The 72,089-nt window shown below is 42.3% G+C and overlaps 1 protein-coding gene across 1 annotated transcript; it reads right to left on the bottom strand.

Annotated features, from left to right (window-relative positions):
- Positions 1 to 13,879: 13,879 nt before the first annotated feature.
- On the bottom strand, positions 13,880 to 50,316 carry LOC148035968 (mitochondrial ATP-independent inner membrane protease subunit 2-like). The gene is made up of 5 exons (XM_087677951.1): positions 50,075 to 50,316; positions 27,856 to 28,028; positions 24,368 to 24,551; positions 14,341 to 14,447; positions 13,880 to 14,246 (listed from the first exon to the last, which is right to left on the bottom strand). The coding sequence occupies exons 1-5, from the start codon at positions 50,144 to 50,146 to the stop codon at positions 14,174 to 14,176; spliced, it is 609 nt and encodes a 202-aa protein (XP_087534077.1). The 5' UTR covers positions 50,147 to 50,316; the 3' UTR covers positions 13,880 to 14,173.
- Between the last annotated feature and the right edge of the window lie 21,773 nt (positions 50,317 to 72,089).

Raw genomic sequence — 72,089 nt, 5'->3', positions numbered from 1 at the left:
AGACACTTGGGCCATAAGAGAATCGGGCTACCAAGTCCATAAAACCGTCAAAACCTAGATTAGCAGTGCCTCAACCAATCTATCACCCAAAATCACAACCTGCTACTAACAAAGTGCCCAAATCTAGAGCTGATGGTACCCCTCAAACCTCAGAAGCATCTAGTAGTATGACAACCACAACCACAACCAAACTCATTGAACATGAAGCTACAACCTAAGGAGCAAACCAAGCTGCAACCATTAGCTGCTAAACTCTCTAGTTCTGTCAAACCTCCACTACCAGCCTTAGACCCTCTTATGAGCAGCAATCAATTCTAACTTTAGTTGCAGACTTAGCTGAAAATACAAGGGATGACTTGGTTGTCTGCCTTAGATGCTTGGATGTGACTTTGATGTCGCTTGTTAAAAGCTATGACCGATTAGACTTAGGACTCTTGGACGAACCTATGGCGACGGAAATACGGACACTCCCTTATTCTTGGGAAGAATCAGAATTCATATTTGTCAAAGCTTCTGAAGCAGCTGTGGAGCTAATTGCCACTGAGATTTCCTGCAAACAAGTGCAGCAACAATGCCTCATCACTTCATATGACAAGCGCGCAACATGTGCCAACAATCAAGAGATAGAAGACTTCAAACAGCTTGTGACCAACAATTCCCCTTTCTTGAAAAAATGGTACACTCTTTGCCTCCAATGGGAGCTCGAGGGATGTTAGGTCATGTCAAATGCTGAGCAACGACATGAAATTAAAACATTGGCATATGACCCAACTTATGTTGCCCCAACCTCTTATAGGGTATTAACAACCATTCGTGACCAACCCATGGAAGAACATATTCAGGGACACCCCTACTTAGATCACATCCTTATTGAGGAGGATCTGCACATTGCTAGTCACATGGACTCTAGTGACTTCTTGCTCAATGTCCTTACTTACATCACGACCTTTCAACATGGACCGGTATGCTCACATGGAATATAATCCAAACTTCTATGCTTGGCTCATGCAGACATAATGTACTATACCCATGCATAATGCGTCCTTTACACTCTTGCCTTCAGTCCTAGGAAGGATTCTTTTCAATTCCAAGGGGAAGGGAATAAGGGTAAGGTAAAGGTAAGGATAAGGTAAATCCAACCAAGCACACAAGGAAAACAATAAAGGAAAGGTGCACATTAGTAGGATGGAACAACTTGTGAGTGCAAAAAAGGTCAATAAAATTTGAAATCAACAGACTAATTGGAAGTAAATTTGATTTTCGCACTCAAGCAATTCAGTTCAATAAATATGCAATTGTTCCCTATTGTTTGTGATTATTCTGAATAAGACTAATGGCGAACATGGTTGCCTAACATGCACCCATCATGGCAAGCCAAGAAAAGGCTAGCAAATTGCCTTTTTCAGAAGAAGAACAGGCAAAGTACAGTCTTTCCATGGAAACAGGAGCCTTCAACCAGTTTAAGTTTTGGCATATCTTCAACTTGGAAGACGTGGCCATCGAAGAACCGGTTGTGAGAGGCAAATCATCGAGATATGCAATTTACAAAAATACATGGAAGCAGTAGGCCAAGGGATGGACTACATCCACTATGCAGAGTTTTTGAGGGCTTTCCGTAGGAACCGCGGCACCGTAACTATACATGAGGGAGTGGAAACTCGTCGAGTGCAGATTGAATTGACCCCGAAGCTGGTGGAAAAGGCATTGGGCTTGGCAAACAAAGTAGAGAGGAAGCCAAAGAGAGATGTATATGCCTTGCTAGGAATGGACAAGGTAAAGGTGCACACCAAAGACGGCATCAACTTGGCAGATATTCCACATCCCGATGTCCAACTCCAAGCCAAGATGGTGCACGCGTTGTTTTCTAGTCAGAGGTACAATACCATCATGAGCTGCTTTATTGTCCTCCTACTACAGAGCATTGTGGCAAGGTCGCTAGATGAGGTGAACCTTAACGGTTTTGTGAGAAAGACCATTGAGACCTCGGCAAAAGCTTTGGTAATGGGAGGACAACCCACTAAGGGGAAATCCCTTGCCACCAAGGCTAAAAGAAAAGCTTCATCTTTAAAGGCCTCGACCATTGGATTCCGTGGGGTCCTCACCGCAATCATCAAGGAAGCCTTGGGGCAAGGGTAGGAAGAAGTAGGAGAAGGAGTGGATGAAATGCCAAGCAGGTCGCCACCTCACCAAGAATAGGAGGCGCAATCCAACGAAAGGAAACTGACTGAGGAAGAAGAAGACAGGGAACAAGAAGAGAAGACTAGCTAGGGAAAGGCTAAGAAGATGAAGAAGAAAATTGCACTAGAAGAGCAAGAAAAGGAGAGGAGGAAAATTGCACTAGAAGAGCAGGAAAAGGAGAGGAGGAAACAAGAGAAGGCGGACTTGCAAAAGGCTCACAGGGAGTCCAAAAAGGCCGAGGAGGAAAGAAGGAGAAAGCAAGAAGAGAACGAGGAGTTGAGGAAAAAGGAGGAGGAAGACATGGCCCTCGCCACACGCAGGTCCATTGAGCAACGATCCAGGTAGGACAAGCCGGAACCCATGAGCCCGATCAAAGACGAAATGCCGAGCTCAAGCGCCCATGTGCTAGAGTTCGTGCCACCAGCAATGTGAGAAGGCAAGGGAAAGGCTCCAATCACCCCCATTTCCACTCTCCTGACACCCACCACCACCACTGCCATGTCCACACCCAGCTCTATGAACCAAGTGGACACCAGCAACTTAATGGCTTAGGTCTAGTGCTTTGTAAATAAAGAAATGGGCCAAGGAGCAGGAGAAGGAACCCCCCTGGTAGGAACCAAAAGGCCAGTTATAGTAGACGTCGAGTCAAGGCAAGACCCGAAGAGGCAAAAGGTGGCAGGCTCCACAACCTCCGTCCCCTCAACAGAGAGGCCACCTGAAGAATATAATGAGTATGTCAAGGAGCTTCTCTCCCAATTAGAAAAAGCCAAGGAGGAGAAAAAAATCGTGGTAGCAGAGCTAGAAGCCAAAAAAGAGGCCATGGCTGCATCCCAGTTGTTGCAGAGAACACGCCAAATAGCCATGGCCCAAAGGAAAGTTCATGAGCTAAAGGAGCAACTACAAGCTAAGGAAGAGACAGAAGCGGAATGGCAAGAGCACTTGAACGAAGAAACCAAGGTTGAGATGGAGAAAATCACTAAAGCTATAAAAGAACTGGAGGAGCTGAGGGAGGAAAGAGCTTGTAGATACAAAAGAGAGGTGGAGAAACTTGCCCCAAGAGGCTACATCAGCATAAGAAGAGCAGCAAAAGCTGAGGACAGAAATGGAAGATCGAGAACAAAGACTAGCAATGCTAGCTCAGGGGCAAGGGGAAAGCCTCAAAGATATGAACTAGAGGGCACAAGAATGGACTAACCAGAATTAAAAAAGAGTCAAAGCCTTGGCATGTCATCTTGCTCAAGTCAAAAAAGAAAAAATAATTGCTGAAAAGTAGAGCGGAGGCCGCCCAATTGAGCTTCCAAACCTAGCAATGCGCCTTCCTGGATACCTTGTTGGATGTCACCCAGGTAGAGGAGGGAGAGTCCATAGAGACAATGAAAAGGAAACTGGGAATGGATCATAGAGCATTGAAAGCAGGACTGCAAATGCTACCACAACCTAGTGGAGTTAACCCAAGCCTAGAAGAGCAATGCCACTATCTCCTATTGGCAGGCATAACCTCGCAGGAAGTGGACGCACTGGAGTTCATCGAAAAATAGCAGCAGGAGTCAAGCCATGAGAAGGAGGTGGATGTGAACTTTGGAATGGGACCACATGAAGAAGAGCTTGTCCCACCGCCTCCTTCCCCACAGCCTCTGAAGAGCAGCAACACGCAGACACCTCCGCAAAAAGAAAGGCGGCACTAAGGGAAAGAAGAAAAAAAATGATGGAGGAGATAAGGAGACAATGGAATACCAAGGGATTGAGGGCACCCCATGCACCTATCCCACCAAGCGAGAATGATGCCCTAGCAAGCTTCCACTCCGACCTTGTAATCTAAGAGAGGCAAGAAACGTCTAGGAGGCCCTTCGACTTTAACTTCCAGTTTTCCATCACCTTGCATAGGGTTTTGCCCATCAAGGTGGTGGAGGAGGTGATTAACATCGAAAGCATACTCGGACAAAAATGCCTGGAGGAGAGAGAGAAGAACCCCACATTATGGGCCACTGAAGATGCCAAATTTTGGCAGAATAAGGTTTTTGGCATGCCAAGGTCCATGCCTAGCTATGAATGCCAACCTAAATGGAGAAGAAGGGTCTATGACACCAACCTGGACACTTGGATGGCCTTTTGCAACACTCAACCCTTCAAGCAGAATGACCCAACCTTTATGCCCTACCCTCGAAGGGTGGGAGTGGATTTTGACTCCAATGTCCACGGTCGCTACGATTTCCCAATGATCTATAATCCTCATTGTACTACATATAAAGATACCCTTGTCTTCACATCAAAAAATTTGTATGATACCCTAATCCACTTCACCAATAAATTCTCTTCATTCCCTAACCCTTTATTACTACTTGTAATTACCTTAGACTGCTTAGGATACTCCTTAGGCAAGACCCCAGTCCGCAAGAGCGTGACCTCCCAGTACTCCATTTTGATCCTAATGCTATAGATAGTTACGCGATGGCTCGACTAATGATGTTGGCTACTCTATTACCTTCACTTTTCTTAGCTCTTCTAGAGGATATGAATGATAGCCGCTTCACCTACTGCAATCATTCGTTCCTCTCCACCACCACCCTTCAAGTCCGCCTAAACCTCAAGGGGTATCTCCAAAGCTGCCAATTCCTTATCAAAACTATTAAGCCCCCTTCTCCACCTCACTTCGATGGCAAAGACTAACTTCTTTCATGACTCTGTAACTTGGAAAAAAAAAGGGAAGAAGAAGAAGAAGAAGGAGACAAGAAATAAGGCAAAAAGCAACAAAAACAAGGAGGCACAAAGTGAAAAGGCAATCATAAAGAACGAAAGTGGAAAGAGAAATCACACATAGACATAGCAAGCTGCACATAGGTCACAATCTGCACCTAGGGGTTCTCAATTTTGGTGCATCCAGTGGCCTCGAATAGTTGGCTCTATGTCGAACCCCCTAGCCTTTTTAATCCCCCACCACATGTGCTTATGACACATCAAGGGCAGGACATACCTAGGAAGGTAACTCTTGTTTATGGTTAGACCTATCACCCTAAGCTCCCTGAACTGTACCTCCCTTATGCACAAATGGGTCCTCAAGTGTGGGACAACACCACATGCTTTATTGAGGTTCAGACCCAACTCCCGGCTCCATAAGCATGTGCACCATGCACTCCACGGTAAGGCAAACACACCCCTTAGGAAGTGCACAACTTTGTCTTGCAAGTTAAGATCGTGTCACATCAAGGAAAGAACACAATGGAAACCCGTCCAACAACATCCTCAACCTTGAGGATAGGTCCACCATCTTCGGCTTCTCCAAGGAGGATCCGCCCAACACCATTTTCAATTTCAAGGGCAAATCCACTCCTAGCCAAAACCTTAGGACAAGGGTTTGCTCCAACACCATTTTCAATTTCAAGGGCAGACCTTCCCCACAACCGGCTCCCCGAAGGGCCTCACTCCAACACCATCTTTAACTCTAGGCATAAATCCCTCCAGCACATCCTCAACCACCCAGGACTTATATACAAACTCAAAAAGCCACCCAGCTACTCCATCACCACTGATCAACTCACCACCTAGCAGTGCCATGGGATTGGCACTCAACTAGGAGGGGGGTAATGTTTACTGCAAAGTGAAGGAAGCAAAAAAAGAGGCACCAAGAGGAAAAGCGCAAGGCAGAAAAAAAAAGAAAAATGTGTCCTACAAGAGAGTGGTCCCGAAAAGAAATCTAAAAGCATGGGAACAACCACCAGGATTCCAAGATGCAACCATGGAAGCTACAAAAAGCCAAAATCAAGAAGGCATACCTTTAAATATAATGGCGCAGCCAAAACCTCTGTAAAAGAGTGCTAGGCTCCCTCGTGTGTAATTTCTAACCATGAACGAGTGGTAGGACTAAGCTAGGAAGTTAGGGCAAAGGGAAAAATGACCTAGTCTATGGCCGGTCATGTAAAAAGGGGATGGATGCCCGTGGGATTTTAGGGCATGTATATAAAGTTCAAAAAGTGAATGAGAGCTCATTCTTGTGTATGGCCAAAAGTAGCTCTCTTCTTCTTCTTCTTCTTCTTCTTCTTCTTCTTCTTACTTGCTTGAGCTTGTGCTTGAGAGAGTGTGTGTGAGAGTGTGAGGGAGAAAGTGTGTAAGGGTGAGGGATTGTGGTAGCAGAGAAGCTCTCCATCTTCTCCTCTCTTCTTCTCGTATATTCTCTTCTCTTGTCTTGCTCGCAGCGATGGAGCTTGGAGCGTGGAGCTTGAGGATCGAGCTCGCTTGAAGCTTGCTCTTAGATCGTAGAGCTATCAGAGTGCTCGGGAGAGGAGGCAACTCAATTGGGCATGGAGGTAAGCTCACTACACTTCTAGAGAGAGATAGCGCGTTGACTATGTGAGAGGTAGCCATTAGTGCTTGCTTGAAACGCTTGAACAATAAGCGGTCCGTGGGTCTTGGCGATTGAGCGTGACCTCCCTATGATTGCCCTCTTATTCCTTCAAGTCTTCAACTTCCACATCTAGAGTGATTACCATATTGATTTTGAAATTTTTGGCTTTGCACTTCAACTTATGGTCTTAGGACCACTTCTCACCATATTTGAACCATAATCCTTTGGCATACATTTCCCTAAGCTTATCGTGAGGAAGAAAGTTGCTATTAGAAATTTTTTGGGATAGTTTAGAAGCACTTTTAGTCCTTGAAAATTTGCCTTTTGGCTCAACCATATTTTTGAAATTTTGCCCTTGCTTTTCTACATAATTCCCACCATGTTTTGTGGCATAAACAGTAGAGGGAAAGTTGGCACTTTGTTATTATAATTGTTATGACTGTTATAACCCTTGTTTTCTTGCTTGAAAGTGCCTCTTGACTGGTTGAGAACTTACCCATATTTTATAGGCTAATTGGAAAAGTTATTGCCCAAACTCATTTGCTAGAAATTTCCTCATCTCTCTTATACTTCAAAGAATATCTTTCAACCAATTGCATAGCCTCATGCAAGATTTTTGATTGTTGAGCTCCCACCTCCGATGATAAGGCAAGGTCAAGACCAAAAATATATTTATTTAGCTTAGCAAAATCTGAAGTGCCTTCAACATACATAGAGAGATTCAAGTAGGTGTTTGAGTAGTATCTAAACGGGTATCCCTCTTTGAGAACATGCATACCATCTTCTTTGATGTCTCTTTTTTGAAAGGGGAAACAAAAACATCAATCATTGCTTGCTTGAACTCCTCCCAAGTGAGAAAATATTTGCCAATCTTGTGCATGTATCACCACCCACCAAGTATGGGTGTAACCTTCAAGATGAAGAGCCGTAAAATAAATATTGGCTTCATCACTTTGAGGATAAAGTATGAAGTGCAATTCAAGCTTGTTTATCCATTCATTCCATTCTAAAGGTGAAGCATTATCCCCTTTGAGATTAGTAATGTTGATATTTTTCTTACACTTCTTTTCATTGTAAGATGCATGCCCATAAGAATGTTGCTTCCATGAATCTTTGTTCCAAGAGTGATGCCTAAACGTAGGTTTCCCAAAACCACGAGATCAGGGTTGACCGTTTGAAACATGCTCTTTATTTGAGAGATCATGGGCTGATCTTCTCTCATCATTCCTTCCACCTTCATGAACTTGATTGTCAACTGCATTTCCTTTTTGCACATTAGAGGGCATAAAACTTGTAGAAGGAATCACATCCATAATAATCATCATCCCATCTATTGTTATCTTGTTTCCCTTCATGTCTAAGACCCTATTTTGGCATGTTAAACTAAGGCCTTATGGTATGATTACCATGACCGATGGTTCACCTCTTTCAAAATTGTGCATAATTGGGTGAGAACTTTCTTTGTTTGGACAGGATAAATTGTCAACAAGAGGGATTGCATGTGGGTCTTCAATAGGTTGAGATTCCCTTTTTGGCTTGCTATCAATTTTTATTATGGCTAAAATGAGTTCTTGAAATAAAGATTTGTTGCTTTGCTACAGATTAGTGATCCTTCAAAATACTATCATTCATATGTCTTAGCTCTTTACACAATAACAAGTAATCATTCACTGCATGTACTTCATTTGTATCCTCCATTTCTTGGTGTGTGATGTAAGCAACTCCAATGCTTAAGTCTTCATCTATTTGCTCAAAATTTATTGGCTTCATTTGTGTAATTTTGATCCTCTTGAAAATTCTATGAAACCCTCATTCATTGCTTCTGTAATAGGATCTTTCTTCTTATTCCTAGCCATTGGAAACAATGTTGTAGTAATAGACTATTTGTCAATAAATCCCTTGTTTCTTTCAAAGTATAGCTCCAACCCCGATGGTTAATAGCTCAATAGAAAGCTTGTTGTGTGGGAATATACCAAATTTTTCAAGATTTCAACTTGAGTAGAAGACTTTATGTGAAACAATGATAAACAGTGTCACCATGTATGTTGTCTAGTCATTGTCTCACTATACCTACTATCAGTAAATCAACAATTACTTGAGCTCCCGATATCAAATCGATAAACTTTTTTATTCAAATAAAAGCTTAGCATCCCCTATTCATAATGAGTTCTCAATATGGATTAGTACATAAATTAATGTAATAGGATCTTCAGTGCTGAGTAGAAGTTTCATGCATGATGTCCACAACCTATAAATGCCCTGTTTGAACCTATGGGAGATTCCTATGTGAGAATAACCCATATAGCAACCTAGAGAGGATTATGGGACACCTGTAGGGCTCAAGAATGATCTATGAAATGATGGGTACCTACTGTATCAACCTGTGAAAAGTGTGACCACCTATAGGTATCCAGAAAATATGAGATGCCCTGCACCTCTTCCAATATTGTTCCTATGGAACTTCGACCACCTATAACTCTCTCAATTTGGGCTGATCGCTGCTATAATATTGTCAAGCTCTCTCAATGGGCATATGTGTACCTAAACTTAAAAATTACATGGGCTCCGAGACTTGAGGGGTGTACAAAGTTCCTCCTCAAGTCGAGTTGTGCACCCCTTCACAAGATCATAATCAAAAAGGGAGGGTCACCTCACTATTGTCTTCCCGACTCACCTGGGATCCACTTTTTCCTTGCAAGAATCAAAATGGAAAGTACATTCTAATGGCTAATCAAACAAGGATGCTATGTATTGACTAAAAAAGTCTTTGGATTATTTAATGAAATGTAAGTGGAGATTAGGAAATGACTAAATTGAAAGGGTTAAGAATAGGACATTACCCTTTTGCATAGACTTACTGCTTTTACAAATATCCCACTTACCATTTTCCATCATTATTTCAATCCTATAGCATTGATTTTCAACCATCCAATCAAATTCCAAGTTAGGTAGGCAATAAATAGCACTATGCAATCAATTTGGCATCAATTTATGAATGGGCAAGAAAGGGAAATCATAAAGCAATCACAATTAGTCCTAGGTTAAATTCTACATGCGCTTCAATGGCAATTTCAGAGGATCTATTACGCTCAATCTCTCTTTATCAATAGTGGGACTAGTTCAACAATAGGATTAAAAGATAGATTCAGTTGAAAGCAAATAGAATTACCTTTTAATGTTGATGAAGAGTGGTAGATAAACCACAACCCATCAATTCTCAACACAATCCATTATCAAATGGATCAAGATTGAAGAACAAGGCCACCTTTAAGAAAGAATTTGTCCCATGATGATTGCTTCCATGTAACTTCAGCTTCGAATCATAAAGATTGCTCCAATGAATCAAGAGAACCATGCTTGAGTAGAAGTCCACAATGATTGTTGGAAAAGATCCTTCAAGCCTTGAAGAATCCAAATTCTTGATAGAATCAAGAATTTTAAGAATTTCCACATATTTTCATATTCAAGAGTATGAAAGTGCCATCAATCTTGATGGAATGCTTCAACGTAAGTCAATCCTTGATGAAGCATCTTCAATCTAACCTTCCCCAAGTTGTAGACAATAAAAGCCCTATGGCTTGAAGCTTCAATAAAGCAAAATTTGATGAAAATTGATGGCATTTAGGCATTAAGGCATTTTTACTCTATTACACACCATTTAGCCATTGGATATTCCTACAACACTAGGCATGTAATCTCTTAATATGGGGAGCAACTAAGAGATAGAGGAAAATGTTTCTATCCAAAGGATTGCTCAAGGATAAATCTAAGCAATCGAATGTGCTTGTTGGATTTGGTGAAACATGAAACAAATATCATTTGCAAGTGCTTGAAGTGGATCACACACTTGTCAATCATTAATGTGTAGTGTGAGGCATATAAGAGGGTGCTAGCCTTGCAACAAAACCACCAAGAGCTTGCAATGTCTAGCATGAGGCATACAAGAGGGTGCTAGCCTTGCAGCAAAACCCCAAAGAGCTTGCACTGGTGGTGATAGTAAGTATCATAAAGGAAAATGTAAAATATCCACATTAGAATCAAGTATGCACATTAGCATCAAGTATGCACATTGACATCACGTATCACTATCTTAGAGCAGATATATCAATAGCACCACCACTCTTTAATTCAACACTACCAAAGATATACATAAGAAGTTCTAGATCAATTCCTACTATAATTCCCACATTGTGAATTATTATAACATCATGAGCTTCTCTAAGGGAGGCCATGCATACCTAGCTAGGTGTGGTTGGGGGCAAGGGTTGTCAGCAGCCTGAGGTTGGGGCCAACAAGCCCCTACCCCCAGTTGCACCTAGCTAGGTATGCAATGCCTTAATGGAAAAAGCTCATCATGTTGAATACTATTGGGAAAAACAAGGGAAAACAACCCTTCTCCAACATGGGAAAATGTCAAGCTTCCTATGATGATGCTCGCATGCATACATACCAAATCTCTTTTGGAAGCAAGAGAAAGGGTTAGAATCCATTGTTGGCACATGGTAATTTACCATCAACATTAATGATCAAACAAAAATCTCCATGTGCCAATCCCAACACCCTTACAAACCCAACATTTCTTACTCTTCTCACCACACCCCACCATTGGCCAATCACAATATTGGATTATTAGCATCATGCGTCCAAATTCTATACCTCAATCTACTAGTGTAGTATATTCTGCTACTCCCACCACTACACCTCCTATCCATAGCAACTATCACTTGATAGTTTTACAAGCCCATCATGCTACCTTTCTTTCACATAATCTTGAGGGTGCTTGTTCCCCACTGCACCCTACCCCAAGCATGTCTATCCATCTGTAGGAGTCTTGGTTTTACAAGGAGACTTCCTATCCATCAAGTCAAAGACACAGTACCTCAAAGATGGAGAACAAGGAAAATCTACAAGCAAAAAGAAAAGCATGAAACAAGTCCTCATGGACCAATAAATGGCCTCTATAAATATAGAATGATTTGACTCATTGTATATGCCAAGTCAAGTCTTACAAGAACAAAGTGTATTTGTTTGGTATTGACATGCCACTTTAGAATGGATATCACATTCAATTATACAAAAATGTAGAATAAATACAGAGTTATATCTAATAACCAAGTGTTTCCATATAAACGGATGACATGTTGTAGGGTGAAGGGATCTATTTTGAACATTCAAGGATTCACATCCAATCTTCTCCCTTTGTGTGAATTAGATGATTCTGTATTTACACATCATACTCAAATGATTATTTGGGGCATTTTCATCTATTTAACAAGTAGATGTAGTTGTCAATGCAATGTTCATAATAGAGTGATATTAGCATTTGACAATTCACCTTGGTTATTCTCCCTTCACATGAATTAAATGATTCTCTATCTACACTTTATACTAAAGGGGCAATTTCATCTATTTAACAAGCAAATGTAATCAATGAATGTTACTACATCAACGCAATGTTCATATAAAAGAGTGATATTAGCATTTGAGGATTCACACTGAACCTTCTCCCTTTACATGAATTAGATGGTTCTCTATTTACCCCTTGAACTCTAGGGGCATTTTCATCTATTTAACAAGCAAATGTAATCAATGAATGTTCCTAAAAGAGTAACATTAGCATTTAATATAGCAACACTAAAGGATGCCTTATTCGGAGGTTTTTAAAAGCACACATGGCTCATTTGCTCACCTCAACTAACAGCTGTATTTGCAATATACAATTTTCTATTAGACTTCAACCAATTTGATAAGAGCCTAACATCCAATATTAGATCTTCTATTTAAGTGTTTTTTCATCACTAGCAAGATACCTGAGACACCTATAATGAGACTAATACCTAGTGATAACGACAGCCGGCTTTCAAACACTAGCTTTCTAAGGACAACTACATGATACGTCAAATGATGATGTAACAAGCTTATACATCTTGACTAGTGCACAAATGCACACGAGCTTCTAAACAAAATGGAGTTTTTTTGTATCTGATTGGAAGAGCTCTTGAAAATCTTAAGGGGATACAACATGGGTCACCAAGCCTTGGGACCCGTTTGTGTTTTGAGTCTCTATGCAAGAGCAACCTCAAGTGTGTAATTGTTTTACTGCTGATTTCATGATTAAGGTCAAGTGCTTTGAAGATTTAAGTTTATGATTACTGTCCTTCAGGTTTCTAAATGCCAATTTGATGGTTCCATTGCCATAACATCACCAATTTACCCAAGGGGGCTGAGTGTGCAGGAGTTGAGCTCAAGTGCAAACACTTCACTTCGATATCAGCAATATGTGTCTTTAACGCATCGAGTACTTTTCACTTATTTAACATAAACTTACATAGGATCATGCTCCATAGCAGAATCAAAAACAAACTATTAACACACTTGTTGAGGGTCATCCCTTTGTATTGGCTCATGAACTGAGCCAGATATAGAGATGACTAAGGGCCAGCCTTTGAGTAGAATGTCATGCATTGCCACGTATATATAAGGTTGCACTCCACCAAACGAAACAGAAATAAACTTATAACAGTAACTCATTTCACTTAAATCATTTATTTTCAGGACACAACATCTAGAATTGGTTGGCTGAGCTCACTCTAACTGTGTTTCTATGGCAGAACTATAACTGGGAGACCTATTTTGCTTAGTCACCCTCTTTTCAAGACGGGCTTCTTTCAATTGTTTGTTACAAAGACTTCAGATAAAAATTCTTCAACCATGTCACCATCCAATATTGTACTATTTGTTTGCCCCTCCTTTTCAATTGACAAAGGTGCATCTCTTTTCATGTTTGAGCACACTCCACTTTTTGTTCTTTCTATCAAGAGCATTTTTATGTTGAAAATCAGTTATTTGATATGAGCATCTGAGATAAGCATCCATGACTAGTCTCGTCTTGTGCCAAGGACATCTTTCTTCTTAAGTGATATCCCACATTCCAATGTGCATCTCTTTCTTCTTAAGTGAGATCCTACATTCCAATGTGCATCTCTTTTCCTTGTTTGAGCAGAGTCATGCTTTTTTGCTGTTTTTATCAGTAGCCCTGTGTTCAAAAATCAGCTATTTGATATGAGAATCTTAGATCAGCATCCATGACTGTTCTCCTTTTGTGCCACGGACGTCTTTCTTCTGAAATGATATCACACATTTTATTGTACATATAGTACACTACTAGCTGTGCTTTTTTTTTTACTGTCTCACAAGTATCAATGTGAAGAACCATTGTTGCCTGAAAGGCCATAGCTCATTTGGCGAGAGCCCAAAAATGCATGTTATGGCAAAACTGATCCTATGAACTTCAGCTCCTTTCAGCTTCTCCACTAGCTAGAAAAGACTTCTGTACATTTAAAACTGTGCTCTAATTTGAAATGAGGCACAACAAATTTCAATCTTAAATGAGAAGAAAATATTGTTCAATGACAGTAATTTTTCACAACCTGATCAATATAATACATCCATGAGTTCTGCCAAGCTTAGCTAAAGTTAAAAAGCTGAACCTATGGAGCTACAAAACGTTTGGAGTTTTTCTAAACCACCTTTCAGTCCTCTTTGACAACACTGCCATACTTCTACTGTCTAAAGCCCTACTGTGTACACACATGCTCACGTATCTGGAAGGACCCAAATGGTTTTGTGAAGATTCTTTCAGTTCTCTAGAAGGGTTTACATCTTTGAGAGTTCATCAACATCAAGCTCCACTGCCAAAACAGGTGAATCCATCTTATTGGCTTCATCACTGCAGGCATTCCACCATATAGAACAGACTCACTACTTCAGAGTAGGACCCCAAGTTATGAAAATGTCCAAATTCAAAAAAGTGTTAGCCTTACCTATTTTTTACATGTCCATGATCGACTGCTGAACGTCTTGAATATATAACTCTACCTATAATGTTTTCCATGGACAAAGGCCCAAATGATCTGCTGTCTCCAGCTTTCTGTTTTGACCATTCAAATAAAATTATAAAACCAATCTCTCTCTCTCTCTCTCTCTCTCTCTCTCTCTGTAATAGGTCTTTCTTTTTTCATAAAAGGTAATTGTACTAATTACGGAAAAAAAAAACAAAATCACATGATTACAAGATACAAGATGGCTCTAGGCCATCATGCATAGAATCTAAGACATCAGAGACAAAGTACAAAGAAAGCAAAGTGACTAGAGGGGGGCAGAAAAATCTGCAGCATGCCAAACAAGCAAATCCTATCTAGGGAGGATATCTATTAACTCAATCAAGTCGAGTTGCCAATGAAGAAGTCCTTTCAAGCAGGCTATATGACTCTGCACTCCCAATGAAGTACCAAAGATGAATGCATACCTCCTAACCCATATATGCCAACAACCCTAAAAGTGTAAGAAGAGAAAGAGCACTTTCATATCAGCCTGCACAGGATCCACAAACTTGGGATGTCCAAAGACCCAATCTTTTGGAAGCATCAATAGCCCAACCACTCAGAACCAAATGACCGATAGTAATGACCAAACCTTCCACGCTATCCGACAAGGAAGGAACCAATAGCAGGGGCATTCTACCGGTATCTAGCAAAAGAAGCAGCAACAATTGGACATCCTTCGCTTGGAGAGTGCAGAGACAAGTGGAAGCACAACAATCAACATTCATCAAATGAAGACCTTGGATCAGAAGGGTGTTTTGTTAAGCTAACCTGTCATTACCATAAATCTCCACCTCGCTTGGCCTTTTTGGAGATGCCAAGTGGTATTGCCTTTTGGAGCAAACCAGTCCTTATCGCATATAAGCAAATGATATATCTGATTGGCTGAAGCACGATCCAAAAGCAGCCGACCATTAATCATCCAATCCTACCAAGGGGCCTCCTCATCCAAAGAGGGAAGAGGCTACATGGCCCATAAAGAGGTCGAGATGGCATTTTACAAATTGTGATAGCCTCGAGAAACAGATCTAAAGGACATAATAGCCCCACTGACAAGTAGAAGAGCATCAACAACGATGACGAGTCCCAGGTGCTCCATCCTTAAACTGTCAACACTTCCACTCTCAAAGAATTCATCACCTCTCAATCTAGAGGTGGGTGCCAAGAAGATTTAACAAGGACCAATCTCCACGAGTGTACCACATGATTAAACAACACAAAAGACTTAAGATGGAAAGGTTGGACAGCATTAACCACATGCCACCATGAGACAAAAAATTTGGTGTTCCTATGCTTAATACCAAGTCTCGAGGAAAAACTTGGCAATCAAAGACCAAGGTTGCCTAATAGGTCTCCAAGTCCAAAACAGCCCCACTGCCCATTCTTTTGGGAGTGCAAACATAGTGTCAGGAGATCCAAAAGATACCCAAGCCATCCATGTACAATCTTTTTTCCAAAGCAAAAATTGAATGGGTTGAGTAATTTTCCTTAAATAAGACCTTAGCCAAGGGAGCAAGGAAAGTTAATATGAAACCATTGGCATCGTGATTATCTGCGCTATTTTTAATCTTACGTGGAAAGGCCAAGCTTGTGATTTCCAATACACAAACTTATCCATGATGCCCAAGTAAATCCAATCCATTACCACTTTAGGCGAAACATGCATCCCCAAAGGGTAGCCCAAGTGTCTAAAAACAGAGCCTTAAGTACCACCTCACCTTACCAACCCAAGGCTCAGAGATCACTCTCAGTGCAATTGATAAGAGCCGATTTAGATGCATTAATGTGTAGTCCCGAGGCAAGGGCCAAAAAGTCCCATGTGGCTATCGCTCTTTGTATATTATCCACATCAGTCTTAATCTCTCTCTCTCTCTCTCTCTCTCTCTCTCTCTCTCTCTCTCTCTCTCTCTCTCTCTCTCTCTCTCTCTCTATGTGTGTGTGTGTGTGTGTGTGCGCACGTGCGAAACACTAGCAACCATATATGGCAAGGTCACCCAAACATCATAAGGCAACAGCATCGTCTAGAAGCCACACACTAAGGGAGAAAAGCAACAAATACTCCACCATCTTTCAAAATCAAGGACACCCATGTGCATAAAAGTGTAAACAAATTTGGGATGTTTGCAAAATCCAAGAACAAAATTGGAAAATATGAAAGAAACTTCTTTAACTGCTATGTGTGATGAAGCAATGCAAAACGACTGAAGAATGAAATACCCACAAAAATGCAAGCATGAATGGATGGCATAGATGAGATGCAAGAACACTTCACCTTGTAGAAAAAAGACACTAAGGTATATCTTCCACTGAGAAAAAGAATCGAGAAATTGAAAAATAAAACCACCACTTACAAAGTCCAACTTGACCTGTTCAAAAAAGAGGACAAAGAGCTCACAGAGACCTTGCCCAACAAGATGCCAAGAGTCTTATGTGGGAAACTAGGGTTACCTAACACTTCTATTGTTGAGAGTGCATGGCAAGACGACAAAGATTCAACCCATGATCAAGCATTAATCCTCAAGTTTGCTGATTTGGAAATATAAAGAAAGTTTCACTTTAACCTCTTCAAAATAGAGGACAAGGAACTCACGGAGACCTTGCCCAACAAGATGCCAAAAGTCTTATGTGGGAAACTAGGGTTACCTGACACTTCTATCGTTGAGAGTCCATGGAGAGACGACAAAGCTTCAATCCAAGATAGAGCATTAACCCTTAATTTTGCTGATTTGGAAACATGGAGAAAGTTTCACTCCAAAAGAAAAGTCTTCTAGGGGAAGAAGATCTACCTTGAGAATGGCCTTACACAAATACATGTACTAAATTGAGGAGAGCGCATGCCACAGATTATGGGGGCCTAAAAGGTGCGCAAATGGTCAAAGTTTACAAATATAGCTGGATCTCTCAAAGTACATAGTAAAAAAGAACAGATTATGAGTCAAAAGAGAAAATGGAGACAAGATGTACAATATAATCAGATGAATGAATCTAACTGAACATAGAGTACGCAAGCCTACACCTGCAAGCCCCTTCATGTAGCTCGTACACGTCAGTGAGGATGCCAAATGGAGGCAAGAGATGAAGACTACAATGACGAGGAAGGTTGGACTGAAAATGGGCAACGCGTGGTACAATGGGGGTCAACAACAAATAGCCCATGTCTTAAGAGAATGGTCAGCATGTGACCTCCATTTAATGCTTGTTGGACCAATCAAATATTACCAACATCCCAATATGATAGTGGATCTCTGATGTACTTGGTTTGTATCAAGGGTATTGTATACTGACAGTATTTCTAACATTGGGATCACTATTGAGGGTACTAGTTGTAGTGGGTTAGTATGCATGTTTGCACCTAGGCTCTGAAACTATACATTTGCAAGGTTATTGACATGTATGAAATACACGGAATATATATTTTCATGTAATATACATTTCCAAGGCATGTATGGAATACATAGATGATATGCAATGTACATTTATAGGTCATGCAAAAGAAGTATAATTCCATAAGTGACATGTGATTTGCAGCTGATGTATGCTTTACACGACTATCATGTGATACATCATTGCTATGAGGCATTGTTTAAGCTCAATTTATGCATTACAATGGTTACAACAGTGTTGGGTTTCAGCACGTCGATGCATCCCTTATGTTTCTCACAATGGTTATGATTTATATATGTGGATTGTAAAGCAAAGGACACGAGCATGGTCAAGCAATAGGTGCACATGTTGTTTCACTACAATTCTCGCATGCATTTCCAATAGTGGCAACAGATGCTTTGGCACATTGCAGTGAAATCAAGGACGATTGAAAGGATTTCAAGGGGATGGTTTGTCACAAGAACGTGAAATTTTATTACTTTGCTTAGCATTTGATTAAAAGTTAATCAAATGTGTGAGTGTGATGCACATGTGAGGTGCAAGTTAATTTTTTTACAATGTGGAACCCAAGACTCCGAAATATCAATTGATACCAAAGGTAAAAGTTACAATAAGCTATGTCTAACATGTACTAGGTATTACCTAGTGTCACCGACCAATTAAATTTTAGGAAGTGATTATTTTTAAAGTTATTCAAATTGAATTTTGTTCGTATCAAAGGCTCCAAAATTTCGCAATGAACAATTTTGTCTTCAACGCCTATTCTAAATTCTTAACCATTTGAGATATTTTTAGAGTAGAAGATTTAGAGTGAAACTTAAAGGAATTGACAAAAGGGCACCACCAAGAGTGGAGCCTACGGCTTAATCTAACTCAACATGAGGAAACTTACCAAGTGAAAAATAACTTGATTAATCGATATTTATAGCAAGCATAAAATTCACATAAACTAAAATACACACTTCAATCTTGGATAATGAACAATATATTAGCTTCAAAACTAGTGCTCCTTGGGATGCTTCTGTAGCTTTTATTGCAAATGGATTAAGTATAACTGAGCTTCTTGTTTCTGGCAACAATTCTCGACTATTGTTGAGCTTTATGCTATGTTTATGCTGGCTGGAAATTTTCAGCAAATGGTGAGCATAAGAGATAGTTAGCTAGGAGCTGCCAATGTTGTGTTGACTATGATGCCTTGTGAAAATTCCAGTGCAATATTGTTTGCTTTGACACATTACAGTGCAATCGAGGACGATTGCAAGGATTTCAAGGGGGTGGTCAAACTATTTACTGCAGAAATTACAAATCAGCCCACCAAAAATGGCTGAGATCTCCTCCAAATGGCTAAGAATTGCCGAGAATGGCTGAGCATAGTCTGAGATTTGTCGCAAAGAACTGATCAAAATCTGCTACTGCCCTGCTATACCAGCCCCAAACGGATACACCAACAACAATAGGAGCATCAGAGACTCTGACCTTCAGGAGAAAGTGCATCAGCAGCAATTGCCAGCTTCCCAAGGTCAAGAATATGTAATCTTCATCACCAAAATAGTCTCCAATGGCTGGGAAATGGCCCCAAAAGCTAGCAGCAACAGTCCAACACCTCTTTCCAAGAGCTCCAAAATGAAAAAACGAGATTTCCCTCTCCCTTCAGCCCTATTTAGCCTTTCCCCCACTTGCATGGGAAAGTTTTGCCAAGTGGCAGCTTTCTTAATCCATTTTCAGCAATTTTCAGTCATTTAATTAATTTTCAGAATTAATTAATTCTGAAAATTAATTTAACCCTTAATCCATGTCCAAAAAATTGACCTTGCCCATCCAAAAATTAATTGGCTAGGCCTTTTATAACCCAAAGTGGTCCCATGCATTAATTGACCCTTGGACAAGCATTAATCCATTAATGAATGCCTAGTCCCTAGTATCACCACTGACACTTAATGCCCAATTAATGGTCCTAGGGGTAAACTGACACCAAAATTCACCTAGAATCTAACAAGTGTAACTTGTTACAACTTTTGCTTTTGACACCCATCTTTTTCACAGGGTCCTTGGGCCTTCAACTATAAAAAAAAAGTAGCTTGCACCTCACATGTGTAACACATGTGCATCTTTTGATTGCACATTTGATTAATCCTTTAATCAAATGTCAATTAAGCATAAGCAAAGCATCAAATTTTCACGTCCTCGTGACAGCTCATATCCGTCATCTCAAACACCTCATGTAGAGCCTTCTTTGCTTGCTTGACCTTCTCCGTATGGTCACCTATCTTAATATGCAATCTGATTGTCATTCACAACATTGTAGTGAACCTTCTTAGAGAGTGATAAAATGATTGAGACTTGCACAGCTCATCCAATTCAGCCCAATCCTCGGCATCAATGTTTTTGCATTGGCACCCTCATTTTTTAGTGGTCTAACCTGAAATTTCTGCACTAAAACCTGCCATATCTGTATCTTCCAATAGATGTAATTGGTCCCATTCAAGTTTTCAATAGTGAAAATAGTATTGTCATGAGAACCACCAACCATAATGAGACCAAGCAAGTGCACAAAAGGGCAAAAACAGGCTGCTGTAATTTCCTACAAATCAGCCCAAAAACCCCTGCCAAATCAAGTTGTAAATAGAAAAGATTGAGTTATCCACAAACTATAATCAAAAAACTATCAAATAACGGGTGATTGCCCTCATAAAGAATGCATAGATCAGAAATGACAAGCTGCTGTAATAAAATACAGCAATAGGTCAATAACCCACTATGAGCAATCAAGATGAAAAATCCAGGAACAACCAGCACTAAAGACTGTCACAACTGCAGTGCGTCAATAACCATAGATGCAATAGGCATAGACATCATGCACAAGATAGGTCTCAAAGATAAATGAAAAGAACTGCCAGATGTATAACTCCCTGAACAAAGCTCAATACATAACCCAAAAGCATATAAATACCACTGACAACACACTAACAGACATAAGTGCCAAGTCCAAGTCAAGAGATCAAATCAATCCACGACAAGGTAACTGCATCCAATACATATCAAGAGAGTATATACATAACACAATGAGTTCCACTATCTCATTATAATACACTCAAGCTCAACTGCAAATATCAAGTACTCTATGTAACATCCAAGTGTCAAGTAGCAACACCCATTGGAACAAAGGTCGAATGCCAAACAAGCATAAGAAGCTTAAAATATCATGTGTGTGGCATCTAGACATCCAATATCCATATGACACATCCCAAAGCACGGGACCCAAGTAGTTTGCAAAGCTCTTATTGTGGCATCCAAGTAGCATCCATAACAATGAATGACAACCAATGTTAAAAAAAACAAGCTTCAATCTCAACTCAATAGCATGTTATGAGCACAACCAAACATGTAACATCAATGTTAGACACCAGTGTAGCATCCAAAGTGCTAAGGAAGCATCCAATGGCAATAGGCATATAAAATCACTGATAGAATTATGTGTTTCTCATTATTCCAGCAATGAAACAACTTCTGCAAACCAACCCAGATGAGCTCAATATGGCCCACAAAGTATCTCCAAGCAATTATCGAACATTTACCGGTGTGTCAATATCAAATGAGCATCAGTAGAGCAATACAGGAGCCATAATCTCTAAGTAGGCACTGTTTTAGATTATTTGTTACAGCAGTCTGCTATTTATATACAATAATAACAAAGATTGGGAGCTCCAAGACTCAATTGGCCAATGCTACGATGTGTCCAAGAGGTTGCCCAAGTGCCAAGAGCAATGTTGAGCTGGGAATGAGGTGAGATGGAGCAGTAGGGAAGGCAAGACAGCCAAGCACGAATCACACTAGTTGTTCTTGCTGGTCCTACTACTGCTACTAGCCTCAAGGGTGGCTCTTCAATGATGGGCACGGTCCAATGTAGCCCTGGGACAAATCTCAAGCGGAGGGAACAAGTTGAAAAGTGGAGTAGGTTAGACACATACCGTGGAAGGTGAAGCCATAAAGAGCTAAAGCTTCCAAGTCTAGGTTGAAGTAAACTGAAGGAAAGAGCTCCTCGATCTCAAGTCTCATACCAATTGAAGGGTGGAAGGGAAGCTTGCAAGCAAAAGTAAGAGCTATGGTGAAAGGAGCAAGACAGCAAAAGCAAGAGAGACTGGATGTGGAAACTCCAATAGTCACAATGTGTGACCGACCTTCCCTTATTCAAATGTCACTGAAAGAATAAAGAATGAAATGATACTAATGGGTGCTTGCCACCTGTAGTGTACACGTGTGCGAGTACTATTAGCGTAACTAATACACACGCAACTAAGCACAGGCACCGTTACCCCCAACAAGAAGAACGCCAATACACTAACTTTCCTTGGAGGAACGAATCTATCTTCTCCTTCCAAGCATGTGAAGACTGTTTGAGGCCATAAAGAGCCTTCTTCAACCTATATACCTATCCATCAAATCAAGAAAAGACAAGAGACTACTCAACATAGATCTCCTCCTTCAAATCGCCATCAAGGAAAGTAGATTTCACATCAATCTGATAAACTGGTCATCTCCTATGGTTGGCTAAGGCGAGAACGGCCTAATGGTAGCCATCCCAATTGTAGATGCAAAGGTGTCATGGAAATCCACCCCTAGCCATTGTGCGAAGCCCTTTGCAATAAGTTGCGCCTTGTGCTTATCCAAAGTGCCATCACTATGGTATTTGGTCTTAAAGATCCATTTGACTCCAATCACCTTCCTATGAACAAGTCAACGCACAATATCCCAACTACCACTCCACTCAATGGCATCCAACTCCTACTTCAATTAAAATAATGCAAAAAATAAGTAAACACAAGTAGCATTAGATGCAGTCAATGAAGCTTGGTAGGTGATCACAGCAGCAAAATGCAGAGAGATTGCAAGGCTGAAAAGTCCCAAAAACTGGTCACCCAACTGATCAGTAATCAGCAAGAGACAGCAATGCAAATGTAGATCCTAAGCTCTAATACCATGTTAGAAGTGGATACAACAATGGGAACATAGAAGAATGCTGAGATAAACTGCTAAACACAAGGCAGAAGAGAGAGAGAGAAAAGAGAAAGCACAAGAACACTGCAAAGGAGAACTCATAGATATACTCAAGAAATGGAATCCATATACCAAACATGAGACAATAGCGTACAACAGCGAGTCACTGGCTGCATGGGCACTAGCACCAGCTCCCTCTCTCCAACAATACCTTGCATTAGAATCTGCAAGTGGTGAGTGACAAAGTATGAAGGAGGAAGCCTGGATATAAAGGCCAAAAATATGCCAATAATGTGATCAGTTCAGTCAGCATTTCATGCTGGTCGGCCAGCAATAAATGCCCAAATCATCGCCATAATGACAACTAAAAATACCTAAAATACTCAATGATGTCTATCCCACTAAAACACATCCCAAATTCACTCATGAGCTGATAATAACGAAATGGCACAGAGTCAAGGTGATTCTTCCTTGAAATTTTACCTCTAATTAACTTGAGTCAAGTGGCCTACTTTTAGTGCACACTTGTGAACCTTTGTTGTACACGATATCAACAAAACTCAAATGCATACATGCATAGCATCAATTCTTTTTATGGCAGTATCACACTTCTCCACTTATGCTTGAAGTTTGAAATACCCCCCCAACCCAAAAAACAAAAAACCAAGAAAAAAAAAAGTGACTTGAGGAAAGAACCCAACAAGCACATGTAAACTAAAACTAACAATCACACAAACTAAGAATAGAGACTAGACTCAATGGTGACTTCCACAACAATTGTTTTGGATGCATAGCATCAATTCTTTTTATGGCAGTATCACACTTCTCCACTTATGCTTGAAGTTTGAAATACCCCCCAACCCAAAAAACAAAAAACCAAGAAAAAAAAAAGTGACTTGAGGAAAGAACCCAACAAGCACATGTAAACTAAAACTAACAATCACACAAACTAAGAATAGAGACTAGACTCAATGGTGACTTCCACAACAATTGTTTTGGTTGCCATGAATTAAGCACAGGATAGAAATAGAATGTTACAGATATTATAGTTTGTAAGACATTCCTGAATGATATCCATTCTACAAACTGATCCATATCAGTAAATAATCAAATATCGGTTGTATTTAAAAGACTCAACTTTATGCCTTCAAAAAGATTTGTCTTGCTGAGGCAAGCCAGTTTGTGGTCATCACTCTACATCATCTTCATCATACATAAGCTTTTCTAATCTTCATTTGGGACTGGAAGACTGTTTCTTAAAATAACCTGAGATTCTATCTCAAGCATCTACTCAAGAAGATTAAAGCTTGGCTTAGGCTGAGCTGCAGATACACATCTTTTTGAAGGAGGAGCTGTTCAACAAACAATCCACTACTGTTCACACTTGAGAAATCAACCTTGGCAAATGTTCACATATAGACTAATAATTGACCCACGTCTGTTACTACTAAAGCAAGAAGTGCACATGATTGTTGAGGATAAAAGCTACAAGTCTCCCATCAACCTTTAACTTTCACACCCTTTATACTATAAGCAAACTTATACATCCCATCCAAAGCAGAAATGAAAAGTGTTTTATGAGGGATACCGTTGGATTTATAGCATTGTTATCACATACAACCCAACAGAACCCTTCTTCCAATTCAAAGGGAATATCATCTCTGTCTGTAGACACCATCTCATCACCCTCAATGGCAGCCACCCTGCGCACATGCTCTGTTTCTAGATCCCAAGGATCCTTGAATAATACCACATCTCCAACAAAAATGGATCTGTTGAAACAGGTCAAATTTGCAGTTTTTAAAGAATGGAATTAAACACCCACCAAAAAGTGGAAACTGTCAACCCTTTGTTAAGCCTATATATTAACTTTCAGCAATATCCATTCTCTTCTTGAATGCTTGTACCAAGGAAAGGAAAAATTCCCCAGAATTTTTAGCTTAATTCCATTGACAGTCATGAGCAGGAAATTCTTATTCAAGTCAAAAGTGACAATTCTATGCATGCCCATATTGATACATAACTAAAAATAGCAGGCTGCAGTATGGAAGCATCAACCATTTTAGTATTGTATTATCCTAGAAGCTCAATCAATTAAACTGGCATGCAAAATAATGAAGACAAGACAGATTACTTTAAAGAAAAAGAGCATTTTCAAACTTAATTTTAACAGTGTCACTAAAAAGCAGAAGCAGATACTAAAATGAAACCCAAAATGTCTAAATTGGTCGAAACAGTTACAAAGGTGAAGTTTCTCAATGTCTATTGTCTACCATCATGTGTACTCATAGCTACCAATGATAAAGTTCAAGACATATCTGGTCAGGGAAGGTCATGATCTTGTGAAGGGGGTCGAGCCCCTGATAGAAAAGGTAGTGGTAGCGACCTCATATCTCACAATCTACACATGTAATGCTCCTCTGTCTCCACCTCTAACTGGCATTTCCAATATATCTTGTCCTCTCATGTCTCTCCAAAGTATCTGCGTGTCTCAACTTGAAGTTGATGTAAGGAGGTCCACATCCAGCCTATGGCACAACCCAAATGGCAAATGCACATCCATGTATCCTTGCATGATGATGAAGCCGTGCTTAGAGAGCTGAAGAATATCTCATTGTAGAAGGCCATCCTTGTACCCAGTGGTGGATCTAAGGAAATCTATGTCCTCTCAATGTCTTGCCGCATGATGTCCATCTTCATCACATGGTTCAACTCAGCGTGACTGAACTGCAAGGTGGGTGCATCTAGACTATACTGGAATGGTGGTAAGGCATCAGTCTGGAGGCCATGGTCCTTCAGCCATACACTAGTTTGTGCAAACCAACATCCCATGTCTCCTCCTGCTACAAGCTACTGGGAGAGGAGCGTAGTGCCAACAAGGGGTACCTGGTTGAAGTCAACTCATGTAATCTATGAATATATGACTGTCTAGAAGAAAGCCTCAACCATCATGGGGGCAGCATCTAGCTCTACTCATACAATCTCATGCGACACAGATGATTTGCTGCATATCATCCTGGGAATCATCAGCATGCCTCCATCCTCTACCATCCACTATGGATATTGGGACCCCAGAAACCAGCTGCATAATTTTACTATCCAAAGTTTCCCCTTGTCTCAATTGCCCCTACTAAAAATAGATTGATGGTTGTTTGATGCCTATGCAGATCAGATCAGGTTTCAAACATAACCAATAACCATAAATTGTCTGGAATAGCATCAAAGGAGCTTCAGGTATCAAGCAGTAGGACATATTTAAAGGTGTAGAGGCCAATATTGCAAGAGTTGCTGTATGCAGCAGCAAATGCCCCATATTCCTGCAATGAGAAGAAAGACTCAGACATCTATTATGGGGCGTTTCAATTCCAAGAACTTTCTCAGATACCTGTACGTTAGACTGTGCCATTTGGATTTGGTTAGACTCTATTTATAAACTATTCTACAAGCCAAATTCAATAAACGGCACATTGACAATTAACGCATTGTATCTTCACTTCCTTTAGTTTGTATAGTGAGCATCATTATATCGCAACCCTTTATGAATTTTCATTTCAATATTGACTGTCCCATGGGCATGAAGTTCCATACAGCAAATAATTCACTTCACTCACTGTTTAAAAGCTATCTTGTTTGACAGTCTTCAAATTATTCTATGATCTAGACATAAAAACAAAGTAGCCTCTCACAACATTGAAATTTTCTGGGAATCCACTTTCAATCTTAGCTTTGGCAATGCCGTTGTGATATATCTCATCCTAACTAATATCCCAATGTCACACTAGCTAACTAGGAGTAAACATAATCAGGCCAAAACAGTTGGTGTAAATCTATGGTTGAGAGCAAGTTTGGCAACACCATTGTCATACATCTCGTCCTATCTAATATACCAATGTCACATTCTCTAATTAGGAGGTAAACGAAATCAGGCCACAACATTTGGCATGAATGTGTGGTTGAAAGCAAGTAGCTGAAGTTCAATACAATCTTGTTAAAACTGTTAAAAGTTGCAATTTACTTACACAAGATGGAATACATATTTGCCCAAACAGATAAATCAATAAAGAAAAAGAAAGAGGCCTTAGTATAAACAATAATCCCTCTGTAGGTCACTAGTAATATTCAAGTAATCGATCTCCTTGTATGTACACAAAAGTCGGTTACTACAATTCAGTAGGAGCCAGCTTTCATATTCTTAGTGTTGAAGTAAGAAGCCTCCAGTCTGTAGAAACTAGAAGCATGTTCAACTAGTAGGACTCCATTCTTTAAAAACTCTAGACATAGCATCCATTTTGGGCTCTGCAGACCCAATCTCTTTATGCCAAGAGGCCAGCATCATCACCTCTTTCTATCATACATAAATCAGAAATGGCAGCTCTAAAGGATTCCAGAAACTAAGTCAAAGCCATCCCAAAGAGATTTGAGCTGCCTAAGGCAAGCATTATTACAACAGTCCATTTTGGGCTCTGCAGGCCCAATCCCTTTACGCCAAGAGGCCAGCATCATCACCTCTTTCTATCATACATGAATCAGAAAGGGCTGCTCTAAAAGATTCCTAAAACTAGGTCAAATCCATCCCAAAGAGATTTGAGCTGCCTGAACCAAGCATTATTACAACAGTCCATCAATAGACAACCCAACTCAACTTTAGAAACAGTTGTCCCCCAAAGATATCCAACCCCAGTTTAGTATCCAATTCAGTTGAACACCTTTACAATCAGTACAGCACAAGCAACGAGGTTTGCACAGGCATGGCATGAATGGTACAGGCAAACAGGTAACTGGGATGGCATAATCAATTGCAGTGTGTCAGAAATAGGGACCCAAAGCTCTCATCTAATGGTAGCCTCTGTCCAGCAACACTCACAAACCCAGACCATGTCGATGAGTGCAAGCACACACCCATACACATACAAATGATTCCAGTACTAACATTGTGACAAACAAGTAGCAGTCCACATGTCAATAATGTTTGCCTTCATATATTGAATGATGCCCTTGCTTAAACTTTCATGCTTCATCAAATAGACCTACAAAAATGATGTTGCCCAAAAACGCATTGAAGGAAGTGGATCATACCTTGAGGATGGAGATGGTATTTTGCGAATCAGTAAGGATTCTCCTTGTGCAGAAAAGGTCGGTTCCATTGCTTCCCCTTTTATTACTCTGGAAAAAGTCATGCGTTCCTGGAAAATATTCTTCCATAACCGATCTTGAAGCTCCCTTCCAGAAATTTGTCCATGTTTATAAGGCTGAACATAAACTAGGGTTACAAATGGAATGATCGAATGAATGAAAAATATTTTAGGAAGAACAAAGAAATGGTCGTCAAAGCAAACAATAGAGAACTAGTTTGATGAAACCCCCCCCCCACCCCCCCTTTTTATTATTCAAACAACAAAGGCTAAACAGGAACAATATAAGTGATTTACTACTGCTTATTCTGGAATCCAAACAAGTCAAAATGTATTGTGCTCAAAATGGGATAATTTACAATGTCGTGACTACACAACCATCACCACATGACCATCAATTATCTTCATATTATTATTTGATTTAAAACAAGTTTGGAAGAATGAAAAGCTTTTTACATGGCCTTGCCATGATTAATCACAGCCTATTAACATCAATTGACAAAGAGTGAGTTACCATTCTTCTTCTTTTGTGACTCCAAAGGTGACTAATGAGAAATTGTTGGAGTAGAGGGTTTCTTTGACTTAGAGATAGAGGTATCTCCATGGGATCCACCCATTTACTAGCTGCCCCTACTCGTAGCCAAAGTATTATCAACAGTATTTGCATACCTGTAGACATTCTTTGAAGAATGCAAAGGGTTCAGGCTAAAAGCTCATGATACTTTAGACAAATACAAGGCTCACTTTGTAGTGTAAGGTTTCAAGTAAAAGCACGGCATTGACTATGAAGACAACTTCACACCTACTGCTTGGCTGACATTGTTTCGTCTGTTGGTTGCACTTGCCGCTCACCATGGTTGGCCAATCTATTAGATGGATGTCAAAAGTGCCTTTTTGAATGGTTATTTGGAGGAGGAAGTCTATGTGGAGCAGCCTCGCGCCTTTTCTTTCACTGACCAGACTAACAAGGTATTTCACTTGTGGAAAGCTCTTTATAGGCTGAAGCAAGCGCCAAAGTCTTGGTACCAAAGGATGGGCGAGTTCTTACAGACTCATGGATACCATTCTATATCCTACTATATGTTGATAATATCCTACTCACTCACTCAGATTTTGCAGCTCTAGTAGAAATTAAGGCACAACTTTGCGCTACCTTCCAAATAACAAACTTAGGATTGTTGTCTTATTTATTGGGACTGGAGATTGTCAGATCTGAGGAAAGTATCTTTTTGTCATAGCAGTAGTATGCCCTATAGCTGGTGGAACGGTATTGCACTAATCAGACACAGCCAATGCCCAAGCCTCTAGATCCCACTATCCATCTGCATAAGGATACCTCCAGTCCACTTTTTAATGCTCATACCTATCCTTCTATTGTAAGGAAATTACTTTGGTTCATTCATACTAGCCCAGATCTTGCATTCTCGGCTAGTTTTCTTAATTAGTATTTTAATGCACTTAGAAATGTCTCGTTGGGTTGCTTGTCTTCATGTGTTAAGATATTTAAGGTGTACCTATAATTTTGGACTAACTTATGGTCATGGTTTATGTTTGCAAGGGTACACTAATTCTAATTGGGCAGGAGATCCTAACACTCAACGTTCTCATGGATGCTACCTCTACACCTTGGGCACGGCACCCATCTCGTGGGCCAACCGTAAGCAAGAGATGGTGGCAGCTTCCACAACCCCCAAGGCAGAGTATTGGACTCTCCTCAATTGCACTACATAGGTCATCTATCTGAGGAACTTGCTAGCTACACTTCAATTCCCTTGCGAGTCGCCTACAGTTGTCTACTACAATAACCAAAGTGCCATTGCCCTTGCACGCAATCCTATCATCTCCCCTCGAATACAGCATGTAGCGGTTCACTACCATTTTGCCAAAGAGCAAGTTGAGCTAGGCACCATTCGCCTAGAGTTTGTGTTGTCAAGCAATAATTTTGCAGATATTTTGACCAAGGCGTGTTGAGAAAACCTCTTCTCCAATTCACACACTTCATTTCACGTTTCACACTAACAGCCCCAACAAGAGCTGATGTCCATATTTTAATCACTTTTTTAGTAGGCGCCACCCTAGATAGCTTATGTCTACAAATAGGCCATCACTTCATTTATTCTTCACACTCCTACTACCTCTCTCTTTAGTCATTCTTGACCACCTTCTTCAATCACCACCACCACTTCCCTTCCCTTCACCAGCCCCTTCCATTGCCCCCACACCCCTTCAATAGGACATTGCAGTTTGTGGCTCACGGCTACCTTCATCCTTCCTTTTCTACTTCAGATGCCCAGTTTCATCAAGCAGCCTTGGTTTGGAACATCTATCACCTAGCGTCACCATCATCTGCTTGGCATTAGCACCCTTCTCCAATATGCTCCACCCTCACCTATGTTTTTTAGTATTGAGATCTTCTCCTTGCCTAGCATCATCATCTCCTCGTTGGCATCAACATCCTGGCCTCTAGCGACGATCTCTATCACCACCAAGTATCGGTGATTTCATCATTCGTCTATCACAAGGGCTGTTAGCACCTACGTTTTTGCAACCTAGCTCCTTCTCCGCGTCACTCATTTATCACAAGGGCTGCTAGGATCTTCATTTTTGCAATCTGGCTTCTCCTCCATCAACTGGCATCACTCGTCTATCACAAAGGCTATTGGGACCTCCATTTTTTCAGTCCGACTCATCTTCCATCATCTAGCATCATCATTATCAACCTTGGGGCATCTAGGCTACTCTCCCTGCGTTTCACAACTTCAACAATCTAGGATTTGCGTTTTGTTGCCCAAGTCACTCACCAGCATTAGAGGAATGCGGTTTGCTCCCTCAACAACAAGGGATCATGTTCCACATCTCTAACAACATCAAAGGACTACGCTCCGCTCCCTCAACAGTTATCCTTCACCTTCCAATGATTACTTCGATAGCCCACAACCTAAAGAACTGCATTTTGCTCCCTTCATTGTGCAAATTTCCCACAGATGCTACCGCCTGATTCAAACAGGACACTGCAGTTATCTTGTGAGCTTTGGCTTTGTTGTATCAACTTTTCTTCTCAAAGCATGATTTAGTGCATCATCACCGTATTCTTTTTGTGTTTTTGAGTTTCTCTTCTCTCTAAGTGTTTTCCATACACAATCTGTGTTACTCCCTGCAAACCCTACAATCTCTCTACAGTCACTAATTTTGACATGGTATCAAAGCATACCTATCATTTTTGACATGGTATTAGAGTACAGGAGCTCAAAGAGCTAAAGACCCTATTCATCAAAGAAGGAAAAGACAAGTCGCAAGTGTTCGGCATCATCTACTAGTTTCCCCCTTCATTTCCGTTGCATCACAAAGAGATAGAGATACCCTTCTCTTCCTCTCCTACAAACCCACCCTTTTATAGGTTGACACTCCAGTGCTATGACTTCCACAAGCAAATGGACACGTCACTAGGTGCTCCTCTTCAGGCATCACTAGAACCCCCACCGATGCTTGCTGCAATGCATCTTTGCTCCCTACCCCGCCGGAGTATATGCATCTACCACTAGACACTTGATGTGCCACCTCTCCCTTCTAGGTCACAAAGTTTATTCTCCATTGGCTTTTAGCTATTTATGCTCAAGGCGATAAGACGCATCTCATACGCGCTCAGCCCTTTCGCACCATGGGAGGATCAACTGGTATCACGGCCTCCTCATGTCTACCGCAATGCGCTACAAAGGTTCCTTCTATTTCTTCTACAATTTATTAAAATTAGACGGAAATATTTGGGGAGTTTTGCTCTCATACCTTCAAAGAGACACTACAAGTGGAGGTACAATATTAAATTGCTGTTCTAATTAGCTTGGGCATGGAAATCAAGGGATTGATAGCCATTGTTTGGCTACACACCAATGATTCAGCACTTCACAATTTTGGTATAGCGAGTAGTCTTGTTTGCATTGGGACTTCTGAGAGGATTTTTATACTTTTTACCCCTTTTCCATGTTGGAAGCTTTGCTTCCAGCTTTCATTTAGTTTTGGTTCATTAATGGCAAGGAAAAACAATGATGTTCCTCGATCCTCACTAGTAAGGAAAATTTGAATGGTGCAAATTACTCCCTCTAGAGTTCATAACTCGAAAACTCGTTGTAGCCCAAAATCTATGGGATTGTGTCACACGTGCATAGTTGCCAAGGGTGTCAGAAACGAAAGGTATGAAACAAGTTTCCAAAGTTATAAACATGTTGCTAATCAACATGTTTAAACTTCAGATGACAATAAAATCAAAAATCCCAGACTCAAAATATCCTAAAGGCCAAAATTTAAGCCTTACCAATATCGATATCCTCATCCACACCCATCTCCTAACTCAATACCATCAGCCTTATCCCCACTACCAATGCCACTCCCAATCTCCAAAAGACTCCTCAAATGCATCCTCAACAGTTGGAGGTGCCTCCAAAGCATTGGCAACACAAGAAGCTCCTCTCCAAGATTATGTGACCATATGTATACACCTATGACCACCATACTTGCAACAACTGATACATCATTATTATTTCTATAAGATAGAATGTGTTTTGCGTTTAGGATTTAAGTTTTGAATATCACCATCTGAGTCTTTGTGCGTTAGCCGTGGTCGTACTTTCTATGTTTCCTCAGTGCAAACCTTAGCATATCTTCACATGGTATCACCGCAGATGCTCTTGTAAAGAGCATCCTGCAGATATTGTGGAGGCTTGGTTTTGTGTGAGGTACACGAATGACACATAACTAATTCATAATGCCTCAAACACCTTCTTCTCATGATCCTGCAATGTCTTATTTAGGATCCCACAATGTCTTATCAGGTTTCTCCATCATTGGATGGCCGTGAGGAGGCATTATGGAATTAGTGAGGAAGTAGCACTCCACCTTCACCTTCACCTTCTTTTTCTTCTCATGCTCTAAATTTTAGTCACATGACAAAGAAAGAGGAGCTTGAAGAGTACTTGCGCATCACGCATAGACAAGTTTCCACCCCTCCTACCAGCTTTGCTACTACATATAGACTCGTTGGTGAGGCTAACCATCTCTCCAATCATAGAGGATATAAGACATTTGGGACGATTGACAACCCATCTTCTTCATCTCTGCCAAGCGGAGTGTCAAGTTTGTACAACCCCTTTGATTCATATGAATAAAAACCCTCTCCTATTGGAGTGTAGGATCCAAATCATTTTCAGTCTGTAAACTTCAATAAATGAAGCTCTCGAAGCAAACATCCTTCATCACGTATATCTACATTTGCTATTTCATTTGAGCATGTAAACCGGTCTTCTCAAATCCCTCCTACCCCACCCTCTTTTAATCCATACCTCGATTTTCTCTCTTCTTCATTCCAAAACCTTGGATTGTACTCCACTTCCATATCCAACACACTAGAAGTTGGATCCTTCATCTCCACTCCTAGCACTTTCTCTTTCTCCACCCCCAATATTCTACCTATCCTTACTTCACTACCTCTTTGCACACTAGTATATCAATAAGGGAAATGCCAACCTTTAACACTATAACTTCCACATACCCAAAAATGAGCATTTCTTTTCACCAAGGGACTACTATAATGGGCATTTCCCTCACTATCCCCAGTTACTCATCTACCCACTCATCAACCTTCCAAATGCAAGGATTTCTATTATCTATTAATAATGCATTGCCAGACACTCCATGGGTAATTCCCACATGGGGATTTCCATCCTTTTGCCCCACGTCCTGTCTCTCCTCCATGGACTACTCATGCAGTCACCGTATCCATTTCCAATCAATCCATGCCCACTTTTGGATCCACTCTACACACTTCCCACATGCATAGTGGGCATTGTGGGATTGATTCCCAAGTATACTCCGCTACCTCACCCTATCCACCCTTTCCCCCTCTACCCACATTATCCTTCTTACAACACTACCAATCCTATAGCTACAGCCAAGGATACCTTCATGGCTAAGACTCATTTCAACGAGTCGAATTTCACCACATGGTCAAAATTCATGCAACAAGTGCTTGAATCTCAAGGACTTTGGCACCTAGTAGTTGTTCTTGAACCTATGCCGAATCCTCGACTGCCTCACCACGAGAACATTAGTCAAAGGAGAGCTCACAACACCACAATCAATGTTGAGCTTATGCAGGGGTTGCTTCCTAAGTTCTACTCTCAATTACAGTATTTCTCCTTTACATCTGAGCATTGAAGTCATCTCATTGATTGCTATGCGGCATGAGATCGCACCCGGCGTATCAATCTCAACTTTGAGCTTGCAGAGTTTTCCACTAAGAAAGGGGATGATCTAAAAGTCAAGTTGGACGAATATCGATGGTTACTTGTTGAGTTTGCCACTATTGGCTCACCAAAATTAGATAGCGATTAGGTTACATTCTTCTTGAATAAGCTACCTAAAAACCCTTCCACTTCATTCAGCACATTATCTCCTTACCCCGATTGTCGACCTTCTATGAGTTCGAGTGTCAATTCTTATGTTACTTAAGGCTGCATGATCAAGTCCACAAGAAGTTCTCCACATATTCTTATTCAGAGAGGGGTCTGGTTGCCTCTTCTTCCCAAGGGAAAGCTAGCAGTAGCAAAAACAAACAAGATGTGAAGGCAAGCCAAAACAAGGATGACACCCCTTCATCTAATGGAACCAAAGAAACAAAACCCATCTAGCATCAACTCCCTTAAAAGAATAGGTTTTGCACACACTGTCAAAGATTGGGCCATGTGGATGAGGAGTCTCGTACCAAGTTCCAAGGTCTTCCTCCTAAGAAATCTTAGGTGACTACTTCGACAGTCTCCACTCTTGTTGAATAATCCAATGGGCATAGTTACCAGGAATGGGGAACGCAAACAAGCCCCCCCGATACGAGGGGAACGCCCAAAGTTAGGCAACGGGAATGGAGGAAATGGCATATACATATATATATATATATATATATAGAGAGAGAGAGAGAGAGTCAACACTTAAGTCTTAGAATCTAGAGAGAGAGATCATATCAACCATAATTCGTGAAATTAGAGACATAATAATCAAGTTTCAACAATAATAAAGATTCAAAACATTGTAATCAGCAATGGATTGTTGCATTCATGATTCAACATTGTAATCAACAATGTTGCATAAGGCAAAGACACAAAATATGTACTAAACTTTAAAGTCTAAAGATCCAAGTTACTAGAGCTCCAATTTTCAAATCAATACTCTAAAGTTTCAAAAGACTAGCCATTAAGTGCTCTAATTCATGGAAGATGGCTCCACTGTGCCTGAATGCTCATCCTGCTGAACAACATCCTGCCCATCACCATCATCATCATCTTTTTCCCAACATATAAAAGAATCAACCTTTGGATTGTCGCATTCATGATTCATCATCATCGTCATCTTTTTCCCAATGGATTGTCGCGTTCATGATTCAACATTGTAATCAACAATGTTACAGAAGTCCAACAAGTATGCATTGCAAAGACACAAAATATACATTAAACTTTGAAGTTTGAAGATCCAAGTTACAAGAGCTCCAATTTCCAAGTCAATACTCTAAAGTTTCAAAAGGCTAGCCGTTAAGTGTTCTAATTCATGGAAGATGGCTCCACTGTGCCTGAATGCTCATCCTGTTGAACAACATCCTACCCATCACCATCACCATCATCATCGTCGTCGTCATCTTTTTCACAACGTTTAAAAGAATCAACCTTTGCAAACTGATGTACGAGCTAGTAAGCGAAGATTGGAGCTCACATAAAGTAGGTCATTCGTCTTCATTGTACCAAGACGATTTCTCTTCTTTGAGTGAATGTGATTGAATGAGCTCCATTGTTACTCTAAACAAGAAGAGCTAATTGTTTGGCTAAGAATACAAATAGCCAAACTCTGCAACTCTGGAGCTTCTACCCTGTAGTCCTCCCACCATAAAGCAGCCCCAATACTTGTCCTATCCTCTAGGGCATCCTCTATACCAAACATCCCTAATGTTTGTCAATACACAAAGAGCTGATTTTTAATTTTGTGTTGCATTTCACGGCTAGGATAAAGCCTTGCAAACAATGTGTACCAAGCCTTGGCAACCTCAAGGTCTCTTTCTTGCATCTTTCCTTGAAACTTAGGATCAAGCACATATGCTGTAGCATGCATAGGAGAGTCATACTCATTCCATCTGCTGATGCATAACTCCTTGATTTGCTCATACCTGTGTGCATTTGGTTACAAACTCTCCAACCTCTCAATCAAGCCATCCATACCTTCATAGAGCTTCCCAATGAATGGATCCATATGCCATCTGCAAGCCTCAACATGTGCATAATAGGATCAACCATTTGGTTGGTGCGATTCACCTCATCCCAAAAATCTCTATCAAAGACATATGCATTATATAACACAGCAATAGCAATGGCAGCCCCAGTCCAATTTTCATACTCATCACTAGCAAATAGCTCCCTAATTGCACCTTTGCAATAGTGCAATCGACCAAGCATAAGAAAGTTATATGCAAATTGTGTATCCGAGTATTTGAGAAGTTTTTTACCACTTCTCTTGCAAAACTCAGCATGCAAGTACTGATGATTACATATAAATGTGATAATCTTGTTGCCTTTTGCAACAAGAGATGCAATCTATGGCGAGTCCCCAATATCCTTCAACAAGTTATTCAAGCAATGTGCCATGCATTGACTAAAGGTGATATGTGGATACATTGCCATTAAAATGTTTCCTACTACCCTATTTGTGGGTTTACCATCTACCACAAACTGAGCCACATTTTTCGCCCCAACAGCCTACACTGCCTTGCACCACTTGGATGCCAATACATCTGCACTCTTTCCAATCTCTGAAGTATCATGACTACCAATGAAGTATACATCCCCGCGAGAATATGCGACAACACCATGTATGGACCTATGGCATGTGTCACTCCATCCATCTGCTATCAATGTCTTGCCCATTGATTGCGAATATTTGTTGTTGCAATCTCTATGGCTGCTTTCTCCTTCTGAAGCAATATAATCCTCATAGTTTCTGATGAAGGGGGCTTATATGTGGGTCCATACTTTGCAACCTTTGTCACCATATTTAAAAAATAAGGTGACCTAGCTGATTTGAATGCAATATGGTCATGGTAAAAAAACCGTGCCACTGCTGCATCTGTTTCCTCTTTTTTCTTCGGTTCCCATGAAGTGTGCCATGAACTCTGTCTAACACCACGACCTACTGCCACTAATGACCCACGAGAAGGTTGCATAGCCACTAATCTTGGTGGTCTTCTACATGAAGCACCATGCCCTGCTGGCCTTGGAGTCCATGTTGTTGGATCCACTGCTATATTTGGCATCCTCGCATGTGGATTCCCCATAGAAGTGGCTATGCGGTCAAGTAACTCCTGCCTTTTCTCAATTGAAACATTGGTGCAAAAACGCACCTCTTACCCCTCCTCATGTAGAAGATGAGCTCTCACTTTATCAACCCCACTAGTGCGAGCATAAGAGCAAAGTTTGCATTTCCAAGGGCGAGCCCCTCCACCTCTCAATGGCACCCCTGCATCTACCTCATCCCACCATGACCAAGTAGTGCTTCGACTTCGTCTAGTTGTTGACGAAGTACTTGCTGAGGATGATGAAGATCCCATAGATGTCAATGCTGAAATCTATATAGTAGTGGCAAATAATCAATAAACTTCAATGAAATTGCAAAAATTTGCAGCCAAAATTTCAACATCCATGTGTCAAAGTTCAATGAAATTGTAGAAATTTCAACCAAATTTTCAACATGAGCGTCGAGATTCCTCGGACCTCACCTAATCACGGCAGGAGTCAAGCCAGGCAGACAGGAGCAGTGGGCCGCAGGCCAAGTGGGCAAGAGAGGTGGGAGAGGCACGCGGGAGCAAGCAAGGCCCAGGTGAGGCAAGTGTGGCAGGCGGAGCAGACGGGAGAAGCGGAAGCAGGAGCCTAACACGGGCGACACAGGCGAGGCAGGCGGGGCAAACAGGGCAAGTGGGAGTAGCGGGAGTAGGGGGGCAACACAGGAGGGGCAATCGTGTAACGCGAGTGACAAAGGCGAGAGGTGCGGGAGAGGCAGCGGGCCAGCGAATTGACCTTTTTTTTTAACTCAGTTGCTGGAACGGCCGTTCCAAACAGGGAACGGCCCTGGAACGGCCAGGGAACGGGCTGGAATGTTCCGCCAGCATTTCTTGAGCTCGAACCTCCCGAAACGCGTTAATCCGTTCCTATGTGCCGGAACGGGCGTTCCCTGTCTCTATGCTAGAGGGGCTACGAATCCCACTGCTACTCCATCTGCTCCTGTCCCAATGATGGCCATTGGACATTTGGCACACGGACAACCTTAGCAACCTATATCTTTCAATAGCCTTGATGACTTAGCTAATTGGCCTGCTAGCTCATCACCCATTGTGTTCTTTCCATCCATTCCTAGGTCATCCGTTGCACCTCCCTCTAGGACCACTTCTCCAACTTGTTAGGGATTTTATTAGTAGCAACCTACTGATGGATGTACGCAAAGGTGGTCATATCCTTAGTCTTTTCTTTTTTGGGCTTTTGTTGCATTCACTCATACATACACACTCATTGCATTCTTTTTCATGTACCTTTACTTGTCTACTTTGTTTTGCTTTGAGCATCTCACTACTAACCTTTGTATTGTAGATTCTACTCTTTTGCTAGATTTTGTATTTCAATGTAGGGCTAACATGCAAGTTTGCACTAATCCTTTCTAGACTAGAGACATGGGATGCTTGCTATTCCTTTTGTACTTTCATCTTCCTATGAGATTTGCTCTTCTACAGGCATGGTGTTAAGAGTCATCAACTGGACCAGCAAGGCCACGTAGGCAAGTGCCACGTGGCAGGCAATCGGCCAACTACCACATGGCGGCAATCAGCTGCATTAATTGCAACTGACCTGATTATTTTCTGCCATTATTTTCAGCCTATAAATAGGCTTTAAATTCAAGACCCTTAGTTAGTTGTCTTTCACAGATTTCAAGCTACAGACCGCAGAGATTGCTCTCGCGGCTCACAGCGACCAAGATCTTTGAGGTGGAGACATACGCAGATATTCTCTCTATACCTGTGTATAATTCTGCATCCTTATACAACATTCTTCACTGCAAACTTTCTGCATTTCAGTGTCTCTTCCTCTCTCTCTTCTCTCTCTATTCACTCTTTGTCTCGGTCATTCACTTCTGCATTACTTCACTCTAACATGGTATCAGAGCATTAAAGGACTAGGGTGGACCCATTTGAAGAGGAGATTTCAACGAGACACAAGGCTGCATTTTCAGCGTTCAAGTGCGAGCAAGTGGGCTGCCTATCAAAACAAGGCTGAGGTGAGCGTGGGCGTGCAAGAAAAGAGAAGATTTGCTAAAGCTGCTGCTTTTTTTTTTTTTGTTAGACAAGGAAAAAGGCTGCATTTTGGGCCTTCAAGTGTAGATTTTACATTTTCATCGCCTCCTGTGGGTGAAGAAGGAGCAGGACGAGAGAACCATAGCCCTAGCAGGTTGTATCTTCACAAAAAGGGGGGCTACGCTATGTTTTGTGCAGGCATTGTAGGTGAAGATGTCTTCTAAGGCCGAGACTTTTTTAGGCGATCGTGGACCGGAAGGTGCCCATCCTACTAGCTCTTCCTTTAGATCAAAAGCTCAATGGTGAGAACTATCGCATCTAGTGGGTCATGATGCTTGCCATATGGGGGTCCTATGATTTGGCGGAGCTTGTTACAAAGGCTATCAATCGTCCTTCTTTGCAAGATGAGTCCAATCTCTCTTCCAATGAGAAGGCAGAGTTGGCAAAGGCTCAAGCACATTGGGATAAACTCAATGCTTGCATTCACTCGTTTTTATTTCTCTCATGTACTACGGCTATTATCTCTCATGTAGAGCATTTGACGGTGGCAAGGGAGATATGGCTGGAGTTGGATCAAATGTATAATCAGATGACCGCCATGAAGCGAGTCTCTTTGAAAGTGCAAATGAGGACCATGAGTGTAAACAAGTCATCGTCCATGCGGAAGCATATCAACAAGCTAAGGCAGCTTCAGATGCAGGTTCAAAACGCAGGGAAGGTAATCACCTCTCAAGACATGGCGATAACTCTTCTTTCATAGTTACCGCCTCGCTTTAGTGGTTTTTATTCGGTCTTGATTGCTTCAAGGAGGTTTGAGACTCTTCGGTGGGAAGAGTTGGTTCCTATGGTCTTGGACCAAGAGAAGTGACTGAAAGGAACCAATGCTTCGAAATCCGAGGCTTTGGTTGGTCAATCCTCTCAGAAGAACGGAAAGGACCAAAAGAAGGAGGAGGACAAATCTAAGAAGGACAAAAACAAGGAGTCTACTTGTCACATTTGTGGCAAATCAGGTCATTGGAAGAAGGATTGCCCCGACAAAGAGAAGAAGGAGAAATCTTCAAAGGATTCCGAAGCGGCAGCTGCTCCCTCATCAATTGCTTTCCTCTATTTAGCGGTAGTTGAGGATTCAACCCTGCCGGCTTCTGATGGTGCGTTGACAGCCCCATTTACTCGGGAGTGGATTGTTGACAATGGTGCCTCTATTTGCGGCCTTCTCATGGTCAGATTCTCATTGGAGATAGTTTGTCTATTCCTATTCAAGGATGGGGCAACATGCATCTTATTCCAGATGGGTGTGGTGGTGTCCAAGCATCTAAGGTACTTTATGTGCCGGCTTTGGGGTATCATCTTCTCTCATTGCACAAGATTTGTGCCCTCAACCTTTTGGTTGAATTTGATGTGGATTCTTTTTAGATTCTTGATCGAGGATCGAGGCAAGTTCTTTCTTCAAGTTATGAGGAGAATGAAGTCTACAAGTTACAGTCTTCTTCTGCCTTGACTTCTCTTCTTCTTACCTCTCAAACTCAATCTGAGCTTTGCATGCTCGGTTTGGTCGCCTCAATTATGATTACCTTTGGAAGGCATCTAAGGACCAATTTCTTCAAGGTTTACCAGATATTGTGGTGAGTCAGCAGGCTTGTGTACCCTGCATCCATGGAAAGCAGACTCGTGATGTTCCTAGCAAGACTTCAAGGCAGTCTTCAGCACCCTTGGAGCTTGTTTCTATCGATCTTTGTGGACCAATGGGGATGGAATCCCTTCGAGGGAGCTTGTATTTCATGCTCATTGTAGATGATTACAACAAGATGACATGGGCCTATTTCTTGAAGCTGAAGTCCAAGGCTTTCTTCAACTTTAAGGATTGGTTGCTCTTTGAGGAGAAACAATCGGGGCGGAAGCTGAAGACCTTACGATCAGATAAGGGCAGAGACTTTGTTTCTAATGAGTTTGCTCGGTTTTGTTCAAATCATAGTATTCACCAGGAGTTTGACAATACAAACACCCCTTAGGAGAATGGCATCTGGAGCGGAAGAATCGCAATGTGATCGAGATGGCCCCTACCATGATGGAGCATCATCAGACACCTCAATGTCTATGGGCTAAGGTTGTAGCTACTACGGTTCACATCCTTAATCGTTCCCCTACTTCCGCTATTGTTGGTATGACTCCTCATGAGGTGTACTTTATGTCAAAGCCAGATGTTTCTTATCTCAGGGTTTTTAGGTGTAATGCTTATGCTCACATCCCAAAGACATAGCGTGACAAATTTGAAGCGGCTTCCAGAAGACAGGTATTTGTGGGCTATAGCTTGCAATCTCAAGGCTACCGATTGTATGATCCTATAAAGCGGGATGTCTATATGAGCCTTGACATTCAATTCGTGGAGGTTCCAGCCCCAAAGGGGGGTGAGGACCACCCTGTACTTGGAGATCCCGATGATAGCTAGGCCCCAGCAATTGTTCCTCTTGAGCCTGTCTCTCTTGAGAACTCTTCTTCGGATAAGGAGCCCACTTCCCAACCGCCGGATTCACCAATTGGTCCTTCATTGTTGATGGACATTCCAAAAACTTCAGCAAATGGAGAGCACTAAGACAAGATCCTACCTTCTCGTTGGGCCCGTGACACGCTCTGAGATTCAGGGATCGAGGGGGTCCCTAAGGAGTGGCAACCCCAAGATGGACCACAGAGGTCACGGAGGCACTACGCACATACTATGAAGCTTGTTTGCTCTAACTACTATGTGATGTCTCGTGTTATGCAAGATAGAGGGCCTACCTCAGTGAAGGAAGCTTTACAGTTTGATCATTGGCAGAAATCAATGGAAGCCGAGTTGGGGGCTATTGAGCTTCCGAATGGCACTTGGTATCATGTGTCTCGTCCCTCTCATAAGAAGGTGAGTGGTGTCAAAGGGGTTTTCAAAACCAAGTGCCATAGTGATGGCTCTTTGGACAAGCACAAGGCTCACCTTGTTGCTAAAGGTTTTGCTCACTGCCTAGGTGTTGATTTCCATGATACTTTTGCCCCTACTGCTCTTCTAGCAACTATCCATGCTATTTTTGCATTGGCTAGTCATAGGAGATGGCCCAATTTTCAATTGGATGTGAAGTCGGCCTTCTTGAATGGTGATTTGAAGGAGGAAATCTATGCAAAGCATCCTCCTGGCTTTGATTCCTCAGATGGGAAGGTTTACAAGTTGAAGAAGGCCTTGTATGGCCTAAAGTAGGCTCCGCATGCTTGGAATGGGACGATTGACTCATTTCTCCAGGCAAAGTTGGGATATCGGCACTCTAGGGCCGATCCACAACTTTATATACACTTCCGAGGGTGGTCATGTGCTGTTTGTTTTGTATGTTGATGACTTGACTATTACAGGTGACCATGCCCAAAAGGTTGAAGAGACAAAGACAGCTTTACATCAAAAGTTCGAGATGATGGATTTAGCACTTCTCCATTTCTTTTTGGACCACGAGATTTTTCAGACTCAGAGGGGGATTTTTATCTCTCAATAGAGACATGTACAAGAGCTCTTGGTGACTTTTGAGATGGAGGATTGTTGGTCCAATTCTACTCCTATGGATCCAAACTAGAAGGCCACTTCACACTCAGATTCTCCTTTGGCAGATGCTACCCACTATCCTCAGCTAATTGGAACATTGATTTGGCTCCTCAACACATGGGTTGATCTATGTTTTGTTATAGGTCTCTTGGCTGGGTTCATGAGTGCACCTCAGCAGGTGCATTGGTACGCTGCTTAGAGGATACTACAATTTCTAAAGGGGACCTCCAACTTAGGGATTTTCTATCCAACAGGTACAAATGCTTCCGATCTTGTTCTTGCAGGTTGGAGTGATTCAGATTGGGTTGGCGATATGGACCAAAGGCAGTCTACTACATGTTATTGTTTTACCTTGGGTGCTGGTGCTATCTCTTGGAGTAGCAAGAAGCAGCCCACGGTAGCCCTATCTTCAACTGCGGTGGCCTAGGCTCTACTTCTCCAACATTCCAAATCCCTCCATTTGCTACCTTGTCCAAAATCTGAGAGGGAGTGTTAGAGTCATCACCTAGACAAGTAGGGCCACGCACGCAAGTGTCATGTGGCACGCAGTCGGCCAACTGCCATGTGGCAATAGTCGGCTGCATTAATTGCAATCGACCTGATTATTTCTTGCCATTATTTTCAGCCTACAAATAGGCTTTGTATTCAACAGCCTCAGTCAGTTGTCTTTCACAAATTTTAGGCTGCAGACTACAGAGATTGCTCTCGGGGCTGATGGAGACTGGGATCTTCGAGGTGGAGACATACACAGATATTCTCTCTGCACCCCTATATAATTCTGCATCCTTATACAACATTCTTCACTGGAGATTTTCTGCGTTTCACTGTCTTTCTCTCTCTCTTTGTTCACTCTTTGTCTCGGCCATTCACTTCCACATTGCTTCTCTGACACATGGAGGCTTCTCTCCCAAGGCAGATCATGCAACATCTCTCTTGATGCTATCATGGCGGTGACTTCTACCTATGAAGATACGCTAGGGTTACACTGAGAAAACATAGCGCGTATGACCAAGACTAAAACACGAAGACTCAAACAGACACGCAAAACTCAAACCCTAAACGCAAAATGCAAAACACAAAAACTCAAAGACAAACACAAAGAGAAGAAACTCTAAAGTAAATGAATGATGTAAATGAATGTAAGAGTACATAGGATGCCCAAGGACAAAGCAATGCAATATCAAAGAGTGATATCCACTGAAGTTGGATCCCAAGTGCAATAGCCACTAGTCGGAGTGCAGGAAACACCAAATGCTAATCACTAGAGTATCAGAGAATTGAGGCAACAACAAGAGAGGGTTTTGCTAATGCACATAGCCTGCTCGATAACAAAAACGCAAGTACTACAACAACGGCCCGGTGGGAGAGATGGCAACAACCTATCGCCTGGCATCAGATGTTGGAAACGCAAGCTAATCACGCGCTGTGATGACGCAGCAGATGGAGAAATCCAAATGGTAAGGTGATGGCTGAAAACAAGCCACCTAGGGCTGGATAGTGATGGGTCGTAGTCGGTGATGGCCAGACAGTAGATGCTAGATGCTAGATGACTGATGGTTGAAATTTGCAATATACAGTGAGAAACCTACACAAAAGGATAAGGCTGAATGGTAGGCAGCCCACCTATTTATAGATATTAAAGGATACTCCAAAAATTTAGGGCTTTGGGGGACCACTGAAATTCACTCGAACCGCATACCAAATTTGTGTTTTTCATTAATTAAGCATGTTTTGGGGCTATTTAAAAATACTAATCAGCTATAAAGTGTGTTTTAGCTCAATGGTATACTTGGGAAGAAATCCTAGAGTGCCCACCATGCATACGAGAAGTGTGTATAGTGGATCCAAATGTGGGCAAGGGCAGACAGGGTAGGGACATGGTAACCGCATGAAGAGCCCATGGTGGAGGGATTGGAACATGGGAAACAAAGGATGGAAATCCCTACATAGGAGTGACCCAAGGGATGTGTGACGGTCCAAGGGTAGCGAGGGGAACGCCCATCATAGCCATCCCAAAGTGGAAGGATGCGGCAGAGTGGGGGTAGTGAAAGGTATAATGTTAAAGGGTGGCAAGAGTGGCGTTCCCCCTAACAATGCGCCAAGAGGTGGAGTGAATGGAGGGTAGGTGGATGGTGGAATGGAGGAAGAGAAAGTGTTAGGAGCAGAGATGGAAGATTCAACCCCCTAGTGTGCTTTGAGAGGAAGTGGAATATAATCCAAGATTGTGGAATGAGGATATGAGTATATCAGAATGTGGAGAAGATCGTGGTGTAATCGAAGGGAGTTGAGAAGTGTGGTTTACTTGCTCAAATGAAACACATGGTAGAGATACACTTGATAAAGCATATTTTCTCTATTAAAGTTAACATACTCAAAATCATCTAGACCCTACTCAACAAAAGAAGAAATAGAAGAGAAAAGTTAACGTACCAGCGAGACAATAGGCTTTGTGAGGAGGAACATGGAGTGAACTCGGTAAACACTGAGAAGAGAAGAGAAAAGAGAAGAAACTCTAATGAATGAAATGATGAAGATCTGAATCATGGAGTGAATGTGATACAAAGGAACAAGGGTGCCGTAGCACAAGGAAGATGATGAAGACAACCACAAACCGCAATGTCCTCCTGAAGGGGTGTGAGGATAGTGGAGAGGCTAGAGAGAAGAGGTGACGCACTGAATGAATCAACCATAAGGAATGAATGAGAGAGTGGCCTATAAATAGGCACAGTCAGTCTAGGGTGACGCTCCTTTTTGGGGCTACAAACCCTAGATGCATAACGCAAAAACGCAAACTGCGGGTGAAGGATGAAGGGTTTCTCAACACACCCCCTCAGGCCCAAAAAGGGGACCAAGAGAAGAGTGAAGTGGAGATGCAATACTACATGCTGAAAAATACTCATGCAACAAGTGCCACTTGGACAATGTCCCTCATGGGGAAATTGTTCACTTGCCCAAGTGCCCTGGTATAAAGATGATGAAAACATGCAATGCATAGGTGGAATGTCGGACTTTGTGTGGTGCCAAGAACTATAAGGATATGCCTGTACTCGATCTCGGGAGATGGTTCCATGCTAACCAAGGGACAAAGAAGATCCACCTTGTAATATGAGAATACCACCTGAAAGGAGACCTTTGAAGATAGTCAGGAGACTGGATAAGTTGTAGAACGTGAAACGCAACCTTCAGAGGGAAGCCACTAGCTCTGTGACTCCATGCCGGAAGCAATACAAAGGCCTAGTCACTAAGTCGCTACTAAAGATTCAAGGGCCCCAATCTAAGTAGGTCCTCTAGATCCTGGGTATGAGTAGAGAAAATGACTACTCAAAGGAGAGCAACTCCTAAAAAGTGAAAGGTGGCGGTGTGTGAAGAACTTCATGGCACATAGGGTCCCTCTCTGAATCGGAAGGAGTAGAAGTAGGAGCCCCTTTTGAAGCTAAACAAGAACTGGAAGTCCCCCTCTGAGGGTGACATAAGAAAATCCCCCTCTGAACCCTAGTCTGAGAGAGAAAGGAAATCCAACCACTCATGGCTCACAGACTGCGAAGCATTTGATGACAAAGGAAGTGGAAAGCACCTAGAAGTGGCCCCTCAAACCTAAGTGGAAGAGGGTGGGAAAGAAGACTCGAGATGAGCCAAGGGTGGAAAACAGTCACGAGCTCTCAGGAGAGTGGACTATGGAGGAGATGTGGGCCGTGGAAGCCATTGTACCCAGAAGTGGGTGGGGGAAACCTCCGCGCAATGGGATGGTCTCTAGGAGGGCTTATTGCCTCGTAAGGTCTCAGAGCCTTCGTGTGCTCGAAAGGACTTAGTGTGCATCGGTTGTGGCTTATTGCCTGGCATAATAATCCAATAGCTGATGCAGGATGATCTCTGTGGCCCAAAAAGGAGAGGTGGCACAGGAAGTGCCAAGTGGGAGACGCATATACTCCGCGGGGGGGGTTGGTGGAGAGCAAAGGTCAAAGTCGACAATCTTCAATGGGATGACCATTCGTGCTACAGCAGTAGCACCCAGTAGAAGGGCAATCTGTCGGTGGAGATGCCATGGTACCGGTGTGGCAAACTGGAGAAGAAAGAGGTCAGCCACGAACCATGAGCTGCAATATCCGCCTCAAGGGGTGTGAGGGCAGTGCAAAGTACAAACCACAATGTCCGTCTCAAGGGGTGCGAGGGTGGTGAAAGGGCTGGAAGTGAACTGCCAGTGGAAGGAGAATGCTACCAGTAGTAAGAGGTTACAACCAATAGAAAAACACAAGATGCAGCAGTATGGTGGAGCTGTCGGGTTGTAGAGAATAGCCGCCAGCAGACTAGCTGAGTCGCCAGGTTATAAAGAATAGCCGCCAGCGCAACAAGGAGCCGCTGCCAATAGTCTATCTAAGCTCCTAATAGCAGAGAACAATCACCAACAATCTGGCTGAGCTGCCATCAGCAAAGAACAACAGCCAACAATCTAGCTAAGCCACCAACAACACGGAGGAGTCGCCAATAGCAGAGAATATCCACCAACAATCTGGCTGAGCCGCCAACTACAGAGAGGAGCCGCCAACAATTTGACTGAGCTACTAGTAGCAGGGAGAAGCTGCCAACAATCTAGCTGAGCCGCCAACAGCAAGGAGGAGCCGCCAACAGTCTGGCTAAGTCGCCATCAACAAAGAACAGCCGCCAGCAATAGGGATGAGCCGCTAGCTGACTGGGAGGTGGAGGCAACAACAGTAGCCCTGAATGCAGGCTGGAAACCAGCAAACGCAGGAGGAAGCAGCCACCAGTTAGAATATTGATGCCACTGGAGTGGAGAATCTTTGCCACTATTTCAGCAGATCCAGCTCTAATACCATGTCAAAAGACGACGTACCAACGAGGCAGCAGGGTTTGCGGGAAAGAACAAGGAGTAAACTCAGTAAACACTAAGAAGAAAAGAAAAGAGAGAAGAAACTCTAATGAATGGAATGATGAAGATTTGAATCATGGAGTAAATGTCATACAAGGAAACAAGGGTGTCGTAACACAAGGAAGATAATGAAGATAGCTACAAACCACGAACTGTAATGTCCTCCTGAAGGGGTGTGAGGGTAGTAGAGAGTCTAGAGAGAAGAGATGATGAACTAAATGAAACAACCGTAAGGAATGAATGAGAGTGGCCTATAAATAGGCACAATCGGTCTAGGGTGGCGCCCCTTTTTAGGGCTACAAACCCTAAACACAAAATACAGAAACGCAAAAACGCAAACTGTGGGTGAAAAATAACGAGTTTCTCAACATAGCCTCCACAATCACCACAAGATACTCTTTAAAAGAGCACCGGCTCTAATACCATGTGAAGATATGCTAGGGTTTGCATTGAGGAAACACAGCATATACAACCAAGACTGCAACACAAAGACTCGAACAGAGACAAACCCTAAACACAAAATCCAAAACGCAAAAACTCAAAACTTAAACTCAGAGACAAACACAAAGAGAAGAAACTCTAAAGTAAATGAATGTTGAAAATGAATGTAAGAGTGTATAGAATACCCAAAGACAAAGTAGTATCAAATAGTAACATCTATCGAAAACGGATCCCAACTGCAATAACCACCAATCGGACTGTCAGAGTGCGGGAATCACCAAACACTGATCATCAGAGTATCAAAGAATTAAGCCAACAACAGGAGAGGTGTTTGCTAATTTAGACTATCTACTCAACAACAAAAACGCAGGTACTAACAGCAATGGTCCGGTGGGAAAGATGGTAGCAGCCTATCCGCTAGCACCAAATGCTGAAAACGCATGCTAATCAAGTGCTATGATGTCGCAACAAATGGAGATCTCCAAACAACAAGGGGATAACTGAAAACAAACCGCCTAGGATTGGAGAGTGATGGGCTGCAGACGGTGATCGTTGGACAGTATATGATAGATAGCTAATAGTTGAAATCTGCATTGTAGAGTGAGAAACCTACACAAAAGGATAAGATTGAATGGTGGGCAGCTCATCTATTTATAGATGTTAAAAGGTGCCCCAAAAAATTAGGGTTTTGAAAAACCACTAAAACTCTCTCAAACCGCACACCAAGTTTATATTTTTTATTAATTAAGCATGATTTGGGGTTGTTTAAAAATGCTGATCAATTGTAAAGCGTGTTTTAGCTCCACACTAACTTGCTCTTCCAATCAAGGTGCTTCATCCTTATCTCTTCATCATGATTCTTGGCACCATGCAAAGCCTAACATCAAGCTCCTCTTCCTCCTCCGGCCTCAACATCCAAGATTGAGAGGGGGATACTACCCTTTCATGATATTCAACAAGCTTCCACACTTGTCTTCAATATCGTTCTCTCCCCAATTGTATCTTCTCCTTGTATTGCATGATTTCGTCATCTTTGTAAAGGGCTCTTGTGCAAGTGAACAAATTCCCTAGGAGAGACACTATCTAAGTCATCGTATAGCATAGTTTGAAGACCTCATACAAGAAGCCTGTAAAAATGTAGTTGCTCATTTGGCAACATAGGAGCCATCAATTATCCCCTCTCCAAAAGGGCACCACTACAATAAGTTCCACTCCTCATCTTCTAACATGTTAACTCAACATGGATCCCCCTTATGGTTGGTAGCAAAGACTAAAACCTCACTCAATTGAGAGCCATGATAGTTAGTTTGAGAGCGCATCTCTATTTATCTCTTGGGCAATTAGTTTGAGAACATGCCTATTTCAGTTATAGACACGAGATAACCTGCATTTATCTGATCATCTCTTAAGTGACTAGTTTGCATATGAGATAACCTATTATCTTTAAGTGGCTACTTTCAGAACATGCCCTCTATTTGATTATTTTGTCAGCATGGCTACTTCGGTTCAAGGAATCACATATACACGAGATAACCCATGTTTATCTGTTTATCTCTAAAGCGGTTAGCCTAAGAGCACGCCCATTTCATTTCACGAAATCATATAAACACGAGATAACCTATGTTTATCTGTTGAATCTAGAAATTGTGCCGGTAAGAGAAGAATGCGTAATGCATGTTAGAAATCAGTGTTGCATAATGCAAGATAGAAATGGGTGTTTAGTGTTCAATTGTGCAGGGAGCTTGGCAGGTTTGGAAACAGGATTTTCTTTTACTAACTCTAAAAACTAATCAGGCATCCCCTCTTCTGTAGTCACATATACAATTGCCACTCCACCAAACAACAGACAGATAACACACACAGGAAGTGTGTGTGTGTGTGTGTGTGTGTGTGTGTGTGTGTGTGAGAGAGAGATCCACCTTCAGACTGCTTGAAACAGAGTCTCCAACTTTGGCGCACAGGTAGCGAAGCCAGTAGAAAGGGGATCCCATCACGCGCCTGCAGGCTTGAGAGGATAGAGAAGGACCGACCTACGAGACCCGACACGAGATGACCATGGCATCATAAGACCTCACCACGATGGGACCTTTGGTTTCTGAATAATACTTAGGTTAGACGTGAGGTGTCACAAGGCAGTCCATCTAACCTCTCGGAATCGATACACAACTATCACAAGTGGTTTTAGGGTATTGCCACACCAAGTCCAAAGATTAGGGACACCTGCACATTAACTACATAATGACCCCACCTATGCCAACAGTGAGAAAGAGGGTATTTGGTTTCTGAATAATACTTAGGTTAGGCGTGAGGTGTCACAAGGCAGTCCATCTAACTTCTCGGAATCGATACACAACTATCACAAGTGGTTTTAGGGTATTGCCACACCAAGTCCAAAGATTAGGGCCACCTGCACATTAACTACACAATGACCCCACCTATGCCAACAGTGAGAAATAGGGTATTTGAGGTGAGAGAGAGCTGTTTAGAGAGGATCGAGAAAGGTCAATTAGAGAGAGAAAAATGTCTTAAGGAGAGACAACACAATTTCCACTAATCAATGATTGACAAGTCTTTAGACTGCTCCAAGTTCACAAAGTGCCATTATTTTTTAACGGTGCTCCATAAACTCCCTAAAGTTTTGACATGAAAGTCAAGAGTGGTCAAATAAACTAGCCATGCACTATTGAACTTCACTATGTAAACTCATGTAAGTAAACTTTACTTGGGTGTGGCTTGGTTCTAACTTACTTTGCATTGGTTTAACTCACTAAACTGGTCTTCTTTGATTATGCTTCTTATAACGATTACAATTTCTTTAACTTTCTTATTATTGCATGATTGAGACATAAGCGGATGACGCATCGACACCTCATTTGGACCCTTTTCACAACTCTCAATAGGTTTTATTAATAACACTTTTAAAAACTTGCTTATGATATAAGAAAGCCCTGGTTAGTTACAAACACCTAATTCTTAACTTGAGTGGCATGCACATTTTATCAACTTGCATTTCCACCTTTGGTCCACATGTCTTAGAAAATGTTGTTTGTCTCAAAGGATGAGAGGTTTTGAAAAAAGATTTCCTTATTTTGGATTTAGTAAAAAGGAGTTAGATTCCAAGATGAGCCCATGGCTTGATAGTATAATTTAATCATCATTGGTTTAACTCACTCAACTAATCTTTTTTGACAATGCTCCATCTTCTAAATTGAAGACCTTCATTTAGGGTAAGGGTGCAGCTGGTATGGCAACCAACTATATGGCCCCCAAAACTCCTAAAAATTAATCGAGAATTTGGCAAGCACTAAATTGAAACTATGTCGCAACACTCAGGGGTTGTTGGAACAAAAGATGTAGGAGATTTTGATGTTGTTAATTGGTCATGATGCTTGTCTCACTAAAATCCTTTATTACCAAAAATTATGGTTATAATATTGTAGGTGAGGACGTCAAACAAAATGCAAGTTGGGACTCGATGTAGAGTAGGAATTGTATGCCTATCAATCGATGGCAGTACTCAAACACTTGAATGCAAGTTGTGAAAATGCATGCATGTGCCTCATCTTTAGCCCTTATGTGCACTAAAACAATGCCACATTATTGGGGCCCACCTCATTACGAGCCTTCTCACCTTATCTCATTTTCATGCTCCCACTTATTATACTTCTAATATATTATAGGCAAGACTTAAGTGATTTAACACTTGTAAATGTATTGCCCCGTATATTGACATGTGTATGGGTGCAATGTGTTGCATACATGTACAAAGTAGTGAAAATGATACACATGTGCCTACATGCATTTATATGTGGTAATATAAGTCGGCATATGCATGATTGTGTAGTTTTTCTACCACATGCACTCTTGTGTGTGTGATGCACATATATATTGTGCTTGGCTTCAAATTCTCTCCTTATATCTATCTCAAACAAAACTTGGCTTGTCTCTCATACACTTTTCTCACCCACTCGTCTCATCTTACTGACAATGTCTTTTGTGGCATCGCTACTAGTAGTGCTAAAAGCATCAGTATTTGTGTTACAAAAATTGTTGCTACAATAGCAATGTTTTTTATGATGCTTATAGCAATGCTACACTCGAGGAGGGGGCAGAGGGAGAGAGAGAGAGAGAGAGAGAGAGAGAGAGAGAGAGAGAGAGAGAGAGAGAGAGAGAGAGATAGAGAGAGAGAGAGAGAGAAAGAGAGAGAGAATGAGAACAAAAGGAGCATGGAGGAGCAACTATAGAGTGCGAATGAGAGCATGCAAGTGCAACGGTGAGCTTTGAGGCAAGTTGCCCCTTCTTTCTTTGTGCATTTTGTGTATGGGGTGTGTGTGTGTGCATGGGGGGGAAGAGCTAGCACCATGCTCAAGTCATATGACTCCAACCTATAACTATCACAAATAAAAGGACTCAAATGTAGTGTGTTGGAGACCATGTGAACACACATTCAAAAGAACATATTCTATCCTCATCTTTGGCTATACTAAACTACGTGCAATTTTCATGAATGAAACAGATGTTACTCTATACTATGCATAGACCTTACACAAAAGATAATACGTCTAAAGAGTAATATAAAATGTACATGTCTCAACTTGATGCATATGATAATGTAAGTTATGGTGCTTTCAACATATTCTAGTAGATCATGAGGAGGATGAACCTGCTCACATCTTTGCTCATTAAGAGATTTATAGTAAGTAGTCATGAGAATCAAATGTAATATTAAAATAATAATTGTCTTAAATGACAGCTGAATGTTTGTTACAACTACCTGTATGCACTTTAGCCAAAATGACTAGCGATCAGAATCAACATACAATGGATCGAGATACACATCTCATTAGCATGTCCCATGTCAACGCACTCAATGTAAGTGAATAATTTAGTGGGAAGTGTCATTTTTCCAAAGAGCATATGTGATGGTAAGAATAAATTACCCCAAAATCATTGGCCAAGAAATCATAGACATTGAGTTTGTGGTGAATAAATCGTACGTGTTTCCCACCAACTTTACATTAAAGACATTGTTTACTTGAAATGTAGGGAACAATTTTGGTTTGTCAATGTTCTATTCATCTTTATAAATTCATGCTAGGCAATGATGGTCCATCACAATTGGTAGATCTACTACGTCTAATGAGAAGAGTCTGCATGCATACCATGCAAGGGGCACCCTACTAGTCTAGCCTTGTGTGAGGACCTTATGTAGGAAATGAACCTAAGACCAATTTGACCCACTTCAAATCCTAGAGCCTAAGATGGAGGCGATGATTGAGGCATTGCTACCAATGGATGATTCCTCCTTGGAGCCATTGAAGGAGGAGGCCTCCATTCCTCTATATGATAGATGTTAAGTGTCTTGTTTGAATGTGTTTCTTGCACTCCTGAGCTTGCAAGTACTAATGGAGTGACGTAAGTGAAACAAAGTTGTTTAAGTATACAATACATTTGCTATACCATTTTACAAGGAATAGTGGGTGATGGATCATGTGCTTATATGACACCTTTGGAGTTTGTAGAACATTGATATGCTACATCTTGCCTACCATAAACACAATGGTAGAGTCTCGAGATGATGCAAGGTATGTGCTATAGAAACTAGGCATGGGCTACAACAACATACACATATGTGAGTCTATGGCTACATACCCAAAATGTGATAAAAGCATTGATAAGGTCTACAAGGTCAAAAGTACCCCAAGGTTATGAGGTACTTTTTAGTCATGCCCTAGATTCATCGCATGTTTCAATGTGAGAGCATGGCAAGCTTAACAACATACTCGTATACTCAAAGATATGGCATCATATTGACTTGGCATATCTATTGAAAGGTGGAGCCTAGTGGAAGCACAAGCAAGAAACATGCAAGTTATGGCAAATGGAGCAAGAGAGCAAGAGAGAGAGCCATCAAATGTGGGAACTCCAACAGCCACAATGTGTAATAAACCTTCCCTTATTCAATAGTCACTAGAAAAATAAAGAATGAAGTGACACTGATGGATGGCTACCACCTATTATGTATAGATATGCGGATCTTATAGTGCATGTAGTGAATACAAGGTGGCTAAGGCACCTCTACCATTACCCCCAACAACTTCCCACTCAAATGAAATTTGTGCCTTGAGTGAGGAGTGAAAGAAAAAGAGAAAATTTACAAATGTACATAAAGTATGATAGGGTGAGGAATAGATATTATCTCACCCTATGTCCATCATCTTTTTCTAAGGAAGACAAAACATTCCACTAAGAGACTTGTAATGAGTAGATCTACAGGATTCTCATTAGTCAAGATCTTAACATGCTCAATAGACTTGTCCTCTATCACCTCCCTGATGAAGTGATAATGCACCTCAATGTGATTTGTCTTTGCATGAAATACCAGATTCCTAGCCAACTAAATAGCACTCATAGAATTCAATTGCAATGTAGAGATCATACCATAGATACCTAGGTTTGCCACCAGACAACCTACCCATAGGGCCTCCTTGCAAGCCTCAGTGAATTGCAATGTACTTTGGCTCATTAATAGACAAGGCCATGCATTTTTGCAACCTAAACATCTAAGAAAAAATACCTCTAGCAAAGGTAAAGACATAACCAAAGGTGGACTTCCTATTATTTATATGTCCTACTTAATCAGAGTCAGTGTAGCCCATGACTCATGTATCTTGGCCACCATAATAGATGCACATATCTACAATGTACTTAAGGTATCTCATGATACCCTTCACATCACCCCAATGTCATTGACCAGGTGTAGCCATTTGGTGTGCCACAACTCCCACTACAAATACTATGTCAGGTTGAGTGGCTATCATGTCATACATCAAACTACCCACTACAAATGCATAAGGGATCTTGGCCATCGCAACCTTCTACTTATTTGATTGGGATAATTGGTTTGACTAGCCTTCACATGGGAAGATAAAAGGCATCCAGTAGACTTAAACATCTTGCATATGGAATCATTCAAGCACCTTCTATGCGTATGCTAGGTAAAGGAGTCCTTAGAGCGATCATGTGTCATACGCATACCAATAATATATGAGGCATGTCCCATGTCCTTTATCTCAAAGCTCTTATTGAGCTGAGTCTTCAAAGCATCTGGCTCATCATGAGATCTTATAGCAATCAACATATTATCTACATAAAGCATTGAGATAATAACACTATCATCACGAGCCTTCTTCGTGTAAAGACATAGATCCATATCACTACGTGTATATCCCTTTGAATGCATGAAAGCATCAAACTTATGGTACCATTCCCTAAGTGCTTGCTGAAGGCCATAATAGCTCTTTCTCAACTTGCACACTAGGTGTTCCTTGCCCTTTTCCACCATAAAGCCCTTAGGTTGCTACATATAGATATTCTCATGCAAGTCTCCATGTAGAAAATCCATTTTAATATCTATCCAATAAAGATCCAAATCTAATTGCAAAACCAAGGGCCAATATAAAGCATAGGGTAGCCATCTCAACTACATAAGAAAAGACTTCATCAAAGTCAACATCATGCTCCTACTTAAAACCCTTAGCAACTAACCTAGCTTTATATGTTGACTTTGGGTGTCCAAGGGTACTCTTCAACTTGTACACCCATTTGCATGGCAATGCATGTTTCCCATTGGGTGAAAGAACCAAATCCCATGTATGGTTTTTCTATAGTGAATCAAACTTAAACTGCATGGCCCTCTTCCAAGAGTGACTATTACCTCTATGCATAGCCTCCTCATAAGTAAGAGGCTTATTAGAATCTATCACCATAACATAGTCCACGGAGAGCTCAAACCCATCAAGGGGACATCTATCTCTAATAAACCAACAAGTTGGAGCTTATACATCGAGATTATAGGTCTTTGGAACATCAACTGCAAGTGGTCTAGCTGGTTGTATTGTAGATGGAGGTTTCTCTTGAAAGATCACGCAATGTATCTCACCCACATACTACTGAAGTTTCTTTTGTATCCTCTCCTCATGGAAAACAACATCATGGTTGTGAATGACCTTTTGAGCCTAAAGATCCTATAAGTAATAGCTCATCTAACTTGCATCCCCATAACCAAGAAATATGCATTTCACTAACTTTGGAATGAGCTTATTGCATTTGTCCTTAGTTACATGGTAGAAAGCCTCACATCTAAAAACTCTAAGAAGCATATATGAGGGAGGTTTTCTAACCCATACCTTCTCTACAACCTAATAACCAATAGTAGTACATGGGGATTTGTCTATCAAATATATGATAGTAGTAACTACCTTAGTCCAAAAATGATGATGTAAGCTTGCCTCACTAAGCACCCCGCAAAGGGGATAGGGTGCCCAAAAGAAGGTATAAACCCTAATTCATAGTATGGAAACCCTAAAATGCAAAGTGAGACACAAACCCTAACCCTAAAACCTCCTAGAAATATGACCTAACCCCAACCCTGATTTGTGTCTATATAAGGGTGGGAGGTCTTAGTTGTAATTACCCTTTTGATGCATCCATGCTACAAAAACTCTATCCAATGCAACTATTGAAGCTTTCTACACTTTTTCTATTATATAATCTTGCTTCCATTGAGAGTGAACAAGAGAGAGTGAATGAGAGGTGTATTGAGTAAGGGACTAAGGGAAGGTGAAGCTCTTCGTCGTCTTCTTGTTTTTCTCTTTTTCTCTACTAGCTTCTCGACTCATTGGTGTGCTTGGTGGTGGATGTAAAGGATCGACAACATTGGATCCTGATTCTTGGGCTGTGGAACCATCTTTATACCTTCAAGCTTTTGGACAACAATGAAGGAAGGTAAGTTGGTAAGTTCACTACAACACAAAGCCACTCTTGTGTTCTTGCTTTATCGGTTCAAAGAGAAGAATGTTTGGTTAGTGAGAGTGGAGTGTTGAGAGGCAAGGTGAGAGATTGTCACTAAAGTGAGTTGCACCTTCTAAAAGAATAGAAATCCATCCACCAATGCCAGGTTTATTATGAGTTTGACTGAATGTTTTGATTCCATTGCTAGGACATAGGATGGTGCAACCATCAAGGTTCTCACACTCCTACTATGTGGTGGAATAGAAGGCTTGTGCTTGAGTGTGGATGGGATCGATGGGGTGTTGATCACCCGCATTTGTGGCTAGCATTCTGAAACCCATGTGGCTAGGTTTGGAAGTTCGAATCAAGAGGAACCGGTTCATTGGATTGAGGTTGAAAATATAGGAATTATTAAAGTAAAAAACACAAATTATACTAAAAAACACAAAAAACACAAAACTCAAATGCAAAATGCATAAAAATTTCAAACTCTTCATACTTTGGTAAGTTCTATAGCATTGGACATGGCACCTTCTTGTCATGATTAGATGATTGAATGTGTATGCATGATCATTACACATGGCCAAGCTAATAGTCTTTGGGTTTTTGAGGTCTTACTCTTTCTAACTTGTTTTGTTGCCATTGAGAGATGAAGTACTAGAAAAAGGTGAAGAGCTGAAGAAAGAGGACAATAGAGAAGGAGTAAGAAGAAGAAGTAGTCGTAGAAGAAGAAGAAGAGGAGGAGGAGGAAGAGGACAAGAGGAATAATCTATTTTTGCATACATACGTACGTACGTACGTACGTACATACATACATACATACATACATACATACATACATACATACATACATACATACATACATACATACATATATATATATATATATATATATATATAATGCAATAGGTGACAACCTCAGCTCTCTCTCTCTCTCTCTCTCTCTCTCTCTCTCTCTCTCCGTTGTGACGTTGCACATCCACCACTACGAAGTCACTTTGGAGTGTTCTGATGACTGTCATCAAGTCCCTTGCATGTACATGATTCAAGCATACAAAATCACTCTCTTAACATGACAGAGTTGGATCTATTGGGCATGATAAGGCCACTTAGGGGCTTAGAGGAGGTTGGTCATTATACACACAAAGTGGATCCACACATCTACACAGTGGATTCTTGTGCACATAGAGATCCATTTTATGAGGCTGATTATGTAGAAGAGGAAATTTTTTTATGAAGAATCAAGATTGTGCTCACATCTTAACAACAATCTATGGGTTATCCACTATGTTTTTGGATAAGCTGTCCCGAGGAGAATATTTGAAATTATGAACATGCGAATGAAGGCTTCTTAGTGGTAGAGTTGTGGACATCGTATCAGTGCCACAGGAGCTTTATCATCATTAGTCTTATTATATATCTTATCCTAAAAGAAAAGAGGATTGGCATTGATGTGATATGTAATAGTGGGGAGTATGGGTTGGATCAAAGTGGGCTAGATGTGAGTTTGATCGGGACCACTACATGTTTCCTGGGGGGAAGAAGTTGATGTGTTTGCCCTTGGACAGAGACAAATCTTGTGGGACTCAATTGTCCTTCTACTGATGATGCAACTTAAGAAAGTATAGAGGCACCTATATGATAAGACCTTTAGAAGGCTAGTATATGAGTTACACAAGACACCAAAGTAAATATTTTAGGCTTTGACAAATCAAACGATGGACTTGGTTTAACAACTCATCTTGCACAATTTGTTCAAAAGTCATTACTTCAAAAGCATGGAAGGACTTGGACATGTTTATCACAATTGCATCAACCAAGCATTACTCGTGATGAAAAATGAAAGCTTGATGTAGCATTTCAAAGAGAAATTCATGTAGCATTTAGAGCTAAAGAGATTTGATGCTGGTTGACAAATGATGGTGGCCTGATTGGCTCTCGTCTCCTGATTATGACGAGTCAAGTGGCTTTGATGCTTTAAGGTGGCTTGCTTGATGTGACACATTTGTTAACAAAATCACAAGCAAATTGGCGACTTGAATGGACCACAAACCTATTGGTGGTCGCTCTAAATGATGCGGACATATAGTCTGGATCGCAGGGAGTGTTGGCAGCATATTTATGAGGTGAAGAAGTTGCCATGAATTGAGGCTAGCAAGGAATTTGTTGTTGAATGAAAGTTGCAACATGATCAAGGCTTGATGATTTTGAAAAGCATATCTAACGTATGGAGGTTAGAGGAAAACTATAAAAGGAAGATGTGAGAGGTGCTAATACATACCCTATTCCTTATAAAGCTTTATGTTTCTTGAGAAGGGATCCTATTCCTTCTTGTAAAAAAAACTTCTCAAATCTTGATGAGAAGCTTCTTGTGAAAGTGGATGTCTTGTCTGATCCTAATCCGTGTGAGGCTTCTTGAATCTTTGAAGAGGCTTCTCAAATCATAATATGAGTTCATTATCTTATTCTTCTTATTAAATTCCTTGTATCTTGTGAAGAGAATGGAGGGCTTACATCACGCAAAGTGTTCTTACAACAAGTGATTTTTGTGAAGGAGGGCTTCCATCTCACAAAGCATCCCTACGGCGAGCAACTTTCATGAACTCTTGTGTGTATCCCATGCGACACGATGTGCTTGGTTTTGTTCTTTGGTGGCACCATGATAGGTTGGCACTGGCTGGCATGCTAGTGGTGGTGTTGTACATTGGTGGTAGTATGAAAGCCTAGCAGTGGCAAGTAGGTGATCCGATAGTTCACAATAGCTGGATCTCAAGGCAATGGTTGGTTGACAAGTTCATTTTCTTTATTTATTTCTTTCTTTTTGGTTCCATTGTTGGGATGTAGGACTTGTACCACCTAGGGTTTGCATCCTCTCATAGCTTGCACCACTTGACCCATCACTCGCACTTGCACCACCTGCCTCCACTTGTCACTTGCACCACCCACCTATGACTTGTGCCACCTCACCTAGCACTTCTATTACTTTGCACTTGCACTTTCACCACCTGCCTACACTTGTCACTTGCACCATCCACTTGCACCCAAGACTTCACTTGCACCACCTAGACTTGCACGACCTGTCTACACATTGCACTTGCACTACCTACCTAGGACTTGCACCACATGCCACTCACACACATAAACCCACTCCCACTTCCACACATGCATACCTTCACTCCTCTAAGGTCACCTTGACATGATTGTGATGCTTTGAGGAATTTTTGCACACATGCACATTGTTTGAACAAATGAAAGCCCAATTTTGCACATCTCACTCTTGTATGCTCAAAGTGTCTTTGTGAAGATTGTATATTTTGGAATGAATTTGTTGAAAGAAGCATTTAAGTACCTTAAGAATTCACTAAGAAACTTGTACAAACTAAGGTCTAGAGGCCTAGAAAACACTTTGTCACATCATAAGGACCTTGCACACCTAGCACCTAGGCAACACACATTAGGCTAACATCACTTAAGGACATTAAAGATCATAGTGCAGAACCACAATGATCATTTCCACACCTAGGCATAGAACACATAACAAGTTGAGGGGGGGAAATCATCCATGGTACTAGCAAAAGCTAAAGTCAAATCACTACAACAAGGGCCCAATGAGAGAGAAGTTATTGTCTAAGCTATCAAGAGTAACAAGCTAAATTCACATAATTATAGAGATTCAAAAGAACAAAAACACATAGAAGAAACCACACAAGAACTTGAATTTGCAAGAAGATAAGTTTGTAAGCCTACAACTCAGTTGATATGCCTCATAGTAGACTAGGCCATAGATCTACAGGTCCTAAAATCTTAGGACTCAACAATAAAGAGAAACCTTCCCACCCATCTATTCATGTACAATATGACACAGTTAGCAAGACAAGAGCCACAACTATCGTTCCAGATGGGAATCAATACTCATGAAGAGACTGACTTGAGATGCATTGAGTGTAGTATCACTCGCATATATCATGATTATCTGATCCATAAGGCATCTAGTAGTACCCTAACATGATCTACTCATCAGCTGAACAGTTGAACACCTGAAAGGTCAAAGCCACCAATATTGACCTAGAAGATGAAAATCTAAATCCTGTTGCATATCTTAGGGTCAAAACTAGCTGCCAAGTGAGAGCTCATCATTGATGCTCTCATTAACAAAAATTATAATTACAACATCATGACTTATGATGTATGGATTGTGATTGGTCAACTTGAACTAGTCCCAACAAATGCAATCATCAAACCTTGTGGATGATCATCTTATTCCCTCCTAGGATGATGCAAGATTCTTCAGACCGATAGAGTCAGAGAGCCTGCCCATGGTTTTCTATGTGCTTCCAAACCAAGAAGATATGGACAAGGAAGTCTCACTTGGAAGACCTTTTAAGCGTGGAACTAAGTGTGACGTGGACTATGTGGCACACCGCATGTACTTGAGCTTACCAAATGTCCAAATTATCACTGCTTTCAGCAAAGGGAACCTTGTCTCTTCTTCAGAAAAGTGCAAGCAAACTATCTTAGAGTCAAACCACACACCTAGGGCAAAAAGCCAAAGAGTTCCAAATGAACTCCTCAAGGCACAAGCACACTAGAGATAACCACCTAGTAGGAATCCTCTTGGAATCAAAGGAAATACCAAAGCTACTAGGATATACTGTAGAGGCGAGCACGAGCTCTCAACCCTCGAGACCTACGGACCGCTTATTGGTCAAGCGTTTCAAGCCGAGCGGCCATGGTTACATAGCCAACACGCTATCCCTACCCATGGGGTGTAGTGAGCTTACCTTGATGCTTAATCGAGTACCTTCCTCTCTCTTGCACTCCAGTAGCTCCACGATCCTTGAGGCAAGCTCAAGCAAGCTCAAGCAACCTCAATCCCTCTCTATCAAGCTCCATCCTCCATAACTGCATGAGACAAGAGAAGAGAAGTAGAAGAAGAGAAGATGAAGAGGGGAGATGGGGAGCTTCTTCTCCTCGATCCCTCACTCTCTCACTCTCTCACACTCCCTCACTCAAGTGCTCACAAGAAGACAAGAGAAGAGAAGAAGAAGAAGAAACTTTTTGCCACAAGCCAAAGAATGAGCTCTCATTCCTCTTTTGAACTTTATACACAAAGCCCTAAATCCCATTTGGACGGTCATTCCCTTTTCACATGGCCGGCCATAGCCTATTTTCCATTGTCATCTTATCTTCCTAGCTTCCTTCCTACCGTCCATCTACCTTTACAATTTGCATGGGTGAGAGCTGACACTCTTAAAATAAATCGTGGTGCGCCTTGCGTTCTTTTACAAAAGCATTGACTTGCACTTTTTATTGTGCATCTTTCTCCTTGATTCAGGACTTTTCTACACTTCTTATGTCTTCATATTTCTCCTAGCATGCCTTCGTCTCCTGTTTCACTTTTGCCTTGACCTTATCTTCTACTTTAGATTTTCTCAATTTTCCACCTTGTTCGTCTGAGGGTTAACATTACCCCCCTCCTAGTTGAGTGCTAGTCGCATGGCACTTGTTGGGGGATGAGTTAGACTTTATTACTGGAGTAGTCAAATAGCTCTTTGAGTTTGTGTATGAGACGAGTTGAAAGGTGTGTTGGAGGGATTTATGGAACTATGAGGCTCTTGAGCTAGAGATGATCCCTTGTGTTGGAGGGATTTATGGACATGAAAGGCCTTGGAGTTTGGATTAAGCCCTGGTCATGGAGAGAGGCTAGTGGGCAGATCTAGCGTTGAAATTGAATATTGTGTTGGATGGATCCGTTGCCTGGCCCTCTGCGGTGGCCTTCTTATGCATTGTTCAAAATGAGCTTCTTCATTCACTTTTCGATGGGGGTTGTGGTGTTCGCCCCTTGGTGGGTTATGCTTTATCCGATGGCTCATGGAGAAGGATGGGGAGGGCATTGCATGGATGGTGGGGTCTCTGAAGCTGGTAGTGGGGCCTTTGGTTGTACTTGGAAAGAAAAGAAAGGTGCATTATGTGTGGGTGTGCCCACTGTCGTGTGGCGGATTGTGCGGTGCTAGTGGGATGGAGCTTAGGGTGAAAGGTCTAACCACAAGCGAGTGTTACCTCCTTGGGTGTGTCCTACCCTTGATGTGCCCTTAGCAAGAAGTGGGGGATCAAAATGAGGCTAGGAGATTAGGTATGGAGCCGGTCGACCGGGGCTATTGGATGCGCCTAACTTAAGGACCCCTAGGTGTAGTGGCTATGGTGGATGTGCAACTTGCGATGGCGATGCTTTTTTTTTTTGCTTTGCCATAGGGGTGCTCTCAGACTATATCGTGATCTTATTTGGACGAGTCGCGAGGTGGCCTTAGGGATCTAGTCAAGAAGGTGCAACTTTGCAGGTATTCTTTAATGTTAGCCCTCGCATTGAGAGGTGCCGTTGACAAAAAAGGGTGGCTGCACCTCGTAAAGTGGCTATCATTCATGTCTTCAAGTATCCTCATGCAAAATGAGGGAAGCACGGTTTCCCTCATCATGATCCTAGCCATAGCACATCTATCTATTCCTAGGTTAATGTAAAAAAAAGAGTGGGGGGAGGTGGGATTCCTCAACTACTAGCTTTTGTTTAACCAAAAACCTAATGATCCTGAGGTAATTACAAGTGGTTATGAAGACTCGGTCTGGACAAGAAGAGAAATCCTCGAGGAAGCGGTTAATAGAAGGGTGCAAGTCCCCTAGTCTAAAGGTCACGCATTCCTCGAGAGTTGTTGCATTGACATTGTAGATCTTTAGAAAGTCATGCCTGCCATGCACCCACCTATCGTAATCCACTCCGTGTCTGTGAGGGTAGGGCATGTAGGCGGATCATTCCGTTGTTCCTATAGCATGCTGTAGAAAGCCATCCATGCATCAAAATTGGTGTCCCAAATCCTCCTCTGCCACTTTGGCTGTGCCTCATAGCCTTGGATATTTTTGGGAACCTGATAGACCTCGTCCTGCCAGTAGTTCGTGGGTTCCTACCTCCATTGTGTGATGGTGATGCTCCACTCCTCGACCCATCTGTTTGCTAGAGTATTGCCCAAATGAATGATTCCTTCCAATACTTCTAGGGGTAAGACTTGGTTTAAGGCCCATGGGTAGAGGAAGGAGAACTAAAAGGGTCGGGATTAGAGCTCTTGTTGTTGCCAGATAGTCAGCTCTTGTGGCCAGTTTTGACGAGGTGGTGATCCTTGCATGGCGGCATGGGCTCGCCAAGAAGCTATTGTGGCTATGCCCGCGCCCTCTGCTAGGCTTGTTTTACAAGTTCTCATCATCTTCTTCTTGCAACAATGATGCGCTCGGGAACCTAGGTGCCCTCCCGCTCTTCTAGCGGTAGGTTAGGTAAGGGATTGGTCTCCCTGATTTGCAGTTCTTCTTTGAATGCTTGCTCGAGGTCAGGCCCTTCCTCGGTGTCTTGCTCCATAGAGAGATGGATTGGGGATGGGTGGGGCTGCTCTTGTCCTCGAATCCAAGTTCCCTGAGCTCGTTGGTGAAGAGGCCAGCTTGTTGCAAATAGCTACGTTGCTGCTCCTTGGTTATGCCCATGCTGGTTGGAAGCGTGCGCGCCCTGACTTGTCAGTTCCAGCTTCCTCCTTATTCTCTCCACCAAAGTGCTAAAAAAGGCTTGCCTCTGCGCATTGGAGTGGAGCATGCTTCAGCGGCCTCAACTATGGACTCTACGAGCACCCTCTCACATTATGATACTGCGAGGCACTTTGTTAGTCCTTGCACTGTTTCAAGGTTGCGTTCCTCTCCCACTGTTGTGCCTTTTCTTCCATGTTTTCCTTACCCCTCTTCATCTCTTGAGACAACATCATTACCACCTGTTGCTGCTTGCTCAAGATTTCCATCATTTGGGTCTTCTCTTTATCCCGGTGGTTCAGGTGCTCTTTAGCTATCCTCCTACCTTGCTCAGCCCCACAGAGCATTGTTGGTAGGCTTCTACGATCTGTTATGATAGATCTTCAGTGGTTTGTACACAACTTTCAAGCTCTGCTTGGTGCAGCTTCCTTTCGGTAATGGTCATGGCCATTAGTGCCTCCACCTCCTCCCTGGTGTTCTTCAAGTTGTCTCGTAGGCTTCTTGTGGCTTTGTCGATGGCCCTCATTTTTGACATGGCTTCTATTTCTCTCTGCAGCCTTCCCTGCTCTTCCATTGTCATCCACAGCTGGAATACCAGGGCATCCTCCTATTCTTGGCGTTGTTTTTTTTGTGCATGGTCTCCTTCTTGCGAGCTTCCTTGTAGTTCTGCATGCATAGCTTCCACTCGTGCCATTTGTTGCTAGAGATCAGCATATTGCTGGATGAACCGCTTGTGGCCCTGCTACTCTGCCACCAAGTCTTGGGCTTCATCCTCTAGCCTTTGCCTTAGGCGATCTTCAGTTTCTTGAGCCTTTTTATCCTGGGCACTGAGTTGCTCCTTCAAGCTCTAAAATTCTTTCTTATGCTCAGAGGCTTGTCGTGTCATCTCTAGTTGTAGGGCTGCCGCAACTTCTCTTTATGCCTCCAACTCCACAGTAGCGATCTTCTTCTCTTCCTTGGCACTCTCTAGTTGGGCTAGGAGTTCTACCACATAGGCATCATAGTCTGTGACTGGAGGGCATTGTTGGCAGTGCTGTGGTGGAAGCTTCCAGCTTTTGCCGCTCTGGGTCCTGCCTGGACTCGATGTCCACCATAAACAACCTTTTGGCTCCTATCCCTAGCGCCATCTCTCGTACTTTTGTGACCAAGAACTACATCATGGACATGAGCTGAGTAGTGTCCATGGCAGACATTGGCTCCCGTGTGTTGGAGGTGGTGGTGGCAGTTTGAGGCATGAGAGTTGAAGGGAGGGGGTGCAACGGGGCCTTGCCCTTTCCCGTGATGACAAGGGCTCCTTCAGTGCTGTCGCTTTATTTGCCTACGTGCCGTGGGCTTAAGGTGGCCATTCCTCTAGAACCGTAGACCTCTTCTACAGACATGTGCATGGCCTCCACCATCTCTTCATTTCCTTTCTTTTTAGCTCTTCTGCCTCTCTCTTGGCTCTTCTCTTTCTCTCATCTTTAGCCCTCTTAGACTCTTTTTGGGCCTTCCTCAACTCTGCCCATTCTTCCCTTGTCATCGTTTCTTTTGTCTCCTTCTTCAGCTTTGATGGGGTTCCCTTCATTTTTGCCTTTGGCTCTCCTTGGCCGGAACTGCATCTCCTGCTCTTCCTTATCACTTATAGTCCTTTCACCTGACTGCACTTCTTCATGGTGAGGCAGTTGGTCAGGAGTTTCCCCTACTCCCTCTCCACCTTCCTCTATGTCCTTCAAGGCCTCTTGGATGATGGCCATTAGGATCCCACCGAACCTGATGGTGGATGCTTTGGAGGAGGACTTCTTTCGAATTGATCTTGCTGTGGAGGTCAGGGATTCTCCTCCTGCTACCGTTCTACCAGTGGTCAAAGCTTTCGCTAAGCTCTCAATAGTTTTGTGCACAAAGGCATTCTAATCTATTTCGTATGGGGATCCTGCTACGATGCTCTCCAACAACGGCACCCTGATTCTGTTCATAAGGGCATTGTACCTTTGACTGGAGAAGAGAGTATGGACCATCTTTGCCTGCATCTTGCTCTCAGAATTTGGAATATTTGCTAAACCTACCCCATCCATTGTGCATACGACAGCCTTGTTCATCCTTAGCATACTATACGCGTGCCTTTTTGGGCGTCACTCGATCCTGCTAGTTAAGCCTGGGGCCTTCTCCACCACCTCAAGGCTCAATTCCACCTCTACTTGGTGGGCTTCTTCCCCTTTCCTAATTGTCACCATGTCGTAGTTCCTTTTGGCATTGAAGATCCTCAGAAACTCTGCGCATTTTTTGTAGTTGACCACCTACCCAACCTTTTCTACGTACTTTTGCAGGCTGCATTGGTCCACGAGTCGTTTTATGGGTGGCTCTTTCATGATGATGTCCTCTAGGTTCACGGCATGCTTGAATGTGAACTAGCTGTAGCCCCTTGTTTCTACAGTCAAGCCATACTTAGCTTGCTCTTCCTTCGTGAATGGAAGCTTACTGCCTTTATCTTGCCATGCCATTTTAGGTTCCTGTCACATATCATGGTTCACCATTAGTATTCCTAATACATTTTCTTGCTAGAAAATAAACAAGAATTGATCATGCTTTTATGGCAAGAAGAACATGCTTTAAGCAACAAAAAGGATTTCCCCTTGAGTAGTTTTATTCATTTCCAATATCTTATGACACTTTTCCTTGATTTCACCTTTCTTCATGTTTACCCCCTCCCCCCTTGGGAATGACAAGAATCCTCCTAGGATTGGATATGAGAGAGGCAAGACATTTGAGCACCATAGGGTGCTATTTACTTGGGCATCAGCCAATTATAGAAAAGGGTTGTCTTCCAATTGGGCATGATGATCAAGATTACGAGGGCTAATGCATACTTGGGTAATGTAAGTCAGGACATTGGTTAGAAAGTCACTTGAGTTGATGTGGCTAGCCACATGTAGCTCTTCTTCTATAAGGATACGATCAATGTATGGATGGGCTAGCAAGACCTGGTCGTCTAGATGTTTGGAGTGAGTGGTGGGCCAAGACCCTAAACAAGGTTGGTGCTATGTAAGTCAGGTCATACTCAGTTGTCTTAATGGCACGTTGTTGCTCAGCATTAGTCATTATTTGGCAACCCCTCTTCTCCCATTGGAGATGTAGGTTACCCCATATTTGTAGGAACAAGGAGTTAGAGTCAACAAGGCAAGTAAGTTCCTCAATCTCAATGGTTGATGCAGGCCTTTGGGGCTTGCGGTAGGATGTTATTAATCATTTGATGAATGCGTGCTCTTTTGAGATTTCACCATTATCAATCAACTCCTTTGAGACTTTGGGGGATGTTACAGTTATAAACTCGTATTCTTCCCAAGTGCAGGATAAGGAACGAACCTTAGAGGCAAGGGGTTCATCAAGTATGTTGAGGTCAAGTCTTTCGTAGCTCCTAGCGAACTTGGTAAAGGTGTTATCCAAGAGCTTGATGCAAGTCACCAAGTCATCTCCCGTATTCTCAGCAAGGTCCTTGGCGACGGATAGGAATGAATGTCGCTCGTAGGAAGGCCTAAGACCTCTTGGTGGTTGGGGTGGAATTGAGCTAGACAATAGTGGTTCGAGGGGTGGTGGACTAGGCAGTGCTAGATCTAAGGATAACTCCATAGTCCGAATCTGCGTATCCAACATTGCTTTGGGTTACTGAGGGTGGCTCAAGTGGCATGGATGATGCATTGCTTCCCTCTTGCGTAGCCATTTGGGTGCCAAGTTCTCTGGACTAAGATGATTCTGAGATATCAAGCTACTGTTTCGGTCGATATATTGGTTGGGTTTTTTTGACCACACCCGTCACGGGTTCTGTGGGCTTTGTAGCTCGGGTTTCCTAGGTGTTCCTGGCCTTAGCAGAAGTGGGGCTTCCTAGAGATGGGGTGCCAGTTGATGGTCGTGGTTGGGCTATGCTTCTAGGATCTCTCGTCTTGGGCATCCATATCTAGGTGTTGCCTTGATAGTATCCTTGGGCTCACAATAGATCTTTGGGAATCCATCATGGCTTGATTGTGCATCTATGCCGATAGTGTTGGATTGGCTGCTTAGGTTTTGAATGATAGATGTTGGCCCTATGGGGGTGTGTTTGCTTGTTGTGCGTAGGCAATTTTTGGTGCCTTGGCACCCATTTAAGTGTGGGCTCTGCAGCCTTGGGAATGGCCTTAGTTGGCGGTGGTTTTGTGGTCTGGGTGGGTCGTGATAACTCACGATCCCCCTCCTTAGGCTTGGTCCTAGGTGGCTCTATTAGTGGCATAGCAGGCTTTGGTGGAGCCTTGCTGCCCTTGTTGCTCTTGCTGGAAGTTGTCACGATTCTAATGTTGCCAATAGAAAGGTGAATCGCCTACAGATCATAGTCCACGTTGCAGTGTGTTTGCTTCTTGAAAGTGCATCCTAATAGTGTTTCTTGACTTGCATCCTTCGTATTTGGTAGTACATAAAAGATGATTGGTAGGCTCTCAGACTCGATAGAGACCGTGGTCTTGCACTTCCCTATGAGTACATATGACTTGCCCTCGAATGTTGGATTGAGTTTAGCGTTGGTGGGCCTGTAACTGTGGTTGACCAATGAGGGTCCAATGAGCGTAGGTCAAGACATTGAAGTCAACTCCCTCATCAATCAAGGCATCAAAAGCATGTGTGTGCCGAGTAGTGGCCGTGATGCGTAGGTATGCTGGTGCTACTACCTCTTCATCTTCGTCCCCTAGTTTAGTGATGGTGGCTACACGGACATTGACACGGGCTTCTAGCATAGGGGGCTCATGCATAGGTGTGTGGGAGGATAGTACTTCTTTATGCAACTGCCATTAAAGAAGCCAATGTCCTCACTTTTAGTGTGGGATTCTATGTACCTCCTCCCTGGTCTCCTCACTATTGGAGTAGCAGTCCTCGTATCCATCATCAAAATTGGCTTCTCCTATTTGCTCCTTATCCCTCAGACTCCCATCCTTGGCATGTCCTTTGTCAGTACTAAGGCCCAATTGTACATTAAGTTCAGGTTATGCACCCTAGTCCATCGCCACTTAGGCTCGTCCAATAGATCTTTGAGGGGCTTGAGATTAGCAATAGGGTTGCCAGTCAATTTTCCGATCAAATACTTGAGGATCTTGTAAAGTTCTAGCATGTTGCTAGGGATATAGAAAGAGATAGGCCTTGGTCTTGAGCTCTTGGCCATCATGCAATGTGGCACTATGGGGTCCTTCTTTGACACGCTCATAGTTTTTGCATCCCGTTGGCTAGAGTGTCAGTGAACCTAGCGGTTTCGATAGGCGAGTTTCCCCAAGCCTAGAGCATAGCGTGGCTGAACACACTCACTCTTGCCCCAATATCTGTGATTCCCTTCCGTGTTACGTCTCCTAGGGCTAGGATAGGCAAAACTATGTGCATCTTAGTGCCTTCCCAAAAGGCGTTAACATATAGTGACTTTGGCACTGAGTGTAGCGTCAATCTTGGTTTCTGCATGACTGCATCATGATCTTGCAAGTCAACAGTAGCATACTCCATTGGTTCTTCTACCCAATGTTTCAACTCCTTCCATAGTGTGGGGTGCTATCTGAGAAAGTCTCCTAAACTCAGTCACTGGGGTGGTCACTAATGTGGCTAGGAGATTGCTAGTTGCTTGCCTCTCTCCCAGGTTCGTGCTTCTTGGCCATTAGTCTTGGCTGATTGGTTGGTCTGTGGCATCTAAACTTGGCCTAGGTGGCACCGCCTGTGGCATGGATGCATCTCTCGACCTTGGTCATGTAGGTGAGACTGGCATGCTCACAGTAGAGAGGTCCTCGATCTTGTCCTCTAAGATAGGCTCAACATCCTTGAGGTGCTCCAGGGCTTCCTTTACCCACTCCTTAACTTTGGCTATTGCCTTGAGTTGGCACCTAGGGTGGGGATACTCCCCTACCTTGGCACTCCCTTTCTCTGCCATCCTTGGAGTGGTGGTCTCTGCCTCTACATCTGTGACCTTCTTGCAGTCGCTAGCGTTGTGGCATCCTTAGTCTTAAGCATGATCTTTGCATAAACCTTTTTCTTCCTTCTCCTTCGGTTCTTCTTCCCTTCTGAGGCTACATCTAAATTGCTGGGCCTTGGCAGTGATATGCCTGCCTACTTCGTCTGTGCTTTAGTCATGACATGCAGTGGGATGGGTGTGTCTTTGCTTTTGAATGTCTTGATTTCAAACAGCCCCAAGGGCACTAGTGGTACAATTGCCGAGCTAGGGGATGCCTTCCGTCTAGGGCAATCAACAAAGAGATGAGTGATGCCACACTCAACACATTTGAGGTTGGCTTTTTCCTCTCTGGGACAACGTGATGAGATGTGGCCTGGGTGATCGCAAGTCCAACACGAGATTGGATCTCGGGTTGGCCTTGTGAATCCTCTTCCCCTACCTCTACCTAATGCCATCACCGATACTGGTTGATAGTCCATTAGAATTAGATTTCCCTCTTTGTCATATGAGACGTAAGGGTTTACATAGGCTTTACCTTTGTTAGGTTCCTCCACGTAATGGATTGGAGTATCACTCGATGGTGGATGGGTTACGTAGGGTCCTGGTGGCCCGAGGATGCCCGTCGGGTTGATCTCCATCCTAGGGATGATGGGCTTTGCATTTTGTGGTGTTGGAAGTGCCAGCTAAGCTCTTCTTCCAAAGAAATTTGGCGGCCTGTTCCCTAGGTATGGCGGGGTGTACTACTGGACATAGGAGGACCTCTTAGGCAACCTACAGTGCATGGCATCTTGGTCGAATCTTTCGTAGTTTTCTCAAGGCCTAGATCTAGGATCCTAGCATTTGGTCGAGAGGTGGTTGTCGTCGTAATGCATGCATTGGACGTGCGGTCGTGCTCGTCTCCTCACCAAGTCATGCAGTTGTGCTAGCTCCATCCTCACCTCGGCTAGATCCTGGTCTTGATCTACACTCTTCCCCTTGTCGTGTGTGCTAGGGGTTGATCCCTTGCTAGAGGTTGTGATCCTCTCTGAGGTCCTCTGACTGGAGTTGTCACAGTTCCAACTTCGAGAGCTTCTCTCTCTCTTAGCTGATCATCCACCCTAATTGCCTCGTTAAAGACCCTAGCTAACACATCTGGTTGCAAGCTAGAGTTACTCGCCTAGACTATTCAATTGCAGCTTTCTCCATGTGTTGGCTTCAACGAGCTGGGTTGGGTCTCTAGGGGTGTTCGGGAATGTGTCCCAATTGGTATGATTCCCAGAATCGGACAATCCAATTCTGGGTGGTCTGACTTCTAGAGTCGAATGATGGTCCTGATTGTGGTGGTCTGACTACTAAAGGTGGTCTGATTGGACACTTAGTCTGATTCCTATTGGGTCTGATTGCTATGCTAGGTATCCTTGCATGTCTGATTGACACAGGTCCGATCGGACGATCGTCTAATTGGACAAATGGGGTATCCGACTAGACGGGCGGTCCACTTGGAGAAGGTTGTCCAATTGGATGGTTGGTTGTTCAATTGGACAAAAGGGGTTGGTTTGATTGTCAAGTGTGTTCGACTAGATGGTCTAGTGGTTCGAGTCGTCGGATGGTCCAATTCTTCTAGTTGGACGGTTCGACTGCCGACGTTGGGAATCGGACCAAGACACATTGGTCCGACTCGA

The sequence above is a fragment of the Lygodium microphyllum genome, chromosome 5, assembly GCF_053477565.2.
Source record: "Lygodium microphyllum isolate KBCC chromosome 5, Lygodium_microphyllum_v1.1.10, whole genome shotgun sequence".
Classification (NCBI taxonomy): Eukaryota; Viridiplantae; Streptophyta; class Polypodiopsida; order Schizaeales; family Lygodiaceae; genus Lygodium; species Lygodium microphyllum.
The sequence above is the reverse complement of the archived record's forward strand: the minus strand, read 5'-3'. Positions and strand labels throughout refer to the sequence as shown.

Bases quoted from the DNA above. Each gene is read 5' to 3' on its own strand.
- LOC148035968 (XM_087677951.1), bottom strand. From the start codon at position 50,146: ATGGGATCCCCTTTCTACTGGCTTCGCTACCTGTGCGCCAAAGTTGGA. The intron at 24,552-27,855 runs GTATGATCCACT...CTGTTTCAACAG, and splicing joins ATACCATCTCCATCCTCAAG to ATCCATTTTTGTTGGAGATG. The intron at 14,247-14,340 runs GTAAGGCTAACA...GAATGCCTGCAG, and splicing joins CATGGACATGTAAAAAATAG to TGATGAAGCCAATAAGATGG.